The sequence below is a fragment of the Sciurus carolinensis genome, chromosome 5 (genome assembly GCF_902686445.1).
Source record: "Sciurus carolinensis chromosome 5, mSciCar1.2, whole genome shotgun sequence".
Classification (NCBI taxonomy): Eukaryota; Metazoa; Chordata; class Mammalia; order Rodentia; family Sciuridae; genus Sciurus; species Sciurus carolinensis.
The window spans coordinates 215,266-268,968 of NC_062217.1; the positions used below are offsets into that span (position 1 = coordinate 215,266).

General features: G+C 46.9%; 1 protein-coding gene across 10 annotated transcripts; it reads right to left on the minus strand.

The window, feature by feature from the left end:
- Positions 1-8,854: 8,854 nt before the first annotated feature.
- On the minus strand, positions 8,855-46,484 carry Cfap97d2 (CFAP97 domain containing 2). 10 transcript variants are annotated; one of them, XR_007108896.1, is made up of 5 exons: positions 46,386-46,484; positions 36,205-36,285; positions 35,395-35,513; positions 19,524-19,707; positions 16,375-17,087 (listed from the first exon to the last, which is right to left on the minus strand). XR_007108896.1 is itself a non-coding variant. In XM_047554585.1 (5 exons), exons 1-4 carry the CDS (start codon positions 46,449-46,451, stop codon positions 35,422-35,424), a joined length of 333 nt encoding a protein of 110 aa, XP_047410541.1. In that variant the 5' UTR covers positions 46,452-46,458; the 3' UTR covers positions 19,696-19,707; positions 35,395-35,421. The 10 variants fall into 10 exon arrangements, 8 of the variants coding, with proteins under 8 accessions (XP_047410543.1, XP_047410540.1, XP_047410539.1 ...); XM_047554585.1 differs by lacking the exon at positions 16,375-17,087 and adding an exon at positions 36,354-36,447 and having other exon boundaries at positions 19,696-19,707; positions 46,386-46,458; XR_007108897.1 differs by lacking the exons at positions 16,375-17,087; positions 19,524-19,707 and adding exons at positions 33,480-34,109; positions 34,203-34,460.
- Positions 46,485-53,703: the final 7,219 nt, after the last annotated feature.

The window sequence follows — 53,703 nt, forward strand, 5'->3', positions numbered from 1 at the left end:
ATAGGTAACATAAATGAGCAGTGAAAACATGAGGTTAAAGGAATAGTTCTGTAAACTGGTTCCACTGTGCTGGTCCCATTGAAGCCAGAATTAAGGACAGGTAGTTAGTGTAGAAATAGAAAATCGGGTCAATTCAAGGAAATGAAGCCATGAAGCCATCTGCCTTTGGAAGTTGGAGACTGCCCCTGGAAGAATGGAATATCAAAGATCTCCGGAGACCATTGATTACCAAATTTACCTGCCTTTATCAAGGACTGCAAACAAGGAGCTGCTAATTAATGCCCCCTGGCCCTTACCCGCCTGAATCACCTTGGCCCTCCCCCTGCCCTTGGCTTCTCACTTATGCAAAACCGGGCCTAGTCACGTAGGCAGGAAGGAGAGAGAGATAAGGGGGGAGAGAACTGGAGAACAAAAGAGACTTTAACCTATAAAAGATGTAGGGTGCGCTCACTTCTTGGGACTTTAGAACATCAGCCATGGCCCCCTTCTCCCTGCCGGGAGAAGTCTGTATTATTCCCTTTAAATAAACCTGCTTAATATGCTTGCCTTGGCGTGCTTCTCTAGTGCTTAATCTTCAACATTAGAAGAAGCAGAACTCGTCACCGGTAAACGGCGGTATCACCATCCCCAACCCCATGTGCTTTCTTTTAAAAAGCAATTTGCCTGCAGCCCTGCCTGGCTTAAGTCAATAGGATATGTTGCATTTCTCAGCAAAGGACCTTTAATCTGCAGGAGAAATGCAGGTCCAAAATGCTGGCAAGAACACGTTCCCCTGAAGGGTGATGAACTTTTGTTATCCTTGCACAGTCAGATTCCAAAACTCACAGAGCTAAGGATAATTTCCCCTACCCCTAAACTGAATTACAACTGGTCAGCAAGGGCCAAAGTGAGGTGGAGTTGCCTTGTACTTTTACTAAGAGCAGTAGGGATTTAGAAGCCTGATGCAATCCTGTTGTCAGTCAAAAGTCAAGAGGTGGAGCTGGGTGGGACTCTAGAAACTTCTCTGGGACCCCACCCCCCCAATGAAACAAGAGGTCAGGAGGGGTGAACTGTTCTGTCTGAGAGGACTCTCTCTTCCTGGAGAATGTTCTCTTGCCCCCTTGCCAATCCCACAAATAAACTTTGCTATTCTTTTAATGACATCCTCCCAAGCAAGAACCTGAGAATCCAGGGTGGTGGACCTCTGCAGTTGTCTCTCTCGGGTTCTGCTGGTGGGTCTCTTCTGAGACGTTTCCCATACATGCACATGCCTCTATGGTGGAATAGTGTTTTGAAGGTGTAGTTTTATGTACCCTGTATTTCCATCTCCTCTCCCACTCCTATGCATCAGGTAGTGATCACTCTGTGCCTATTAATGTGAGCAAGGCATGAAGTAAGCTGTATTTTGGAGGGGGGGCGGGGTGGTGTACTGGGGATTGAACCCACGAGCACTTAACCCCTGAGCCACATCCCCAGAACACTTTTTATATTTTATTTAAAGACAGGATCTTGCTAAGTTGCTTAGACCTTGCTAAGTTGCTGAGGCTACTTTGAACCTGCTATCCTCCTGCCTCAGCCTCCCAAGTTGCTGGGATTTCAGGCATATATCACTGTGCCTGGTCATGGTAAGCAGTATTTTCAACTGTTTCTTCTCATTTAACTACCCTCCTATGGAAGCACTGTGGCTTGCATTCTCAGGCTGTCTCTCCTAGTGCATGAGTTGCACAGGATACACTCTCTCTGCTGAAGATTCCACCATGCAGGAGTAAGACTGAAATTTCCCCCTTCCTCCTCTTCCCAGAACCAGTGGCTACCAACTGATTTTGGTGAATTTTCTGCTTGCTTTCTGTTCTGTGCCTGTGTGCATAATTACAAATATGTTTCCTTTTCTACAAAAAGTGGGATGATCCACTATGTAATTATTCTGACTCGCTTTGCTTGTTACTTCATGGGGGCAGGGGCCACACTTTTGCTGGTAGTGCTACATAAACACGTGGAGCCAAATTGGCAGGGGAGTGGATTTTATTCAAGCCAGCTCTAGAGGAAGATAGAGAAAACCTTTTGGTTCAAAGTCTTCAGAAAACTCAAGGGTAAGGAAAGCTTTTAGAAGAGCACAAGTGCATATGCAGTGTAGCCAGGCTGTGTCAGAGCCAGGCTGCTAGCTGGGGCAGGGGTGATCAGTTCCCTGCATGAGAAGGGAAAACAGTCTGAAGCTTTAATTCTCAATATGTGGAAGTTGCCCTTAATGTCAGAGGGATTCTGTTTCGTGTTTGTTGACATACCTCAGAGACCTTGCCCATCAGTGCCAGTTTTGCTGTCTTCAATGAATGAACAGGATTTCTGTCACATCTTGTCTGCCAGATCAGGTTGGGTTTTGATGCAGGGCAAACCAGTCCCATATGCCATAAGGAGTGACCGCCATGGTCAAGGCTTGGGCCTCAGGGTGCTCACTCTGGCTGTGTCTGGTTTGGTGGTTCATGAGATGAACACTTGAGTCAGTGGGCTGAGTAGACACGTCACAGTGTGAGTGCCTCATACAAACCACTGAGGCCCAAATAGAACAAAAGGATGAAGTAGAAGGGGACTCTGCGTGACCGAGCAAGGGTGTCATTTTCTCCTGGCTTCAGACTCAGACTGCCACTTGGATTGAGACTTAGACCTTATCTCTCCTGGGTCTCCAGCTGCCACAGCAGATCCTGAATTCTCAGCCTCCACAATCATGTGATCCAAGTCCTCATAGCAAGCCAGTTTCTCTTTGTTCTGTCTCTCTGGAGGACCCAGACTAAGGCAGTCCACCTCCTTCAGGATGGACTTCCACATCTTCCTTTCAGCAGCACCCTGTCCCTTCCTCGTAGAAACACCATCTTGTTGGTCTGCTTCCTGGCCCTCATCACCTGGCAGTCCTCATGCTCCTCGAGGGCAAACACTGGAGGACCATGAGAGGAGGTACCTGCATCCTTTGGCTCCCCGTCCCTCCCTCCATCCTGGGAGCAGCAGAGTAGCACCTTCCAGTCGTTCCACCTCCCTTTCTCTTATACAGATCCCGTGGTCACATTGTACTCCCCCAGATAACCCAGGCTGCTTGCCCTAGATCTGATCATCCCTGGAAAGTCTTTTGCCAGAAAGATCTGAGGTATCATGTTCCCAGGTTCAGGGCATGCATATCTGGGGGACCCCAGCTTACCAGAGTCCGTCTCCCAAGGCACGCCTTCATTACAAAAGGGTCAGAATACAGATGGGTCAGAGAAAACCCCGCCTTCTCCCTGGAAGACACTCGGTGCCTCCACCAACCTTTTCAGGACCATTTCCTTCTGACACTTGCTCATTCCTCATTGGAGGGTGGAGGGTAGCCATGTGACTTGCTCATTCCTCATTGGAGGGTGGAGGGTAGCCATGTGACTTGCTCATTCCTCATTGAGGGGTGGAGGGTAGCCATGTGACTTGCTCATTCCTCATTGGGGGGTGTAGAGGACAGACCCCCAAGATGCAGCCAGAGGCAGAAGTGAAAAACCATGAAGGCCAGAAAGCCATTCCATGAGGCCACACCTGAGCCTGGCAGTGTGTGGGATCTGGTAAGATGTGGACTCTGGAGCGAAGCTACCGTGTTCAAGACCAACCCCTCTCTGTGATTCCTCATCTGTAGTATGTCAAGTGGGGCAATGACACACTACAGTCCATGAGAAAATTCGCAAGAAGTGCTTGGGATGCGCATGGGATGATGCTGGGCACATCCTTACAGTGGATATGTATATGGCGAGTGTTACATACTCTCATTGATGGTGTTGGTTACTACAGAAACTAGTAGTCTTTCTTACCAGTGTGAGAGAAACAGATTTGCAGCATGGTGCCACCCCAACCATTTCCTTTTGGTCTGTCTTGTCTACCTATTTATTGATGTCTAGAACATAGGGACTAGTCTGCTGCACTGTTCCCAACACTCGGGCACCTGGAAGGTTAGGGTTAGAAGCTCCTCTCTCGTGGGAAGGCTAATCACCCCCAATTCATGTTTAGCATTTTGCTGTTGTTTTTTGCGGTGCTGGGAATCAAACCTAGGGCCTCATGCATGCTAGGCAGGTGCTTTACCACCAAGCCCCAGCCCCAGCCCTAGAGTCTTTAACATACATTATGAGCCCAGATGTCCTCATTGAGGTCAGTTACTACTAATAATAATAATTGACAATAAATATCAATCAATTGTAATAATACATAGTACTACAAATAGTAATGAAAAAATTACAACACATTTTCTATCCATCAAACTCACTTTTAAAACAGCAAAATCAGATTATGAATTTAGTTTGTACTATAAGCCCTTAGCAACTGCGTCATGTTAGCATTTACCAGGTGTGTCTGAAGTTCACAGTTTATCATTCTGTACAGCCAGGCCCTCCACATGTGTGCACATATTAAAAACATTGCTGCAAAAAGTGAATGCATGCCCTCGAAAGTATGACTAGGACTGACTCTGTTTGTCCTTTCCTGCTGTTGATGGTGACCAAGAGTGCTTTCCAGTAGACCCTTGGAAACCATTGTAAGGTTTGACTGAAAAAAAAACCCCTGAACTTTGGAGTGTTGTATTGAAAAATCCCAAGAACCTTCAAATGATAACCAGCATCCGTAGGAGGGTACCACTTTCCCAGGGCCTCTCCACGTACCATCTCATTAAACCCCATGCCTTCCTGAAGGGGACTCTGCACTAGGGGCCCAACTTGCTCTGAAATGTCATGTCCTTTCAGGTTCCTTCACTGATAGTGCAGTGTTCCTGGCCACAGTCAGACATCTACCAAGGGTCCCACGATGTCCTCGTTAATGTGTCTTCTTTCAGCTGTTGTTGCTGGGAATACTTATAAAGCACATCTTCAGAGGCTTAGTGAGTACATAGAGTAGGGATCATCACTCCACATGTCTCTGGTATGAACTGACCCTTCCACACTCCCTTGCCTGCTCACCTCCCAAAGGCCTCACCAGAGAGTTAGGCCTCAGTGCAAGTCTGGGGGACACCTTTGGTCCACATGGGGGTCTGCAGAAGGGACTGCTGGGCTCACTGGTTTTAGCGTCTCCCCTGCTTCTGCACATATTTACATGACATCTCCAGTGTCCCAGGCTTAGCTGGGCCCAGATGAGTTCTGGGCCCTAGGATGTACACAGAAGTGACTGTGTCCCTGGTGGCCCAGCCTCAAACCAGTGCCACTGTCTGTGTTCTCTCTCTTGCCAGATGCTGAGTTCCTGGAGGCAGATAAAAGGAATCTGGCCAGCTTGCTGCATGTGGCTACAGCAGTCAGTCCTGACCACAGCAAGATCAGAAAATTGACCTGCAGTGCTCATGCTATTGAGATTTGCATTTTATTCTAGGTGGAGCAAATCCCAGTGGAGATAAACAGGAATAATATGATGTAATGCAGAGTTTAGAAGAAGTGAACTGTTAGGACTGGGCTGCAGGGCAAGGGTGAGCAGGAAGGCCTGAGAAGACTGACTGACAGCCTGAGCCAGAGGTAGCTGAGGACAGGAGGCAGGTGGCCACTGCAGACCCTGGAGACAGACCTGACAGGCCAGTGGAGGGCTGGGTGCATGTGTGAGGAGGAGAGAAGGAAGTTGGCCGGCTCGCCACAGTGCCGCTGCAGTGCTGAAGGGCAGTTTGAAAGGGGACCTGCTAAAGCTGGAGACAGTGTTCTGACATCCAAACAGGATCTCATGCTGCACAAGTTCAGGGCAGAAGTCTGAACCAGAGATAAAATTTGGAAGTTGTCCATGTGTGGCTGCTGTTTGGATCCTTCAGATTAGTTGAGGGCTCCGAGGACATGAGTGCGGAGGGAGGAGAGAAAGATCCGGGGCTCATGGCAGGCAGAGGGTGGAGTGAGGAGGAGGGTGTAGTGGAGGATGGTCCCAGGGGAGAGAACATGGCGCCTACATGTCACTGCTGGTCATGGGGATGAGGAGGAAAACCTGCCCTTGAATTAGGTCCAGGAGTGGCTCTCATGGGCTTCACAGGGCCAGTTTTGATGGAGTGGGAGTGAACCCAGGGATGACGTGAGAGGAGCAGAGAAATGAGGCTTGGCTGGAGTAGATAATGCTACTGAGGAGCGGGCAGCTTGGGGCCGATGGTGTGTGCACAGCCAGACTTCCTGCCACCACAGGCCACGCACACTCCTGGGGCCACCCGGTGTGTGCTCCGTGAGTGGTGACCACAGCAGCAGGAGGGATTCAGGCCTGCTGTGTAGGCTGCACCTGCATCTGGCTCGCTCAGTGCTGGGTCCTGGTGTGCTGAGAGCACGGCTGCCCCCAGCACTGGGTACCCTTCAGTACCTGCCTGAGAAACAACAGGTCTCTTGAAGCAGCTGCTGTGGACTGAACTGGGTCCCCCAGAGTTCACGGGCTGAGGCCATAACCTCAGGTGACTGTGTTGGGAGAAAGGGACCATTTGCAGGTAGTTGAGGCTAAGCAAGATCAGAGGGACGTAGCTCCAGTCAGATGTCCAATGTCCTATGAGACAAGGAAGAGACACCATGAGGCACACAAGACAAAGTCCTGTGAGCGTTGTGGGAATCGAGCAAGAAGTGGCAAACAGCACTGGAAGAGTGGGAGACCTCAAACTTGATCTCTGCCGGTGGGTCCAGAGGAGACTGGACTCCAAATTCTGATCGTCCATCACCAGTTTTCCACAACATTTACAGGCTATCCAGTGTCATAAATTTTCTAGTCTAAAATGATACGTGGTTGTGCACAGATTTCAAGCAGGAAGCATGTTTCCAGAAGCAAGAGTGTGATAAGGGCAAACCCTGGGCTGGGAGCCTTCACAGGGGCATTTATACTTTAAAGGAAAGTAGTTGGATTCTAGGGAAAGTCATCTACATTCCAAAAGGTAGGGGTGAATGGTGCTAATTATGTTCCTTGAAGCTGGCTAGAAAGGGGAGGGGAACTCTCCCTTTCCTAGGCACTAATTCTCACAACAGTGTTCTTAGATTATTGTGCATCCAGGCTTGGGTTAGTTACCCTTTACATGAGGAGACGTGTGAAGATGGCCATCTGCAGGCCAAGGGGAGAGGCCTCAGGAGAATGGAGCCCTGTTGGAACCCTGCTCTCAGCCTGGCAGCCCCTCAAGTCCACTTAGGTGGGAGCCCTCTGTGGTCTTATTATAGCAGCCTGAACCAGTGGCCCCAGCCTCCCTCCTCTACCATGAGCACCATGCTGACTTTAGTGAATGTTGCTGGGGAGAGCAGTTTCTGGTGTTCCCGTGGGTGCAGAGGGTGGGCAGCATGGCTGGCCCAGCCCCAGCCACGTGCACACTGTCTTTGGCCTCCCAGGCTAGGTGACCTCGACCTTGCTGCAGCACATTCTGACAGATCAGGCCCATGCGGCATGTACAGACCCCACTGCATGCCCTGCCTTGTGGCCATTTCCTGTTCTCCACCTGCCCCCAAACTCTGGGTTAGCCCAGGGGGAGTGGACAGCAAGCCTGTCAGTTTTCCAGGGAGCCACATCTGGATATAGACAACCCCAGGGCAGCCAGAGTCCTTCCAAGGCCCACAGAGTGAGCCCACAGAGACAGCTGTCTGCAGGTGGGGTCACTCCCTAACCCCTCAAATTGCCTGCTTTTCTGTGATTTTCTGTAGGAGGGGTCTCCCCTGCCTCCACAAAGGAATGATGAAGAATCACACAGGAGAAAACAGCCCTGGGTTCAATCCTGAATGGGAGAAAAAAACGGGGAGATGAGAAGGGTTCCCCAATGCTGTTTGTCTTTCCCTCCTAGCCATGCTAGGGGCCAGGACTATTTCTACTGATGGGAAGACTGATGTCCACTTCTTGACCACAGGGTACCTGTGGGTTACCTGAAAGTTAGTTTGGTCCTTAAAGAGGTGTTTGTCATGTGTTACTGTGTTTTAAGACATCATAATTAATGTTGAGTGGGGAGACAAACTCTGCTAGAGAACACTAACCGTGATCTCACCTGGGCATCAGGGGCTATGTCATGGGACCTGTGTGCCCCCTGGCTTCAGCACCAACAGCTCCATGCTGTTTCAAGCTGGGGTGCACAGTTTCTTGTTTTCACTGGGTCTCAGCCTGCCCCTCAGAGTCACCCACTTTAGTTCCAGCCTTTGCTTTTTGGGCTGAGCTGGCCCAACCTCATGTTGAGGATCACACCTCAAAGACAGCATGCAGAGCTCCAGCATCGTTTGGCCCCTGCTGCAGCCTGCTAAGCCTGACTGCCCTTCCAGATTATTCCCTCACATTTGGGACTCTTCCCACTTGGCAACCAGAGGAACCTAGGAGTATTGCATGGCCCAGAGAAAGGAAATTGCTTTTACAGGGTTCTCCTGTTCCAGACAGAAGGAGGCCTGAAAGGGACCTTGTGCATGTTCTCAAGCTTCAGCTGGCCCAGTAGCAAGCAAAGGGGCCGGCAATACAACTGTGTGGAAAGTGGTCCAAAAGAGAGTTCAGAGGGGCAAAGGGCGGAGATCACTCCCTAATGGGAAGACTACTATCTGCTTCTCGACCAGTCTTTATAAACTGCTGGCTCTCTGGAAGTAGCAGGGCAAGAGAATGATGTTCTTTTTTTTCTTTCTTTTTTTTTTTTTTTAGTTTTTTAATACCTTTATTTTTATTTATTTACTTTTATGTAAAAAATTGAACCCCGTGCCCCACATGTACTAGGCAAGCACTCTACCACTGAATTAAAACCCCAGTCCAAGAGAATGATGTTCTTATGAAAAAAGAGCAGCATTTCTAGTTTGGTGATGGACCATTTAAAGTTCATGCCTCTGGGGCCCGACCAGTACGATTGGGAGTCTTGTGTTGCTGGAGTGTAGGAACCGCGGGAGACAGGCAGTGCCTCGTAAGAGAGCTCAAAGGGGAGGTTTGTGAGTCCTGCAAGAGGCCTTCTCCTGTCACATTTGCACAGATGTGGCTGGTCAAGAAAAGGGGCTCGGGTAACCCCGAGACTGTTCCAGGGTCTCAGGTGAGCTGCTGCACACACAGGGTACCAGGAGCTCGCAAGAGCTGCAGCGCCAGCTGGGGTGCCAGGAGCATGGGCGAGCCATGGGGAAGGGTTCTGAGGAGCAGGATGTGCTGCAGCAGTGCACACCCAGTGCTCCTCAACGGAGCGTAGAGGTGACGCCAGCGCTGCTTGCTGTACAGGTGAGGAAGAGGTCAGGTGACCGCCAGAAGGGTCAAAGTTCATATCCGGGCTGCCTAACCCTAGAATCAGATTTAAACACCATGCATTAAAAACCACCCCACCTATCAAGGAGCAAAGAATGGCCGAGGATGGAGCTGAGGGACCCTTGCCAGGCTCACTTATTGACCTCCAAGTACGTTCTAAGGGTTTAAGCCTCAAAGGCTGAAATATACTCTCTATCACCACCTTTCAAGAGAACTCTACTTAAAGTTACTGCTTGAGTTGACTGGAGACCCTGTAGCCACGCCAAGAGGCAGTGTCCTGCCCTCTTCTTATGTGACTCCAGGCATACACAGGAAGCTTGCCTGAGTTCACCAAGGTATGCATGAGTCTTGCAGCTCAGGTCTTTTAGACACTGACTGCAGGCTAGCTGTTTATTGCTGAATAGTTTATATGATCTTACCTGGGGACAGAGAAAGTACCCATGTCCAAGGACTCTCAGGTAGCCCTTAGTTGCTCACCAAGACTCACTGGGTGCTTATCTCTCAGATTAGGTATTCTAGGAGTATTAGGTAGGAGTTCCACTGTGTGGATGATTTCAATCTGATATATTTATATACTTGTTGAAAAAACAGTAACAGAACTTTTAAGGGAATTACACAAATCCACCATGACTCAAATATGGTAGCCCAGTGTAAGTATGAATAGCTAGAGAAAAACATCCAATTCAGCATTACTCTGCATAATTTGTTTTCAGCTATCAGCCTAAGAAACACAAGAAATAGCTCTGCTGCATCACCCTGTGGAGGTCACAGGGCACCCAGCTCCAGCCTGTGCCTCCCCACTGTCCAGCTGTCCCAGTGATACCAGCAAATATAGGAAGACCCCCGGCATCAGAGGCCAGCAGGGGCCTCGGTTTCCTCTTCCACCTGCCTCCCGTCTCGTCACAATAGTGCTCTGAATCCTTGCCCCTTCCTGCCTTACCAACGTTTAGGCTCCAAGCCGGACTTGCTCCTCAAGAAATTCTGGATCAAAATACTATTTAAATTGTGTATGTCCTCCTAGTTCAGTTTGGGAGGATCATATGTCTATAGAAATTTGTCAATGTCTTCGGTATTTTCTATTTTGTTGGAGTGTAGATTTTCAAAGTAGCTTCTCATTCTGTTATGTATCTCAGTGGTGTCTATTGTGATACTTCCTTTTTCATCCCAAATTTTAGTAATCTGAGTTTTCTCTCTCCTCTTTGTGAGTGGGGCTAAGGGTTTGTCTATTTTGCTTACTTTTTCAAAGAACCAACTTTTCGTTTTGTCAATTTTTTGAATTGTTTCTTTTGTTTCAATTTCATTGATTTCAGCTCTGATTTTAATTATTTCCTGTCTTCTACTACTTTTGGTGTTGTTCTGTTCTTTTTCTAGGGCTTTGAGCTGTAATGTTAGGTCATTTAGTTGTTGACTTTTTATTATTTTCTTGAATGCGTTCCATGCAATGAATTTTCCTATTAGTACAGCTTTCATAGTGTCCCAGAGATTTTGATATGTTGTATTGTTGTTCTCGCTTACCTCTAAGAATTTTTTTTATCTCCTCCCTGATGTTTTCTGTTATCCATGCTTCATTCAATAGCATATTATTTAGTCTTCAGGTGTTGGAGTAATTTCTGGTTTTTTTTTTTTGTCATTGATTTCTAATTTCATTCCATTATAATTGGATAGAACACAGAGTAGTATCTCTATTTTTTTGCACTTTCTAAGGCGTGCTTCGTGGCATAACATATGGTCTATTTTTGAGAAGGTTACATGTGCTGCTGAGAAGAAAGTGTATTTGCTTGTTGATGGATGGAATACTCTGTATATGTCTGTTAAGTCTAGGTTATTGATTGTGCTATTGAGTTCTATGGTTTCTTTGTTTAGTTTTGTTTGAAAGATATATCCAGTGGCAACAGCAGTGTGTTAAAGTCACCCAGAATTATTGTGTTGTGGTCTATTTGATTCCTGAAATTGAGAAGGATTTGTTTGATGTACAGGGATGCACCATTGTTTGGGGCATAAATATTTACTGTCATTATGTCTTCCTGATTTATGGTTCCCTTGAGCAGTATGAAATGTCCTTCTTTATCCCTTCTGACTAACTTTGGCTTGAAATCCACTTTATCTGAAATAAGGATGGAAACCCCTGCTTTTTTACTGAGTCTGTGTGCATGGTAGGTTTTTCCCCATCCTTTCACCTTTAGTCTGTGAATGTCCTTATCTATGAGATGAGTCTCTTGAAGGCAGCATATTGTTGGGTCTTGCTTTTTAATCTGCCAGTCTATGTCTTTTGATTGATGAGTTTAGGCCATTAACGTTCAAGGTTATTATTGAGATATGACTCGTATTCCCAGTCATTTGGGCTTATTTTTGGTTTTTAACATGACTTGGTTTCTCCTTTGATTGGTTTTTCCTTTAAGGTAGTTCCTCCCTTTGCTGACCTACATTGTTGTTTTTTATTTCCTCCTCATGGAATATTTTGCTGAGAATATTCTGTAGAGCAGGTTTTCTATTTGTAAATTCTTTTAATTTTTGTTGATCATGGAAGGATTTTATTTTGTCTTCAAATCTGAAGGTTAGTTTTGCTAGGTATAGGATTCTTGATTGGCAACCATGTTCTTTCAGAGTTTGAAATATGTTGTTCCAGGCCCTTCTAGTTTTTATGGTCTGGTCTGAGAAATCTGCTGATATCTGTATTGGTTTCTGCCTATATGTAATCTGATGCTTTTCTCTCACAGCCTTCAAAATCCTATCTTTTTTTTTTTTTAATTTAGGCATTTTCATTATAATGTGACTTGTTGTGGATCTATTGTAATTTTGTGCATTTGGTGTTCTGTAAGCCTCTTGTATTTGATTTTCCATTTCATTCTTCAGGCTTGGGAAATTTTCTGATATTATTTCATTGAATAGGTTGTTCATTCCTTTGGTTTGTATCTCTGTGCCTTCCTCAATCCCAATAATTCTTAAATTTGGTCTTTTCATGATGTCCTATAGTCCTTGGAGGTACTGTTCATGATTTCTTATCATCTCTGTTTGGTCAACTTTATTTTCAAGATTAAATATTTTGTCTTCATTGTCTGAGGTTCTGTCTTCCAAGTGATCTAGTTTGTTGGTGATGCTTTCCGTTGAGTTTTTTATTTGGTTTATTGTTTCCTTCATTTCAAGGATTTCTGTTTTTTTTTTTTTTTCTTTTCTTTTTTTCTTTTTTAAGAATCTCAGGGCTGGGGAGATAGCTCAGCTGGTAGAGTGCTTGCCTCGCAATCCACAAGGCCCTGAGTTCGATTCCCCAGTACCGCAAAAAAAAAAAAAAAAAAAAGAATCTCTATCTCTTTTTTGAAATGATCTTTTGCCTCCTGTTGTTGCTCTGTCAACTGCTTATTGGTATTATCATTCATTGCCTGCATTTGCTCTCTTATCTCATCCTTTGCTTCATGAATCATTTTAATTATGTATATTCTGAATTCTTTTTCTGACATTTCTTCTATCATGCTGTCACTGGATTGTATTAATATAGAATCTAGGTTTGTTTGGATCATTTTCTTCCCTTGTTTTTTTATGTTGTTCATGTATCTTCCCCTTTAGCAGTGCAGAACTGGGGCATTACAGTTTCCCCCTATAGGCTTATAGTGATCCTATAGGTTTCCAAAACCTTTTCTGACAATGAGTTTCCAGTCTCCAGCAGGCGACTCAGGATGAGATTTGCCCTTCCTAAAGATGGGAGCTACAGCTTCCAGGATAATCCTGGAAGATGGCCGCTCTGGCTTCCAAATGTTTGGCAAATGGGAAGCTGCAGCTCAAGGTGTAGGCGTGGTTGGCTGGAGGTCCTGGAAGTGTGGTGCGGTTGGTTGGGTCGGGGTCCTGGAGGTGGGGTGTGGCCGGTCTGGTTGTGGGATCCTGGAGGTGAGGTGCAGTCAGTTGGTCTGGGGGTCCTGGTAGCGGCAAGCAGTCGGTCTGGGGGCCCCAGCGGCAGGGAGTGTTTGGTCGGGCTGAGGGGTCCTGGAGATGGGTCTCAGTCAGTCCAGCCAGGGGTCCTATAGGTCCTGGCTGTTGTCTCAAAATGGTGGCAGCCACATGTAACCAAACCTGCAGATACTGTGACAGTGAACTTCCAGGCAACAGCAGGCAGCTGGTGCTCCACTGGTGGTCTGCGGTTGGTCTGCTGGCTAGGTGAACCTCGGGCAGTGGGTGCTGGGTAGGTGAAAGGCAGGTGATGAACAGGCAAGAGGCAGGCGGATGGGCAAATAGCGGATGATAGACTCCAGTTAGTGAGCAATCTACACTCAAAAGTAGTTAATATGCTGGCAGACTGCAGGTGATGGCAGTAGACAAATGGGGTAAACAGCAGGGGATCGATAAGCAGCAAGAACTGCCTCATGGAGAAACAGATATCCTCTGCTTAAAACCCGAGTTATGGAGTGACAAGGATTGCAGCCTCCCTCTAGTTCACCATCTTGGATCTCTCCTCAAAATACTATTTGAAATGATCATTTCCTTGGACAAGAACAGAAAAACATATCACCTTAAGAGGGCCTGTGGGGAGGGCATGTCTGGAGCCATGACAGTCCTTTACTTGCCATTGGTCAGAGGACTGTCTGAGCAGTTTTACCAGAACGTCTGCCCTTCAGAGCAAGTGCTTTGGTGGTTTTCTGTGCTGCAGCTCATGACAACCCATGCCCCCTTCTGTCCTGTGCCCTTGCCTATCTGGACAGTTCATCCAAAAGGAAGCAGAGAGTAGGTGGCCTTTTGTGTCTGACGAAACATCTTTCAGGTTACCTGCCAGCTCCGCAAGCTCGGGTTTGCTTTCTGCTCGCAGTGGCACCCTACTCCCATCTTGTTTATCCCTTCCTCAGCCGATGGACACTGGGTCACATGCGCCTTTTGTTATTTGGTTTTTGTTTCTACAAACACAGAAATGTATGTTTTTTGTTTTTTTTTTTTTCATCCCTGGAGTAGAATTGCTGAGTCGAATGGCAGCTCGGTGTCTACCAGTCTGGGAACCACCAAGCTGTCTTCCAAAGCCAAGGCAATGTTGTCCCTTCCTACCAGCTGTATGGGCGTGTGGGGTTCCATTTTTTTCACCAGTACAGCTGTGGTCTGCCTTTCCATTCCAACCACCTTAATGGGTCTCATGGCATCTTATTGTGATCTTGATTTCCATTTATCTGAGAACATTGAACATTGTCTCATGTGCTATCAGCCATTTGTTTATCTTCTATGTAGAAATGTCTATCCAAATGATCAAATGAATTTTTAGTATTGAAATTTTGTTGTTAACTAGCTTTCTAAAATGTGTCAAAGTCCGTTTACACTGAATTAGCAAATAGAACCCTGTTGGCTTCTTGGTGCTGGGTGATGGGATCTCAGGACATCACCAAAACCCAGAGTTTTGATTTCATGTGGCGGAGGCTGTGGTGATGAAGCAGCACAAATTTGCTGTCACCAAGCATCAGGCAGGTTGCAGTCATGTCTGCAGATATTGCCTGCTGAGCCTGGCCTTAGTCTGGGGAGACAGGCTCCTAGCCTGTTTTCACAAGTAGGAAAAGGGGATGCATGAGCGTGGGCTTGTGTCCAGGACCCTAGAGGACATGGGGTTGTGCGCATCCCAGAGAACCCTTCACCCCAGTTTGTCCTCCCTTTGCCACCATTGGTTTTATTTTTGTTTCTGTCCTGGTGGGTTCTGGGGGCAGGGTATTGAAGTAGAGGGGCATGCTCCTGTGACCTGAGGCTCTGAAAGTTCTGGGATGACCAATGGGTTTTACTGGATAGTCTTACAGAAACTCTATCCTCTCAGTAGAAACTGTTACCACATAGCATAGTATTTGCTCACTTTGGAGTTAGGGATAAAGGAAGGGTGATTTGAAGAGGAAGAGAGGGTGCAAAATTGAAATCCTTCCTTCAAATATTTAGGATATTACAAACTGGCATTTATGCCACACCCAGGTATCCAGGAGAGTTGGCACTGCTGCCTTGGCTCAGTCGGGAATGTGCAGCTTGGAATGTGCAGCTTGTCAGGAACCACTGCCAGGCAAGGAGTTCCTGGGCGCTGCAGGAAGCGCAAGGGTTCGACCTGCCTTGGAGAGCCAAGCTTTCTGGGACCGTGAAGCTACATTGTGGTAGCTCCCGTCTGCACAGGGTCAGTCAAGCAGTCAGCAGTGATGAGCTTCCAGGTTGATCTTCCAGGTTTGTTAGAATTGTTTTCTGGGTTTCTAGTCCTATAAAACTGGGTTCTTTCCTTTCTTACACCTGCAGTTTTCAAATAACTTGATTTTGTTTCTTGTAGCAGAAAGAGAGGACATTGAAAGTGTTGAGATAAGGCCTGAGCCCTGGAAGGGTGGGCTGGGGAGATTGCTGATAAGGAGGTCATTTTCTGACCACAGCCGGAGACCAAGCTGGCAGCTGGTTCCTGACATGCCTGTCTGCCTTTCCACACAGAGAAAGAGTCTAGAGCTGCTGAGGACCACTCCCCCGGCCCGCAGGGCCCACGCGGGCTGGAGGGAGGGTGTGGGGAGCTCTGTGCTCTTCTCTTCAGCTGCAGGAGGCCCACATTGGAGGCTCCACTTCTAGAGCAACCTCTGGGCCATGGTGGAGGTGGTTATTCATTCCCCGTCCTCCACTGCACATCCCTCTAACTCTTGGGCTTTGCTTCCTTCCATGTATAAAGAAGAAAAGTCAAAGCAAAGAAGCAAAGGATGGATTTGAAGCATAGCTTTCAAGCACTTTCTTGACCTTTTCTAGAAAAAACATAACAATTTAAAAGAAGGGAAAGTAAGGGAACTAAAACTGAACCCAAGAAACAAATGACAGCAAACTTGATGCCACGTCAATAAACACAAGTGCCCAAAGCTCAGGTTGGGGAGCTCTGGACTGGCTGAAAAGTGATCGACCTTTCCCCTGGTGGACGACCCGCATAAAATGACAGGGAGATACTAACGTAAGATTTGCGCAAAAGCTGACAGGGTCAAAGACACTCTAGGAGCACTGAGGTCCCAGTGTCCCGGGCTGAGACAGACACCTGAGGGGCACACTAGGCCAGGCACAGGAGGCAAGCACAGATGTGAGGCTGCGAGGCTGGCAGGGAGCTCCTGGGGGCCTTCAGAGCTGGGCGGGGCAAGAAGGCGCAGAGCAGTGTGCCCACCAGGAGACTCTGGGAGGAATGCCTACGCAGTGTGAGGAGTAAAGTCAGCACCACAGACTGCAGCTGACCCTGAGCCATCCGGAAGTGAGCTGTGCCATCCAACTCGCACAGCAGAGTCCCTGTCCAACTCTGTTTATTAAAGACTGAAAGGAACCAAGGAAACGATAGAAGTACTAAAAGAAAATACGGGAAAACATTTTCACAATCTTAGAGCCCTAGAACAGATGCCACCGAGAGAAAAATTAACAGTCTACTTCCTAAAAATAAACCTAGATGACATGAGAAGTAGTCATGGGAGAGGGTAATAGAACATCAGGATTCAAACAGAAGATTCCCAGGAGTAATCAGAGGGCCTGACATTTGAAAACACATGCACCACCACACAAGAGGACCCTGGTGAAAGCTGTTCCACCGTTTCTAGAGGGTGGGTTAGTGTTCTCTACGGTAAATTTACATGTTCAAGACTCCAGTTGAGCAGTTTTACTTCTGGCAGTATAAGGTACAAATAATCATGGGCTAAGATGACTCTCATGGTTTCACTGGGAATGATGAAAAACTGAAATCAATCTTTCTATAGTGAGGGGTGATTAAATAAACTAAGGCACATCCATACAAAAATACTTTACAACTGCTAAGTAAGGATGAAGAAGTCCTTTGCCATTTCCATGACAAACGACTGGATGCAGCCAGCCGCTTACAGAGAACCACAGGGCACCCAACATGGCGAGTAAAAATAGAATCCCCAGATTGCTCCAGAGATCACTTCCCGGTCCAAGAGCAGGCACTCGCTTTTGTGACACCCTTGGGTTCCAGCATCTTACAGCAGCGGGCATTGACTCTGCAAATAAAATTGAGATTTATAACGAAATGTCCAAGATTTTCTATGAAATTACAAAAGAACCCAGATTTTCCCATACCACTAAAAGTAGCTGCTTCTTGGTTATAAATCTTTGCAAGGCAACAAAATTCCCTCACTTAAGGGTTTCAGAACAGAAGTTTAGGAGAGAGGAGACTAGGCTTTCCATGTCCCACAGCAAGAACCAAAGAAGAGAGAGCCAGCTACAGGGCAGAGTAGGCAGAGCAATTTGGGAGAACAGGGGTCACTGCAGGAAGCCCACAAGGTGAGGTAAGAGTCCTGGACCAGCTCAGGGTGGAGTCAGCATCCTGGATCCTGCTCTGGGTGGGGTCAGCGTCCTGGTTCTTGCTCTGGGTGGGGTCAGGGACCTGGATCCTGCTCTGGGTGGGGTCTGTGTCCTATATCCTGCTCTGGGTGGGGTCAGCATCCTGGATCCTACTCTGGGTGGGGTCAGGGTCCTATATCCTGCTCTGGGTGGGGTCAGGGTCCTATATCCTGCTCTGGGTGGTGTCAGCATCCTGGATCCTGCTCTGGGTGGGGTCAGGGTCCTATATCCTGCTCTGGGTGGGGTCAGGGTTCTATATCCTGCTCTGGGTGGGGTCAGGGTCCTATATCCTGCTCTGGGTGGGGTCAGGGTTCTATATCCTGCTCTGGGTGGGGTCAGGGTTCTATATCCTGCTCTGGGTGGGGTCAGGGTCCTGGATCCTGCTCTGGGTGGGGTCAGGGTTCTATATCCTGCTCTGGGTGGGGTCAGCATCCTGGATCCTGCTCTGGGTGGGGTCAGGGTTCTATATCCTGCTCTGGGTGGGGTCAGCATCCTATATCCTGCTCTGGGTGGGGTCAGGGTTCTATATCCTGCTCTGGGTGGGGTCAGGGTTCTATATCCTGCTCTGGGTGGGGTCAGGGTCCTGGATCCTGCTCTGGGTGGGGTCAGGGTTCTATATCCTGCTCTGGGTGGTGTCAGGGTCCTGGATCCTGCTCTGGGTGGGGTCAGGGTTCTATATCCTGCTCTGGGTGGGGTCAGCGTCCTATATCCTGCTCTGGGTGGGGTCAGGGTTCTATATCCTGCTCTGGGTGGGGTCAGGGTTCTATATCCTGCTCTGGGTGGGGTCAGGGTCCTGGATCCTGCTCTGGGTGGGGTCAGGGTCCTAAATCCTGCTCTGGGTGGGGTCAGCATCCTGGATCCTGCTCTGGGTGGGGTCAGGGTCCTGGATCCTGCTCTGGGTGGTGTCAGGGTCCTGGATCCTGCTCTGGGTGGGGTCAGGGTCCTATATCCTGCTCTGGGTGGGGTCAGCATCCTGGATCCTACTCTGGGTGGTGTCAGGGTTCTGGATCCTGCTCTGGGTGGGGTCAGCATCCTGGATCCTGCTCTGGGTGGGGTCAGGGTCCTTGATCCTGCTCTGGGTGGTGTCAGCATCCTGGATCCTGCTCTGGGTGGGGTCAGGGTCCTATATCCTGCTCTGGGTGGGGTCAGGGTTCTATATCCTGCTCTGGGTGGGGTCAGGGTCCTGGATCCTGCTCTGGGTGGGTTCAGGGTCCTGGATCCTGCTCTGGGTGGGGTCAGGGTCCTGGATCCTGCTCTGGGTGGGGTCAGGGTCCTGGATCCTGCTCTGGGTGGGGGTCAGCGTCCTGGATCCTGCTCTGGGTGGGGTCAGCATCCTGAATACTGCTCTGGGTGGGGGTCTGTGTCCTGGATCCTGCTCAGGGTGGGTCAATGTCTTGGATCCTGCTCTGGGTGGGTTTGTCCTTGAGCATTTATGATTTTTAAAAAAAATCTGGTGTACATGCAGCTTTTTCTGTGATGAAGTGGATTTCTGGCCAGCAGTCTGCTCACTGTTTCTGAGAGTCATGCTACGTAGCAGGGATGAAAGTGAGTAGTTTAATACCCCTTAGTTCTTGTGTATCCTTTAGATACTTCTAAGCAGGGCAATAACAAACAAATTAAAATTTGTTTTTCTTCATTGAGACTGTGGTTTTGCCAGCGATGTGCATAGGGTGGAGAGGGTGTGCCTGCAGTGTACTTATTTGGTGAACTCATGTTGGTTGGTCTTTGCCACCTGGATTCTGGAGGGAAATCTAATCAGGATTTCCTAACGAGGTTTTGTGACACTCTCTGTCCACACAATGATTTTCTCCACTTCTTTCCCCCATAACCTGTCATCGATGAGTTGAGGTTTTGTTTTTTTTTTTTTTTTTTTTTTTTATTTCTGGGTAAGTTTGTGAGGAAATAACGACTGAATTCTGCAGGTGAGTCTTGTGCTGTTTCTTCTGGGATCAGGAACTGCCATGCGCACCCACTTGCTGACAGAACAAAATGTACCATGTACCCAAGGATGGGTGAACACAGGTTTCATGCATCTGGTGAACAAGTGGGATTTCAGGTAGTTGGGGTTTAGGGTGAGGAAGAAGTGCAGGTACCTTTTTGTGTGCCATTGCCAGGGGGTATTTGGCAGTGGCGACCAGGAGCTTTTCGGCCCATGCCCAGTCTTCCTACCATCTTTGTGCACGATACCATGGCTGCGAGTTTGTGATTCTTTCCAGGATGATTTTGTTTTCTTGTTGCACTCTGCGAAATTCCTGTTCTCTTTTCCTCCTATTTAGGCTTCAGAAAAGAACACACACAATTACTGAAGTACTGAGAGCAAGACCTGTGTGACAGTCACATTCACAAAAGGAGCTGAGTGCCACCAGGGTCAGGCGGGGCCTGTGGCCACTCTGCCTTTGGACAGAGGTTTGATATTCCAGTTCTCTTCCAGGAACCCAGCTAGGGAGGAAATGAAGGCCTCTCAGCCAGTGGGGCATTAACAATGGGGCTCACAAGGTGAGGGCACCCCTGCTTCCTGAGGAAGTGGTGCTGGCCACAGCTGGAGGAGATGCCGGGAAGACCCTCCAGGGCAGAGTGGGGCTTCAGGGAGGAAGCAGGAGACCCCAGGTCCACAGGAGGCTGCTGTGAGGTTGGTGGAGGCTATATTCTAGAAGGCTGTAGTGCAGCTCACTATGGGAGCCCCCGGGGGCTTCAAAGGATGCTCCGATGTGAAATGCTGGAAGATCACCGTGGAGACAGAGAATGGATCCAAGAGGATGTGGTGGGACAGGACAGTTGGGAGCCCACTGTGGCAGTACAGATCAGAGATGGCAAGACAGGGCCAAGAAGCTGCTTCTGTTGGAGTTAGAGCTGCCAGAGAGGAAGAATCCAGGGCAGCTGCCTCCTCAGCTGGCCCTTCATGGGAAGCACAGAGGAGCCAGGAGGGGAGTCAGGGTGAGTGACCAGGTGAGTCCTGGACATTCTCTGATATGGGGAGCCATGGGGCAGTTGTGTGGTGCCTCGGGACGTTAGTGGGGCACTGCTGTGAGCTGGGCACTGTCCCAGGTGCTGTGTGCACACTGCTCCCAGCAAGCCGGAGTCACAACAGGCAGCGTGGGTGTGCTCCACCGCAGAGCCACCGAGCTGTGTGTCAGAGCCGTGACCAGCGACTCCATGTAGCAGGGCAACCCTAGGAGCAGGCACTACGTCCACCTCGTGGAGGCTGAGAAGGTGACTGGAGGTGGCTCTGGAGCATGACGGGCCCAAGGTAGGGCTGAGAAGGACTCTGCAGCTCCACAGCATGTGGAGGGAGGCCAGGGGCACAAGATGAGCACTAAGATGAGATGGGCACAGGAGGGCGTTTAGGGAGGTGGGCCATGGCAGTGGGGGAAGTGGGGAGAGAGGACTAGGGAGTGGACAGCTGTTGAACGCCACAGCAAGGTCTAGTGTTAGGCTGGTGCAGACAACACAGATATCTTGTAGGTCAAAACCAAAGGAAAGCCACCAATCCATCCACCATCCGAAGAGTAGGACTGAAGAGTCCACACAGAACTCAACGCACAGACGTCTACCCCAGCATTGTAGCAGTGAAAGCACTGAGCTAGTCTGCAGACCTAATGGCGAAACAGTCACAGGGCCTGGATGGGAGGAGCCCCTTACATCAATGTTCTAGAAAACATTTTAATGAGGTATAGAAGTCTTTTGCTTTAACGTCAGGCAGAAAATGTCAGGATGTAGATTATATATGAGGTACAATTTTAATTGCATACATAACTGTGTAGGAAAAACATGAGTATTGTTCTTTGAACTTTAAAAGGAAATAACTGGAAGCCATTACTGACTCTGCTGGACTACTCAGTCCTCAGCAGGTACTCACTGGGCACACACTAGGAGCCCCAGGGTGCTGGACTGTGGTCCACGGTGGTGAGAAATACCGATACGACCCTCCAGATGGGAGACTGTGCCATGCGGGAAGATGGCCAGTGGGCAGGTCAGGAGCACAGGCCTGCAGAGTCCCACTGTGCTGTGCTGAGCTCAGGGCCTTTAGAGTGGGGGTCAGGCCTCCACGCGATGTGGTGCTGGGCTAAGTTGATAGCCTGGACGAACACCCAGGCTCCTTCTCAGATGCCAGGCACCAAGACACCAAGACACCAAGGAGGGAAGTGTGGTACTTGAGACTGTGTGCTGCCTGGGTGCTTGGCCCATTGGTCCAGGACAGAACTGTTCAGTTTGTGGTCGATGAGACCACTCACTCAGGCCAAAATGCAAAAGGGGTGTCCCACGCTGATATCCTCTTTCTTCTCTGCCTTGAGGTGTCATGTGGATGACCTTTGGCTCCCTACGGGCACGAATGAGAGTGGACAGAGGTGGGTGGACATGAGTGGTCCGAATCTGACTGCACAGAGCAGTGGCCACTCACGACGTTGAGTGAGGGGCCCCATCTGGCATCCGTGGTGACCTGAGAATTTCTGTACCGTCCTGTGGGTGTGGAGAGCCCTTGCTCCTTTCTGTCCTATCTGCTGGGGCAACTAGCATCTGGCTCATTTGTCTTTCTTCTTACCTTAGCCAAATTCTGCCTCTAGGGTTTCAGGAAATCCCATTTAAATTCCTGTGACTGGGGTGCGGCCTGTGGTGGAGCACTTGCCCAGCTTCTGCGAGGTCCTGATTTCATTCAGCACAACAATCAAGCCAGCGAGACCCTGGAGGGAGTTGGTCATCTGTGGCTGTGCAGCTGCTTATTCAGCCTGAGGACAGCAAAGCAACCTGCTTCTGCCGTTTCCAGCAGCCCACCGGAACAGGGTTCTTGCCTAGGTCACAGCACGGAAAACAGAACACACGCAAGGTTCCACAGGGAGAGTTCAGAGAACTGCGGGCAGAACAGACGAGAGGCTATCTTCAGGGCCTGGGACTTGCACAGGAAGTGCTGGCGTCGTACTTCCGCTGCAGTACGACACTCCTTCTGCTGAGGCTGGGACACACAGGCCAGGCCCTGGGACTCCACCAGAGCAGAGGCCAGGTCCTACAGTGGGCACGCGTCCTTGACATACAGTTCATGCCCATCGTTTCTTTGAGATGGTGATGACTATTGACCTGCTGCAAGGTCCTGTTTTAACATGCTAATAAATGAGCACATATATGATCATGATTTTCATATCATTGTTTGCCTTTGAAATCACATTTTTTTCTATTCATTTGAACAACATGACTTTCAGAAGGGGCCTATAGACTTTACCATTCTTCCAAACCAGCTTTGGCATGAAACAGTTCACCAACTCCTGAGAGAAAACACTCATATTCGAAACATGAAGGAGCTAATAAGAACAAGAGTAGTAAGCGTGGCTGGCTGGCAGGGTCCTGAACAGCATCTGAGCGTTTTCCCTGCATCACTTCTGTCATCCTGTGATGATCCTACAGGAGAGGTGGGCCCATCCTACAGACAGGAAGCCGAGTTGCAGAGGGCCACACGGTCAGAAGTAGAAAAGCCCTGGCCCACAGCTAGAAAGAGGAGCAGCACGGGCTCACAGTCTCTGCAGAGCTCTCCCAAGACACTGAGACCTCTGGAACCTGCCAGAGAGACTCACTGGAAGACCCTTCAGTTTTCTGGACTCAGTTCCTCCTTGGTTCCTGCCCAGCTTTTCCTGATGCAGTGCTAAGATGGGATTAAGAGGGCATGGCCTCTGGACAGGGAAATGGGCACACCTGAGCTCTGCTGATGCCCAACTGCTGCCCCAGGAGATTCTGAGCAGCAATCACAGGCCTAGAACTCAGTCCCTTGTGCCTCACCATTGCTGTGGAAGACAAGCCCTCCCACCCAGGAACAGCTAGGCAGTGAGCCTCCCACAGGCCTCAGGCCTGGGTCTCCACAGAGTAGGGGGCTGCGGCTCAGGGCCACGTCCTTCCACTTTTCTCCACCCCTCCTGGGGGTAGGCAGGTTCCTTTAGCTGGCCCTCCAATGCCTACCCTCTTCAGACAAGGACACCTCCCTGACTCTGCACACCCATGTCTGGCCAGAGCACGTCACATGCTGAGACCTACCAGAACCTGAGGACCCTACTCACAGCCCTTGGAGCCTGGTCCGCGCACCGTTGGCCTGCAAGGCCCGGAGGAGTGAGACGTCTGTGTGACGTCTCACAGTAGCTCCCTGAGCGGGAGCACACGGGCAACACTACAGCCAACTGCCCTCACCCAGGAGGAAAGCCCACCCTGGAGCCCAAGCCACCACAGAACTGCTCCTGGGTCTGAGGGTCTCAGGCAACACTGGGTTTTTGTGACTGTTCTTTCACAAGGAATGTTCTCAGGGCTCAGCCCTGTTGCATCCAAGCTGTTTCTCACTGTGGCTGGACAATATTCCACTGTGTGGGTAGACTCACTGTGGGCGTCTCATCCTCAATTGATGGACATCTGGATTCATCCCGTGTTTTTGCAGACATGAATAATAGGGATGTATGTCCTGGTTTCTCTTGGGCGTTTACCAGGAGTGGAATCTCTGGGTTCTGTGGTTGTCCTTTGCCTAGACTGTTTTCCAAAGTGGTCGCACTATTTTACATTCCCACCAGCAGGGGGCTCCAACGTCTCCTCATCTTCCCAGGGTCTGTTACTATCTCTGCATTTTACTCCCTGCAGCCTCATAGATTCACAATTAGACACAGATCTGTGTGTGTGTGTGTGTGTGTGTGTGTGTGTGTGTGTGTGTGTTTAAGCAGTGGGAATAGATTTTATTAGATAACACTCATGGTAGAGGAAAGGCCTGAGCTCCCTTACGGTCTGTGCAGAGGTAATTTGGGTATTTTAAAGAGAAAAGGAAGGATAGGGAAGAGTATGAGCTTGGGAGTCAGTGAAGTAAAAAATAGTGTCAAAATAGTGTCGGTCACTGTAAATGCAATTAGGCCAGCTGTGTTTGTGGCCGTTGTCTAAGAATTCTGTCTTCCCACAGAGACTGGGAGAGAGGCCTTATCTGCTTGATGACTATATTTCAAAGGAAAGGCTCTCAGGTTCTGAGAGAGGCCCTTCTGAGCTGCAAGAGATGCATATTGTCAATTGCAAGTCCTTTCTATTAAATGATTGGATAAAGAGAGGTCAGGGGCTGTCATCAGGTGTTGGTTAGGACATAGTCTTCCTGGCAGCCTTGAGCTTTCCTTGGGCAGTTGTTTTAATGGAGGTGGTGGAGGTGGGGGTGTTGCACATAGGCACAGACTATGCTGAGTCCCTGAGCTCAGGGGATTTTCTTCCAGCAGGGTGTGTGGACCTGGGGGAACAACCATCTTCCTACCTGCCTCAGGAGGACTGGGCTCATGCATCGCCCACCAGGAAGGCCCCCAGATGCAAGGGGGCAGAGGCAGTGACTGCTGAGCCTTGGGCTGGTATGGGGAGAGCCAGCCCTCAACCCTCCAGAAACCTGCAGAGTTGCAGGCCATCCCCATCTTGGCCTGTGGTCTTTTCTGTAGCCAGAGGGCCTGGAGTCCCAGCAAGGAGATGCCCATGAGGGAGGCACAGTTGGAGGCATGGGCTGTGGGAGGACATTTTGCTTCCTCCTGTGCTTAACAGGCAGTGAGCTAGTGCTGAAAGTCAGAATCCTGACTCAGCCAGCTGTATCATGCTCATTTTGGAGAATGGACTGAAGTCACTGGAACTAACCTGCTACTGGGATGGGACCTCCTGAGAAGGAGTGACTATGCAATCATCAGAGGCTCTGGATGGAGGCAAAAGTTCCCTCCTCATTCCTGTACTCAACCCCTGTGGGGAGAGCGACCCACCCTCAGTATCCTGACAACAGGCCCTCCCTTCCCCTCTCCCCTTTCTGTCTTTGTTCAGGCTTCCTGAGAAGAAGGGCATGTTCTACCCTCACTCCCTTAAAGGGCCAGTCTGGGCCCAGGGGACACAGGTGAGATGCCCTGACCACATGGAGCATCCTCCTCTGTGCCTTCCTTAGGGAGCCTCCCTGATGAGATTAACGGAGGCACCTTGGCCATTCCAAACTGTGGATGGCTGAGATGGGGAGGGGGGCACTGTGAGGGGTGGTTTGTCAGCCCTGGGCTTTCTGGACTCCAGGACTTTGGGAACATGAAAAGTGGAGGGCAAACATTCAAACCACAGTGTCATCCTTTCAGATCATGGCATGGGATGGTGGGTGCCATCTCAGTTTAAAGGTGCAAACTTACATTGTGGCACAACAGAGCGGTGCACTGCAGAGGTCGTGCGTCGGGACTAGACAGTGGCACAGCGTTCTGCAGCGCCAAACAAACGAACAGACTCTTGCTCAGGACGCAGTTGCTGCCTATTGAAGCACACCCTATTCTGTAAGTACTTGGCCGTTGTGAGCAGAACCGCTGTGTGTAATTGCATGCTGAATGTAGACACACATTTCAGATCTGTTTTAGAGGCAGTCGAATCAATTGTTAGGATCATGAATGTTGAGTCCTATGGTGGGACCACATTTAACTCTGGAAAACTGCCACGCCCTTTCTTAAGTGGTGAACTACTCTGCCCTCCAGCAGCAGTACATGAGAATTCCTATGTCTCACACAACTGATATTGCACCATGAAGATTTTATCCATTGATAGGTGCTTGGTGCCACCTCAGGGTCTTAGTTACCTTGTCCTCAGGACAAGCGATGCTGTCATCACTTCCTGTGCTGCTTTGCCATCTGCATTTCTTCTCTGGTGAGATGTCCCTTCAGACCTCACTCATTTTTAAAGGGAGTGCTTGTTTTCTTTTTACTAAGTTTCTTACTCTATTTCAGATACAAGTCTTTTTTAGGTGTGTATCTTCCAAATATTTCTCCCAATCTGTGGCATGTCTTTTTCTTTCCAAAGTATGACTTTTTCCACAGAGTAAACATTTTTTCCAATGTTGACCAAAACATGTGACATTTTAATATGTGACATTAACATATTTGTCTTCATACCAAAGCAATCAAAATGCAGTTTTTAAATCTTTTTCTGGAGGAAGACAAAAGTGTCCAGAGCACACAAATACCATTAATGGGGTCCTGCCTGAGACCTGTTCATCCGCTTAGCGTTGGTGTTAGACTGTGAAAGAGCAACAAGTTCCGGGCAGATGCGAGGCATTTTAATCCAGCTGTGCTCTCTCTCTGCACCTCAGTGTCTTCATCTGTATGAAGAGGAGGAGTTTGGATCAGGCAACCTGGTAAGTTCTATGCAGGTCAGACTTTCTTTTTTTTCCTCTTTTTTATTTTTTATTGTCTGGTCTATTTAGTTATACATGACAGCAGAATGCATTTTGATTCATTGTACACAAATGGAGCACAACTTCTCATTTCTCTGGTTGTACATGATGTAGAGTCACACCAGTTGTGTAATCATACATGTACATAGGGTAATGATGTTGTCTCATTCCACCATTTTTTCCTTCCCCCAGCCTCCTCCCCTCCCCTCATTTCCCTCTACACAATCTGTCATTCCTCCATTCTTCCCTTACCCACCCCCTGCCACTGTTATGTATCACCACCCATTTAGCCTTTGGTTTTTTTGGAATTGACTTATTTCACTTAGCATGATATTCTCCAACTCCATCCATTTACCTGCAAATGCCATAATTTTATTCTCCTTTATGGCTGAATAATATTCCATTGTGTATATATACCAGTTTATTTATCCATTTATCTATTGAAGGGCATCTACATTAGTTCTACAATCTAGCCATTGTGGATTGAACTGCTGTAAACATTGATGTGGCTGCATCACCGTAGTATGCTGATTTTAAGTCCTTTGGGTATAAACTGACGAGTGGGATAGCTGGGTCAAATGGTGGGTTCATTCCAAGTTTTCTGAGGAATCTCCATATTGCTTTCCATAGTGGTTGCACCAATCTGCAGTTCCACCAACAATGTATGAGTGTACCTTTCCCCACATTCTCACCAACACTTATTGCTTGTATTCTTGATCATTGCCATTCTGACTGGAGTGAGATGAAATCTTAGAGCAGTTTTGATTTGCATTTCTCTATTTTCAAGAGGTGATGAACATTTTTTCATGTTTGTTCAGCAATTTTATTTCTTATTCTGTGAAGTGTCTGTTCAGTTCCTTAGCCCATTTATTGATTGGGTTATTTGTTTTTTTGATGTTAAGTTTTTTGAGTTATTTATATATCCTAGAGATTAGTGCTCACTCTATCTGAGGTGCGTGTGGTAAATATTTTTCCCATTCTGTAGACTCTCTCTTCATGTTACTGTTTCCTTTGCTGAGAAGAAGCTTTTTAGTTTGAATCCATCCCATTTATTGATTCGTAATTTTACTTCTTGTGCTTTGGGAGTCTTGTTAAGGCAGTCAGGTCCTAAACCAACATGATGAAGATTTGGGCCTACTTTTTCTTCTATTAGGCACAGGGTCTCTGTTCTAGTACCTACGTCTTTGATCCACGTAGAGTTGATTTTTGTGCGGGGTGAAGATAAAGGTTTAATTTCATTTTGTTACATATGGGTTTCCAGTTTTCCCAGCACCATTTGTTGAATAGGCTATCTCTTCTCCGATGTATATTTTTGGCACCTTTGTCTAGTCTGAGATAACCAAATTTATATGGGTTTGTCTCTGTGTCTTCTATTTTGTACCATAGATCTTCCTGTCTATTTTGGTGCCAATACCATGACTTTTTTGTTACTATTTTTCTGTAGTATAGTTTAAGTTCTGGTATTGTGATGTCTCCTGCTTCACTCTTCTTGCTAAGGATTGCCTTGGCTATTCTGGGTCTCTTATTTTTCCAAATGAATTTCATGGTTGCTTTTTCTATTTCTGTAAAGAATGTCATTGGAATTTTAATAGGAATTACATTAAATTTGTATAACACTTTTGGTAGTATGGCCATTTTGACAATATTAATTCTGCCCATCCAATAGCATGGGAAATCTTTCCATCTTCTAAGGTCTGTTTCAATTTCTTTTTTTAGTGTTCTGTAGTTTTCATTGTAGAGGTCTTTCACCTCTTTTGTTAGATTGAGTCCCAAGTATTTCATTCTTTTTTGAGGCCATTGTGAATGGGGTAGTTTTCCTAATTTCTCTTGCCGTGTATTCATTGCTTATGTACAGAAATGCATTTGATTTATGCATGTTGATTTTATACCATGCTACTTTGCTGAATTCATTTATGAGTTCTAGAAGTTTTCTGGTGGAATTTTTTGGATATTCTAAATACAGAATCATGTCATCGGCAAATAGAGATAATTCAAGTTCTTTTCCTATTCGTATCCCTTTAATTTCGTTCATCTATCTGATTGCTCTGGCTAGAGTTTCAAGGACAATGTTGAATTGAAGTGGTGAAAGAGGGCATCCCTGTCTTGTTCCAGTTTTTAGAGCGAATGCTTTCAATTTTTCTCCAGTTAGAATGATGTTGGCTGTGGGCTTAGCATAGATAGCTTTTACAATGTTGAGGTATGTTCCTACTATGCCTGGTTTTTCTACTGTTTTGAACATGAAGAGGTGCTTTATTTTGTCAAATGCTTTCTCTGCATCTATTGAGATAATCATATGATTCTTGTCTTTAAGTCTATTGATGTGATGTATTATGTTTATTGATTTCTGTATGTTGAACCAACCATGCATTCCAGGGATGAACCCGACTTTATTATGGTACACTATCTTTTTAATACATTTTTGTATGCAATTTACCAGAATTTTATTGAGAATTTTTGCATCTATGTTCATCAGGGATATTGGTCTGAAGTTTTCTTTCCTTGATGTGTCTTTGTCTTGTTTTGGTATAAGGGTGATACTATTCTCATAAAATGAGTTTGGAAGGGTTCCCTCCTTTTCTATTTCATGGAACAATTTGAGGAGTATTGGTAATTTTGCTGAATATAAAATTATCCATTGGTATCCATTTTCTTTCAGAGCTTAATATATATTATTCCAGGACCTCCTGACATTAGGGTCTGGGTTGAGAAATCAGTTGAGATCCGAATTGTTTCCCCGCTATGTAATTTGACTTTTTTCTTTCAAAAATTCTGTTCTTATTCTATTTGTTAGTCATTTTCATTATAATGTGCCTTGGTGTGGGTCTGCTGTAATTTTGTACATTTGGGGTCTTGTAAGGCTCTTGTAGTTGATTTTCCATTTCATTCTTTAGATTTGGGAAGTTTTCTAATAGTATGTCATTGAAAAGATTGTGCATTCCTTTGGTTTGTATCTCCATGCCTTCATCTGTTCTGATAAATCTTAAATTTGGTCTTCTCATGTTATCCCATATTTCTTGGAAGTATGTTCATGGTTTCTTACCATCTTCTTTGTGCAGTCAACTTTTTTTTCAAGAGTATATATTTTGTCTTCATTATCTGAGGTTCTGTCTTCCAAGTGGTCTAGTCTGTTGGTGATACTTTCCATTGAATTTTTAATTTGATTTATTGTTTCCTTCATTTTTAGGATTTCTGCTTGATTCTTTTTTATAATCTCTGCCTCTTTATTGAAGCAATCTTTCACTTTCTATATTTTCTCTCCAATACCATCCTTTATTTCAAAGATCAATCTATGTATTTTCTAAACTCCTCTGATATTTCTTCTACTCTGTTGTCTATGAATTCTATTGTTGGGACATCTTGGTTTGTTTGAGTTCTTTGTTCCCTTGTTTTTTCATGTTGTTTGTGTGTCTTCTCTTCTAGTAGTATGGAGTTGAGGCAGTACAGATTCTACCCTGTAGTTTTTTAGTGTCCCTGAAGGCTTCCAGTACCTCACCTGTGTGTACTGTGACAATGGACTTCCAGGCAACAGCAGGCAGCAGGTGATCCACTGGTGGTCTGCAGGTGGTCTGCAGGCTAGTGGCAGACATTCGGTGGGTGGATATTCACAGTGGGCAATGGTAGGTGAAAGGCAAGCAATGGGCAGACAAGAGGCAGGCAAACCAGAAAATGGTGGATGATAGGCAACAGTCAATATGCTGGTAGATGTCAGGTGATCCTGGTGGACAAATGGGGTAAACAGCAGATCAGTGGGCAGGGAGAACTGCCTCGCAGAGAAACAGTGTTTCTTCTGTTTGAATCCTCAGTTATGGAGCAACCAGGAATGTGACCTTCCTCTAGTCCACCATCTTGAATCCTTATTGTGGTTTTGACTTGCTTTTCTAAAATGATGTCCAGCTTTTTTCATGAGCTTATTGTCCATTTGTTTATCCTCCTTAGAGAAACATCTATGGGGATCATTTCTCAATCTCCTAATTGGGTTATTTATCTTTTTATCAGTGAGATGTAAGAGTTCTTTGTATATTCTAGATACCTGTTATACTATCAGATACGTGATTTGCAAGTATTTTCTTCCATTCCGTGGGTTGTCTTTTCACTTTCTTTCCCCACGCCCATACTGGGGGTTGAACCCAGGGGCTCCACCACTGAACCAGACCCCCAGCACCTTTTCTTTCTTTCTTTCTTTCTTTCTTTCTTTCTTTCTTTCTTTCTTTCTTTCTTTCTTTCTTTCTCTTTCTTCCTTTCTTTCTCTCTCTCTCTTTTTTTTCTTTTCTTTTCTTCTTCTTCTTCTTCTTTGTTTCTGTTTTTGTTTTTTGTTGTTGTTGTTGTTTTGTTTTTGAGACAGGGCCCACTAAGTTGCTGCGGCTGGCCTGGAACTTGAAATCCTCCTGCCTTGGCCTCTCAAGTTGCTGGGATGACAGGTGTGGCCACCATGCCTGCTTGTATTTGCACTTTCTTGGTTGTGTCCTGTGAAGCACAAATGTCTTCAATTTGAAGGAGGTCTGATTTGTCTGTCTTTCTTGTTGCTCATGTTTTTCGGTGTAATGCCTAATGATCCACTGCCAAGTCTGAGAGCTTGTTCTCCTAGAAATGCTTTATGACTTAGCTCCTACACTCAGACACGTGGTCCACTTCCAGTTGACTTTTGCAAATGGTGTGAACTAAAGGTCCGTGTTCAATCTTTTGCATGCAGGTATTCAGTTGTCTGAGCACCACTTGTTGGAAATGATGCTGGATACTGGGATCTTCCAACCTGATCATGACAGAAAAAATTGAGCCAGGTAAGCTAACACACAGACCAGACTTTTCCTGGGCATCGGTGTAGGCAGGGAGATACAGCTCCCATGAGAAGGCAGCAGGCTGGCTCCCTACAGGGGAGAAGGGAGCTCACTTTATTGGCTTCTTGAAGGGATGGTGATGTTAATTTGCTCTAAGTGTATCCAACTCCATTATTTTCTCTGTGCTGAAGGTAAGTTACTGCCACTGTTTAAGAGGACCATGCAGGCACACTGACCTCAACAACACAAAACCCAAAGTTGATTGAGGGTGGTCTGCACCACACCCCCTGGGGCTGCTGTCTGGCCAAGGCCCAAAAGTGCCTGTCTCAGAAGGACTACTTTTTCTCCATTGGAGGTTCTTGGCACCTTTGTTGAAAATACGTTGGCCATGATACGTGGGTTAATCCTGGGACCCCAGTGCTGACCAGTTGCACATCTGCCTTATGTCACACAGGCCTGACCACTGTAGCTTGGTAGTGAGTTTGGAACTGGGCAGCAAGTGTCTACCAACTCGTCATTCCCAGGATTGTTTTGACTCTTTGGTGCTCCTCCAATTTCATGTGAATTTTATTTTTTATTGTATTTCATTTTATTTTTTTGGTACTAGGGATTGAACCCAGAGACATTTAACTACTGAGCCACATCCCCAGCCCTTTTTATATTTTATTTTGGGACAGGGTCTTGCTGAGTTGCTCAGACTTGGTAATTTGCTGAGGCTGGCTTTGAACTCTTGATCCTCCTTAGCCTCCCAAGTTGCTGGGATTACAGGCTTGTGCCACTGCACCCAGCTCTATGAATTTTAGAAGGAGCTTGGTCTCTGCAGGAAACCAGCTGGGAGGTAGATGGGTTGTGCTGTGCCTGTGGGCCAGTTGGAGAATGTTGCCATCGTTGTGGACATAGTGTGTAATGTTTTCTTTTTATTTAGATCTTTGAGGTTTTTCAACAATGTTTTGTAGTTTTTAGAGTACAGGTTTGGTACTTCCTTTGCTAAATTTATTCTTAAGTACTTATTCTTTCTGATGCTTTTGTGAGTGGAATTGTTTTCTTAGTTTTATTTTCTGATTGTTCATTGCAAGCATATAAAAATAGAATTTGTTTTGTGTGTTGATCTAATATTTTGCAACCTGTTGAACTTGGGTATTAGTTCTAGTTCTCAATGGACTCCTCAGGATTTTCTGTATGCAAGATCACGCCACCTGTGAATGGCAGTATTGCTTCTTCCAAATCCAGATGTCTTTGGTTTCCAAGTCCACTGAGCTTTGCTGCTTTACTGTGTGCTGCCGAAGCAACTGCTCCTCAGGAAGAGACAGCAGCTGTCTTCTGGTGGTCAGCCTCTCCCAACAGTGCAGATCAGATACCTGAGCTGGGTGAGGGCAGAGTCAATCTCCTCTGGCTCCCCTCTGTGGGGCGCAGCCTGTGTCTGCCACTCCCAGCACAGGACCGCGGCCACAGGAGCATGTCCAGGGGAGTGGGCTTTCTGTGGTGGTGGAGCACCACAAGCTGCTGGTCCACACACAGGGCTGGGCACCTGTACCCAGAGCAAGGGCACCTGTACCTCTGGACCTGTGCAGCAGTTCTTCCTGAACTCCTGCTGCTCCTGGGAGAAAAGCCCTCCTCCGCAAGGGCCCAACCAAGGGCCGTTTCAGTTCAGATGCTCTGGACTGTTGTTCATATCCTGTTACAGCACATTTTCTTGAATGGATGTTTCTTCATATGTTTTAGGTCCTTAGGACAATTTGCAGATACTTTAAGTGGTTGGCTTTTGTTGTTTGTTTAATAATTTTCAACAAGCTAGGCACATTGGCACAAGCCTATAATCCCAGCAACTCAGGGGGCTGACACAGGAGGATCACAAGTTCTAGGCCAGTCTTAGCAACTTAGCAAGACAGCATCTCAAAATAGAATTTTAAAAAAGGACAGTGATAAAGCACCTCTGGGTTTAATCCCCAGTACTATATATATATATACTATATATATTTATATATATATACACACACACATACACTGTATACAGTATATATATTATACAGTATACATAAGTAAAGTAGCCTTACTAGTAAGGCTTATTAGTAATAGCTTATTACTATTAATAATAACAGTAGCCTTATTAGTAATAGCCGAAACTGGAAACAAATCACACCCTCATCTATAGCTGGTGGGTGACCCTGTGATGCATCCATGCAAGAAGTGCCGGACAGCAACCTGGGAGATCTGGGCTGTACTCAACAGCATCGTGCTGAGTGGAAGGCAGGACAATGCAGGTCCTCACTGGGTCTAGTCCCAGGAAACTCCAGAAAGTGCAAACCTATCAGGTTGTATGCTTTAAATGTGAAATGCATGTTCACTGAATGCTAATTATATCTCAAAAAAGACATAAAAGTCAAATCGGAAGTGGAAGTCCCATTGTTGGCTGTGAAGTGCCTCTCGGAGGAACCCCTGCTCTTGCCTGCCGAGCTGGCTGGGCACATCTACTCAGGTCAGCCAATCCGCAGTGCCCTTGAGGCAGCCAAGGCTGCTCAGCACTGGCATCAACAACAAGGCAGGGCAACGGGGAGGTGAGAGCGTCACAGGCGGCAGACAGCGATGCCAACAGCGTGGCCAGTGTGTTCCTGAGGCTCTGATCCCATGGAGACGTGCCAAGGCTGAGGGCTATTCTGTGCCACCATGGCAACACCAGCCACCTCAAGGCTGGGCGAATGCTGGCTTGGACGCTTGCTGCTGCTGTACTCGGCCCCTGCCTGCAGCCACACAGCAAATGCTGGAAGGAGCCAGGGGCCTTTGCACAGTCCCACCAGGGGATGAGGAGGTGGCCTACAACACAGGAAACTCACCAGTGTTCCCCAGAGAGGGATCCCCAGCATGGGACTAGCAGGGACCAAGTCCACAGGCCTTGTGGCCCCGGATCTTCCTTTGGCCTTCCTGGTCATCGTCTTCCCCATCCTGCCTTCTCTCCACTCGCCCAGAAGGACCCATGGCTCCTTCTGTGGGTGGACATCAGTCGCAGGTGCATGGGCCCACACCCAGGCGGCAGGCAGGAGGCTCACTCTCAGGAGCTCTTCCTGCACCCCCTACAAGGGGCCTCTGTTGTCCTGGGACATTGGGTTACAGGGTTAAGGGAAGCAGCAGTTCTAGGATTTAGGGTACCCATCCTCAAGGCAGAGTAACTCCAGGTCTGCCCTGCAGATTTCATGTGAGGGGCTGGGCCCTCCTGGGACCCCTCCGTGATATTGTTAGGCTCAGAAGCAGTGGCCTCAAGTGGGCGTTGGAGGAACCCAACAGACAGGACTGTGGACCTCTGCACAGCATCCTTCTCCCAGGTGCCTCCTGCACCTTCCGTGCACACCCTCAGGGGCCTAGGGTGTAGCTTAGTTTATCATGAATCTGGAAACTCCATGAGCTTTTTGGGGACAGGTACAGGCTAAAGGTTTTAGGAGGCTCAAGCCATTCTGAAAACAGAATCTTCACTGCTGTGACACCAAGGCCTTCATCTAAGCGCAGCAACCCACTGGCCTGCTGCCCCAGGACTGTGGGCAGCTGGGGACCTGGGGCTCATGGGCTGGCACTCACAGGGTGGTTCCCCTAGGGGGACCAGCCTGCCCCCCACCTCCTCGGAGGCAGTGCAGGTGGTCACACTCCCACCTGGACCCCTCCACAGACTTTGCTCTCCCAGACACGCAGGACCTCATGGTGGCTGCTGCTGGAGACTTACACCTCCAAGGACTGCATGAGCACAGCCAGGTGCACCCTGCCACCTCACTGTGCTTCAGAACCACCACGTCCCTCCCTTGCTGGGTCACACAAGGTGAAGTGCCTCTCGGTGACTGGCCCCCATCTGGGCAGTCACTTGTGGTTGGGCACAGAGCCCAGAGCCCCAGTGGCTTGGTCAGAACCTCTATGGGGACAAGGGCAGGACACACTTCACAGGTCCCGTGCTCAAGGTCAGATCCCCTACTCCACCCGCGCCCCTGCCCTGGAGCCCAGGCTTGGATGGTGTCAGCCCTGTGCGTGTAGGACGCCCATTACCTCCTGTGTGTGGAGTCCCTTCCATTGTCAGTCAGCGGCCTGGTCCTCATGACAGAGGCCACCTTCTTCAGAAGCAGGCAGTTCTCCCGGTCGATGGCAGAGAGCCTCTCCTCCTCCAGCTGTGGGCAGAGGGAGCTTGGAGGAGACTGAGCCAGGACGCCAGGCCTCCCTGTGGCAGGCAGGTGCCTGCACTGGGTGACCGGAGAGGACACGCTGGGGTGGAGCAGCAGCCACAGTGCAGACACACCCTGCAGCACTGGTCACCCTCTAAAGCAGGCTTGTGGAGTCCTGTTGATGAGGCCGCCTCACATTCTAAGAGAGCTTGCACTCTTCCGGAGGAGGGAACGTTGAGCCCACAGGGAGGACCTGCCCATTTTAGGGTTTCAAACTGATGGACCTACTGCTTGCTCAAGGCTGGAGCCTCAGCTTGCTTGTCCAGCCACTTCCAAGGGCTTACTAGGCACAGGTGCAGGTAGAGGATCCCTGTGAGGGCAACCTCACAGGCTCACTCCCCAGGCGGCCTTCACATGAAGAAGTGAGAGCCCTGAGTGGTCCCGAAGTGGTCCACTTCAAAAGAACCATGCTCATGAATCATTCTAGAGCTGCCCGTAAGCATTGCCACTGAGACTCTCCCCACCTCCAAGACTTCACGGTGGACATCAGCACCTGGGAGACCCTGGCACAGTCACCACCCAGCCCCCGGGGGCAGGACCAGGTCAGGCCTGGTGATGTGTGTGTTCTCAGGCCTCCCCGTGCACCTGGGTTTCCAGATGACACGGCCTGCTCTGCTGAGAAAACTGGGCACAATACCTTCAGCCTCTTGAGCATCAGGTGGAGGTGGCTGAATGTCGGCGGCGGGCAGGTGTCTACCAGCGGCTGGGCATTCTGCACCTAGAGCACAGAGCAGGTCGTGAGATCCTGGCATAGTTCCAGCAGATGAGCTCTGGGGACAGTCTTACTTGCAGTGCCAAGGGTTCCAAGGTGATTGTGGCAGAACACCCCTGCTGAGGCTCCTGACTTGACCCGGAGTGTGAAGATGCCCAGGAGGGCAGCCTGAGGAAGGAACCCGTGTTGTCCTTGTAAGCAGAGAACCAAGTGGGTACAGAACAAGGCTCCCTGAGTGCTAAGAGCTGGACGTTTCTGTTCTTGGCAGTGTTGCAGAGGCCCTTCCCGTGGTGATCGAGTGCTCAAGCCCGCACTGAGCTGTCGAGCTCTCCTGCAACACACTCAGGATAAGTGCCTTCCACAGAGGTCAGCTGGAAAGCAACCTTGTACCATTTCCCTTAGAAAACATACAATCAAGGGGAAATTTACTTTAAAGTGATGGATTAAAGTCACCAGGGATATGTGTAAAGGCACCCCTTGAATTCTAGATCCTTCTTATTGAGCACTGCCTGCCAGGACCTATGGGTTGATGCTCTCTTCAGGAAGCTCCACTAGCCACAAATGGCAGGTCTGAAAGGACAGGCTGGAAGTTACACCTGGGTACAGCCCAGTGGCAGAGAGCACTGTGACAATCCAGTGCCCAGAGAATCTTCCGGATGGGACTCAGGTCTGTGGGGGTGGCTTTGTAGGACAAGGAAGGGAGAGAGATGCACCAAGAGGTGCAGTCTGTAAGTGAGGAAGAGGCCCTGCCCAGGAACTGAGCCCTACCCGAAGCTCGACCTTGGGCTCATGTGATCTTTCTTTTTTTCTAGCCTGTTGATATATTACATTAATTGATTTTTGAATGATAACCCAGCCTTGCATACCTGGGATAAGTTCCACTTGGTCATATTGTAAAATTCTTTTTATATGATACAGGATCCAATTTGCTAATATGTTTTGAGAATTTTTGCATCTATATTCATGAGAGATGTTAATCTGTAGTGTTCTTGTATATCTTTGTCTAATTTGGGTTATAAGGTAATTCTGGTCCCATAGAATGAATTAAAAAGAATTCCCTCTGCTTCTATCCTCTGAAAGAGATTCTCAGTAATTAGATAATTTCTTCCTTAAATATCTGATAGAATTTACCAGCAAATATTCTGGGCCCAGAGCTTTCTGTTTTGGAAGTTTATTAATTATTGACTCAATTTCTTTAATAGATATAGGTCCATTCAGATTGGCTAATTTTTTGTGCAATTTTTTTTCTTTTTTTTTTTTTTAGTACTGAGGATTGAACTCAGGGACACTCCACCTCTGAGCCACATCCCCAGCCCTATTTTGTATTTTATTTAGAGACAGAGTCTCACTGAGTTGCTTAGTGCCTCGTTTTTTGCTGAGACTGGCTTTGAACTGATGACCCTACTGCTTCAGCCTCCCAAGCTACTGGGATTACTGGGTGTGATTTTTGATAGACTGTATCCTTGAAGGAACTGGTTCATTTCCTCTAGGTTATTAAACTTGTAAGCACAGAATTGTTTGCAGTGTTCCTTTACTATCCTTTCAATGCCCATGAGATCTGCATGATGTTTCCTGTTTTATTTCTGATGTAATTTGTGTCTTCTTGTTTTTTCTTTGCCTGCCTAGAGATATTTTCAGAGAATTAGCTTTCAAAGAGCCAGGTTCTCTCACTTTTTTTTTTTTTTCAAATTGATTTCCTGTTTTCAGATTGATTTATTTTTATTCTTTCTTTACTTTTTCTAACTTTGGTTTAAATGTGTTCTTCTTTTTCTAGTTTCCTAGGGTGAAAACTTAGATTATTGAGTTTAGGTCTTTGTTCTTTCTAAGAAACTAAAATTTCTCCTAAGCACTGTTCTCACTGCATACAACAAATTTTGAGAAGTTGTGTTTTTGTTTTTGTTTTGCTCAAAATATTTTAAAATTTCTCTTGAGATTTCTTTCTTTATCCATGTGTTATTTAGAAGTGTAATTTTTCATGTCCAGTGTTTGGGACTTTCCTGTTATCTTTCTGTAATTGTTTTCTAGTTTTCTTACACTGTGTACTAGGAGCAGACTTTTTGTGATTTTTATTCTGTTAATGTGTTATGATGTGTTTTGGGCCTAGAATGTAGCATTTCACACGAGCTTGAGAAGGACATGTATTATACTTTTGTTGAATGGAGTAGTCTGTAGATGTCAATCCAGTTGATTGATGATGTTATTGAATATGAATATGTTCTTACTGATTTTCTATCTCCTGTAATTGTCCATTTCTGACAGGGTGTTGAAGCCTCCAACAAAGATAGTGGATTCATCTATTTCTTCTTGTGATTTTACTAGTCTTTGCCTCAAGAGGCGTGACACTCCGTGTCAAAGATTAGAGAATTAATCTATTATCATTATGTACTATCCTTCTTTATCCTGATAACTTTCCTTTCTTTGAAGTTTGCTCTGCCAAAAATTAATACCTACTCTTGCTTTCTTGGGATTAGTGTTAACATTGTATATTTTCTCTATTTTTTTTTACAGACTCCATTTTGATTCGTTGTACACAAATGGGGTACAACTTTTCATTTATATGGTTGTACACAATGTAAATTTACAACATTCATGTAATCATACATGTACATAGGGTAATACTGTCTGTCTCATTCTACTATCCTTCCTTCCCCACCCCATTCCACCTCATTTTCCTCTACAACATCCAAAGTTCCTTCATTCTTCTTTTCCCCCCTGCCACACTTAAGTCATCCACTTATCAGAGAAAACATTTGGCCTTTGGTTTTTTGGGCTTGGTCTATTTGACTTAACATGATATTTTCCAACTTTATCCATTTACCAGCAAATGCCATAATTTTATTCTTCTTTAAGGCTGAGTAATATTCCATTGTGAATATATACCACAGTTTCTTTATCCATTCATCAATTGAAGGGCATCTAGGTTGGTTCCACAATCTAGCTATTGTGAATTGAGCTGCTATGAACTTTGATGTGGCTGCATTGCTGTAGTATACTGATTTTAAGCCCTTTGGGTATAAACTGAGGAGTGGGGTATCTGGGTCAAATGGTGGGTCCATTCCAAGTTTTCTGAGGAATCTCCATACTGCTTTCCAGAGTGGCTGCACCAATTTGCAATCCCACCAGCAATGTATGAGTGTACCTTTTCCCCCACATCCACACCAAAACTTATTATTGCTTGTGTTCTTCATAATAGCCATTCTAATTGGAGTTAGATAAAATCTTAGGGAAATTTTAATTTGCATTTCCCTAACTAATAAGGATGACGAGCACTTTTCATGTATTTGTTGATCACCTATATATCTCCTTCTGTGAAGTGTCTGCCCAGTTCCTTAACCCATTTATTGATTAGGTTCTTTGTATTTTTGGGTGTAAAGTTGATCAAATTCTTTATAAACTTTGGAGATTAGTGCTCTGTCTGAAGTGTGTGTGGAAATGATTTTCTCCCACTCTGTGGGCTCTCTTTTCACATTATTGATTGTTTTCTTTGTGGATAAAAAGCTTTTTAGTTTGAATCTATCCCATTTATTGATTCTTGCTTTTATTTCTAGCGCTATTGGGGTCTTATTAAGGAAAGCTGGTCCTAAGCCAACGTGGTGGAGGCTCAGGCCTACTTTTTCTTCTATTTGGTGAAGGGTCTCAGGCCTAATTCCTAGATCCTTGATTCATTTTGAGTTGAGTTTTGTACAGGGTGAGAGATCAGGATTTAATTTCATTTTATTGCATATGGATTTCCAGTTTTGCCAGCACCATTTGTTGAAGAGGCTCTTTTCTCTATTGTATGTTTTTGGCACCTTTGTCTAGTATGAGGTGAATGTACCTATGTGGGTTTGTCTCCATGTCTTCTATCCTGTACCATTGGTATACCCGTCTATTTTGGTGCCAATACCATGCCATTTTTGTTACTATTGCTCTATAATAGAGTTTAAGTTCTGGTATTGTGATACCTCCTGCATCACTCTTCCTGCTCAGGATTGCTTTGGCTATTCTGGGTCTTTTGTTCTCCAGATGAATTTCATGATTGCTTTCTCTAGTTCTATGAGGAATGTCATTGGGATTTTAATTGGAATTGCATTAAATCTGTATAGTGTCTTTGGAAGTATGGCCATTTTGATATTAATTCTGCCTATCCAAGAACACGGGAGATCTTTCCATCTTCTAAGGTTTTCTTCAATTTCTTTCTTTAATATTCTGTAGTTTTCATTGTAGAGATCTTTCACCTCTTTGGTTACATTGATTCCCAGGGTTTTTTTTTTTTTTTTTTTTTTTTGAGGCTATTGTGAACGGAGTTGTTTTCCTCATTTCCCTTTCAGATGTTTCATTGCTTATGAATAAAATACTTTAGATTTATGCATGTTGATTTTATATCCTTCTATTTTGCTGAATTCATTTATTAGATATAGAAGTTTTCTGGTGGAGTTTTTTGGATTCTCCAAATATAGAATCATGTCACTGGCAAATAGTGACAACTTGAGTTCTTCTTTAACTATTTGTATCCCTTTAATTTCTTTGGTCTGTCTAATTGCTCTGGCTAGTATTTCAAGGACAATGTTGAATAGAAGTGGTGAAAGAGGGCCTCCTTGTCTTGTTCCAGTTTTTAAAGGGAATGCTTTCAGTTTTTCTCCATTAAGAATGATGTTGGCCATGGGCTTAGCATAAATAGCTTTTACAATGTTGAGGTATGTTCCTACTATCCCTAGTTTTTCTAGTGTTTTGAGCTTGAAGGGGTGTTGTATTTTGTCAAATGCTTTCTCTGTGTCTATTGAAACAATCATATGATTCTTAACCTTAAGTCTATTGATGTGATGAATTACATTTATTGATTTCCAGATGTTGAACCAACCTTGCATTCCCAGGATGAACCCTACTTCATCATGGTGCACTATCTTCTTAATATGTTTTTGTATGTGATTTGCCAGAATTTTGTGAAGGATTTTCACATCTACATTCATCAGAGATATTGGTCTAAATTTTTTTTCCTTGATGTGTCTTTGTCTGGTTTTCATATCAAAGTGATACTAGGTTCATAAAATGAGTTTTGAAGGGTTGCCTCCTTTTCTATTTCCTGGAATACTTTGAGAAGTATTGGAATGAGTTCTTTTTTGAGGGTCTTGTAGAACTCAGCTGAGAATCCGTCTGGTCCTGGGCTTTTCTTGGATGGTAGGCATTTGATGGCTTCTTCTATTTCATTGCTTGATATTGATCCGTTTAAATTGTGTATGTCCTCCTGGTTCAGTTTGGGAGGATCATATGTCTCTAGAAATTTGTCGATATCTTCAATATTTTCTATTTTTTTGGAGTATAGATTTTCAAACTAGTTTCTCATTATGTTTATGTATTTCAGTAGTGTCTGTTGTGATACTTCCTTTTTCATCATGAATTTTAGTAATCTGAGTTTTCTCTCTCTTTGTTAGTGTGGCTAAGCGTTTGTCTATTTTGTTTACTTTTTCAAAGAACCAACTTTTTGTTTTGTCAATTTTTTGAATTGTTTCTTTTGTTTCAATTTCATTGATTTCAGTTCTGATTTTAATTATTTCCTGTCTTCTACTACTTTTGGTGTTGTCTGTTCTTCTTTTACTCGGACTTCGGTCTGCAATGTTAGGTCATTTAGTTGTTGACATTTTATTCTTTTCTTGAATGTGCTCCATGCAATGAATTTTCCTCTTAGTACTGCTTTCATAGTGTCCCAGAGATTTTCATATGTTGAATCGTCATTCTCATTTACCTCTAAGAATTTTTTTTATCTCCTCCCTGATGTTTTCTGTTATTCATGCTTCATTCAATAGTATATTATTTAGTCTCCAGGTGTTGGAGTAATTTCTTGTTTTTATTTTGTCATTGATTTCGAATTTCATTCCATTATGATCTGATAGAATACAAGATAATATCTCTACTTTTTTGCATTCACTGAGGGTTGCTTTGTGGCATAACATATGGTCTATTTTTGAGACGGTTCCATGTGCTTCTGAGAAGAAAATGGAATGGGATATCCTATATATGTCTGTTAAGTCTAAGTTATTGATTGTGTTATTGAGTTCTATGGTTTCTTTGTTTAGTTTTTGTTTGGAAGATATATCCAGTGGTGACAGCAATGTGTTAAAGTCACCCAGAATTATTGTGTTGTGGTCTATTTGATTCCTCGAATTGAGAAGGATTTGTTTGATGTACAAGGAAGCAGCACCATTGTTTGGGGCATAAATATTTACTATCATTATGTCTTCCTGATTTATGGTTCCCTTAAGCAGTATGAAATGCCCTTCTTTATCCCTTCTGACTAACTTTGGCTTGAAGTCCACTTTATCTGATATGAGGATGGAAACCCCCAATTTTTAACTGAGTCCATGTGCGTGGTAGGTTTTTCCCCATCCTTTCACCTTTAGTCTGTGGATGTCTTTTTCTATGAGCTGAGTCTCTTGAAGGCAGCAAGTTGTTGGGTCTTGTTTTTTAATCAAATCTGCCAGTTATGTCTTTTGATTGATGAGTTTAGGCCATTAACGTTCAGGGTTATTATTGAGATATGATTTGTATTCCCAGTCATTTGGGCTTATTTTTGGTTTTTAACTTGGCTTGGTTTCTCCTTTGAGTGGATATTCCTTTAAGGTAGTTCCTCTCTTTGCTGACCTACATTGTTGTTTTTCTTTTTCCTCCTCATGGAATATTTTGCTGAGAACATTCTGTGGCACAGACTTTCTATTTGTAAATTCTTTTAACTTTTGTTGATCATGGAAGGATTTTATTTTGTCTTCAATTCTGAAGGTTAGTTTTGCTGGGTATAGGATTCTTGGTGGGCAATCACATTCTTTCAGAGCTTGAAATATGTTGTTCCAGGCCTTTCTAGCTTTTAGGGTCTGGGCTGAGAAATCTGCTGATATCCATATTGGTTTCCCCCTATATGTAATCTGATGCTTTTCTCTCACAACCTTCAAAATCCTATCTTTATTTTGTATGCTAGGCATTCTCTTTATAATGTGCCTTGGTGGGGATCTGTTGTGATTTTGTGCATTTGGTGTTCTGTAAGCCTCTTGTATTTGATTTTCCATTTCATTCTTCAGGCTTGGGAAATTTTCTGATATTATTTCATTGAATAGGTTGTTCATTCCTTTGGTTTGTATCTCTGTGCCTTCCTCAATCCCGATAATTCTTAAATTTGGCCTTTTCATGATGTCCCATAGTTCTTGAAGTTTTCGTTCACGATTTCTTACATTCTTCTCTGTTTGATCAACTTCATTTTGAAGATTAAATATTTTGTCTTCATCGTCTGAGGTTCTGTCTTCCAAGTGTTCTAGTCTGTTGGTGATGTTTTCCATTGAGTTTTTTTTTTTTTTTTTTTTTTTTTTTGGTTTATTGTTTCCTTCATTTCAAGGATTTCCATTTGTTTGTTTGTTTCTTTCTTTATAGAGAATCTCTATCTCCTTGTTGAAATGATCTTTTGCTTCCTGATGTTGCTCTTTCAACTGTTTATTGGAGTGATCATTCATTGCCTGCATTTGCTCTCTTATCTCATCTTTTGCTTCATGAATCATTTTAATTATGTATATTCTGAACTCCTTTTCTGACATTTTTTCTACCATGCTGTCACTGGATTTGTATTAATATAGAATCTAGGTTTGTTTGGATCATTTTCTTCCCTTGTTTTTTCATGTTGTTCATGTATCTTCCCCTCTAGCAGTGCAGATCTGGGGTATTGCAGTTCCCCCCTATAGGCTTATAGTGGTACTATAGGTTTTCAAAACCTCTTCTTTAAGTGGGAGATCAATATTAGCAGTGCCCAGTACAGACAGTATGCAACCCAAAACCAAATAGCCCCTATGAAGACATTAACAATATTGTCATAATAAACAGAGAGAATGAGTTCAATTATTATTACAGTATAACAAATAGACTTGCAATAAGGTCTGCAGTTTCTAATGGGGGACAAAGAGGATGGAGAGGGGTGTAAGATGTAACTGTTAATGGGATAAGAAGAGTATATAGAAGTTCTTGATTGTAGGAAGAGTGAAAGTGTAATCAAAAGAAGTTGGTTGTTAGCCTGAGAAAAGGGAGAAAGAGACTGAGGAAACAGGTAAATAAAAGGAAAAGAGAGTACTAATAGTAAAGAAATAAAAACTTTAAAATTCTCAAAAAGGAGATTAAAAAAAGAAAAAAAAATCTACACTATCACAGTCATTTATTATTCAAACCTCTCAGTCTTCAGTAGCCTGATGCATGAGAGGTACCTGACAATAAGCTTCCAGTCTCCAGCAGGTGTCTCAGGATGGAATTTGCCCCACCTAAAGATGGAAACTTCTGCTTCCGGGATAATCCAAGATGGCCACACTGGCTTCCAAATGTGCTGGCAAATGGGGAGTTGCAGCTTGGGGTGTGGGTGTAGTCAGTTAGGGGTCTTGGAGGTGGGATGCAATCAGTCTGGTTGAGGGGTCCTGGTTGCAGGGTGCGGTCAGTCCAGTCAGGGGTCCTGCACGTCCTGGCAGTTGTCTCAAAATGGCAGCAGCCACATGTAACCAAACCTGTGGGTACTGTGTCAGTGGATTTCCAGGCAATAGCAGGCAGCTGGTGTTCTGCTGCCGGTCTGCAGTTGGTCTGCAGGCTACTGATGAATGATCAGCAGGTGGACCTCAGACAGTGGGTGATGAGTAGGTGAAAGGCAGGCAAGAGGCAGGCAAATGGGCAAATGGCGCATGATAGGCAGCAGGCTGCACTCAAAAAGTAGTCGATATGCTGGCAGACTGCAGGTGATTGAGGTGGACAAATGGGGTAAACAGCAAGGGACCAAAAAGCAGCAAAGACTGCCTTATAGAGAAACCGATATCCTCTGCTTGAAACCTGAGATATGGAGCGACAAGGAATGCAGCCTCCCTCTAGACTGCCATTTTAGATCTCTCCCATATTGATTCACTTTTAAAAAATTTTTTTTTTGGTTATAGATGGACACATGCCTTTATTTAATTTTTTTTTAATTTATATGCGGTGTTGAGAATTGAACCCAGTACTTCACATATGCTAGGCGAGTGCTCTATCACTGAGCCATAACCCTAGCCCTGTCTATCTATTTACTTTTAATCTCTATATTTTTATAGTCAAGGTGGTTTTTTTTTTGGGGGGGGACAACACACTCTGACAATCTGTCTTTTAGCTGGAGCATTTAGACTGTTGATGTTCATAAATAATCCAATCCATTATTGCTACTATTATTTTGAACAGTTTCATCTGCTAGATTAAGAATAAGATAAATGGAAGATTTTTTTCTCACCTTCATTGATTTCTTCTTTAATGGTCTTCCTTTTATGTAGGTGTATTAGTAAGCCCTCAGAGGGGGAAGGCCAGAGAACACAGCGGGGAGGAGGCATTGCTAACAATCAGCGAGCAGGACAGAGGTGACCCCTGGGGGCACGTCCACCTGATTGCCAGGTTGGGAGGACAGGAAGAGCAGCCCAGGCTCTAGGGCCTAGGCCTGCTGGGATCCAGGATGGAGACAGGGGCATGGTCCTAGAGATGGCCCTGGGGGTCTCACTAGGGGCTGGCACTGTGTGTCAGGGACTCTCAGCCAGGCAGCAAGGCCGCTCTTCACAGTCAAAAGGGGGGTGTTTTTACCCCACTGGTTTCTCTCCATCTGCTTCCAGCCCTGGGCTCCTCACCCTGCCCCACCCACCCATGTTCCTCCTCACTCAGGGGGGCCTTTGGCACCTGGCCCAAGACACGTGCTGCCCCGTTCCCTTTTCCTATGGCTGTGGGTACAGCCCTGCCAGCTCCCCACCTCCATTCTCTCTCTGGGCCCTTGGGTCCTGCAGCCACTGTGGTCCTCACCCCAACTGTCCCCTTTTCGGCTTTGCTGGCAACTGTGCCAAGACCGTCCCCACCCTGTGACTTCTCATTCTCCAGTCTTTGGGAGAAGATTAGGTACTTTAGAAACAATGCATAGCTGGAGATTGGATGCTCCTAACAGATGGCGCAAGACAACTATTTCCTGGAGTGAAGGTCACAAATGGCCACGTACGTGATGAGCACTTCTGGGAAGTGGCGCTCCAGACCCCCACCCTGAGTCTACCTTGGGTTTCACCCCTGGGTTCTGAGGCAGCCTGCCCAAGTGGCTCACTGGGTCACTGCCCTACCTTTTTCCTGTGATCCTGATATGCTTTCTCCCAGGCACGCGGGGATTTCAGCCAGGCTGGGTCCATCTCAGCTGGCCCTGATGCCTTCTGAGAGGAGCTGGCTCAGCCAGCAGCCCTGCTGAACTGTTGTGGGGTCACATGACAGTTGCTATGGTGCCTGGCCTGGGGAAGAGCCCAGGGGAGCCTGTGGAGAGCTCTGGACAAAGGATAGAGTAACAAAGAAGATCACAACCTCCTCCCACACCAAGGGCCATTGCTTCCGGATCTTGAATGGTTTAGTGGTGCAGCTGCTGGGTCCCAGCTACGGAGGAAGATGAGCTAAAGGAAGAAGGAGGAAGAGCCTCAGCTCATCTCCCCAGCCCAGTGTACTCCTTGGTGCTGCCACCGGCCCCCTTCTCCTCTCCCACCCCTCCCTCCTCCTCCCCCTCCCTCCTCCCCTCTCTTGCTCCCTCCTCCACCCTCCCTCTTTCACCCTGCTTTCCTCCTCCCCCTCCCTCCTCTCTCTTCCTCCCTCCCCCTCTCTCCTCTCTCTGGTCCCTCCTCCCTCCCTGCCTCCCTTTAGGCCATTCCCCATTTAACTCCTGCCTTCCTTCAGGCCCTCCTCATCCCTTCCTGTCAATCCTTGAATCACTTTTTTTTTTTTAAATTGGACAACTCCAAAATATTTTAAATTGTTGCTTAGGTAGCAGATTTCCATTAATATTTTTTCAGTTGGCTCTAGAATCAGTCATGGAAAGTTCTAGTCATTCAATGCTTTCCCCTCTCCACAGCTTTATCTGACCAGAACAATTTTCTCCTGAAACAAAGGGCAGGAATGCCCAGGGCAGCTGCTGGTGGTCCTTCCTGTAGAGCTAGGCAGGACTTTTCACATGTCACGATTAGAGAATTGGTTAAGGTAAAACAGCATTCAAAGCATTGCATATCCATTTATCCAAGGCTTGTGGTTCAGAATTAGTGGACAAGGCACTTGTTCACTTTTGTATGAATTAAGACTCGGATGGGGACTCTGAGCCGTACGGAATTGTGTTCATCATTTCAGCATGAATCAGTGACTGTGAGTCTGAGTCAGCATCAGCCAGGCTCAGACTGACTGGGGGGCAGCCTGGTGAGAGGAGAGTGAGGCCTCCTGTCTCCGTCTGGCTCTCCTCCTGTCCTCATGGCTGGCAGACATGGGGGTTGATGAGCTTGTTGTACACTGGAAGTTTAAAAGTTCTCTGAGGTTTTGAAAGATGATTTATTTTAATCCAGAATTGTTCGTAAGTGTTGACTTTTGGGAAACTACACCTAAGCAGTAGAAGATGGAGTGAGAATCACTACCTAAAATACATCTGGTACCTTAAAATTTCTTAGCTAAGAAAATCTACATGACATATTCAGAAGAATTCTATTATAATAAATAATTTCCTTGACCCTGTTGTTGGTCAGAGACAGCCGAACAAGCACAGTGATCAGGAGACGCCAGGTAGACACCTGCCAGGCGGCCCAGGGTTTGGCTCAGGCCTGGGCTGGCTCCAGGGCCTCTGGCCTCCTGCCTCAGCCTCATAGGGGAGGGGGATTCAGATGGTTTGTGAGATCCTCCAAGGGTGGAGGATGTCGGCAGAAGAGTGAGACCTCAGGATGAAGGGGACAGCAGTGGACATGTAGAGCTTCTCTGCCTCTGTGCATTCAGACACATGCACTGCTGGCTGCACCTGTCAGACCCTGGGCCTCGGCGACGCCTCCGTCGCTCTTCACAGACCAGCCTCCCTGCTCTCGGTGCTGCGCTCCTCAGTCTGATGGTAGGCCTGGAAAAATCAGACAAGCAGAAGCCCTGGCCCTCAACAGCCAGCAGGCGCAGACCAGGCCGTCCCAAGAGGCTCCTGCAGTCCCTCCTGGAGACAGCTCCGAAGGCTGAGGGAGACGCCGGGCAATTCATCCTAGAAAGCTGCACAGGCTGGGGCCCAGTGGATGGTGCGAAGGCTGGTTCCCACCCGGACCTCCAGGGTCCAGCCCGTGCTCCACTTTGCATTTTGGCTTTTCCATTGTGAGAAATAGAATATCCAGTGGTCCATTTTCACAACATGGTATCTAGCATTAAATGTAAAATGACGTGGGATGTAGGAAGAGGGTACAGTAGGATGGAAAGTTACAGGCATGTAAAACGAAGTGTGGAAATTCACAGCCCCTTGACACACAGGAAGGGAAAAGGAAGGGTCACCTGACAAATGGAAGTGAACTGTAGGTACAAAAGGCACTCAGCCCAAGGGAACTTTCCCGCCACAGAGAACAAAGGGAGGGGGGACAACTAAAGGTATATTTCTTTAAATAACCTGGTGAGAGACAGTAAAACCTAGATGCTTGTGCATCCCACAGTACTCAGCCAAACTCCGGTCGTGACCAACCTGGGGGTCCCTGACCATCAGGCACCAGATCTTAGAAGACCCTCACTTTTTGCTGTTCCTGTGTTTCTCAGACAGGTGAGCTTGTTTCTCATAGTTTTAAGCAAGAATCTTTTTTATCCTGGGCTAGGTCTGGAAGTTTGACATTGTAGTTTCTGCTGATATACTTCAGAACATTAATGCCAAGGCCTAGTTTTGATTATTCAGATAATACATGTCCAGGCCCAGCCTTACTCCATGTTTGTCCCAGTACTGACTTTGACGTTGTGCTTACTAGAATTGCCTTGGACTGTGAGCAGGGGATGCCCTGAGCTGCCCCGGCCACAGCACTTAGCAACATGACATCGGGCGCAGCACTAGAGTGCGTGGTACAGAGCAAGTCCATGGACCCTTAGCAGCCACCCCCCTTCCTTGTCCTTAACTGGACCCTGAGCTGGGGCGCTTGTGTCTGTGTCCACCTGCCCTTCACGCAGGGCTCCAGGCACCACAGTCAGGAATGCAGCTTGGTTCTTAGTTCATATAAAGTGTAGTTCAAAGTAAATCTCAAACTGCTTCAAATAAATTCAGCTTTTGGGAGGAAAAGGGGCTCAAAATACTTATTTCCATTAAAAAGCCCACACGTCAGTTGCTGACCGTTCACCACACGATGGATGAGCCTTGGCGACATCTGCATCCCACAGTGCCCCTTGGCTCTGAGCCACTGGTGCCACCAGGTCTCCTGCAAGCAGAGGTTGGCCCTGAGCAGCACTCGGAGCTGGTCCTGGGCTCTCAGGGACACAGGATGGAGGTCTGTACTGGGATCCAGTAGGAAACAAGGTCTTGCCCTCAAGACAAGGAGGGCCAAATAAACCACTAGTTTACTGCAGGACAGGGGAGGAGGAGGAGGATTGCCCTCAAAACCCCTGGTGGTGGAGTCAGTTAGTTCTTGTTCCATGGTGCGGAGGAAAAGTAGCGGCCTAGCCTCAAAGGTGTCAGGGTGAGGAAAGCAGCCTGCAGGGCTAGCACTTGGAACCTTAGGACCTTAGAACCTTGGGATGGGCAGAGAGGTCAGGCTGAGGTCAGGAGACAAGGAGAGCTCAGCTACACCCCTGAGGAACGAAGCAAATCCCAAATTGCTTATAAAGAACGAAGATGAACAGAAGGAATGTATTTGAAATTTGCAAAACCTGGTCACACTTGAGTCTCTGTGTTAGTCAGGATTCTCTAAGGAACAGAAAACCAACCGGAAATATAATTATCAAAAGGGAGTTTACTAGGTTGTCTTACACAACCAAAAGCTGATAGTTCACAATGGCCATCTGCAGACTGGAGAGCTGAAGGAACCAGAAGCTGTGTAGTCCAAGATGCTGAAGCCTCAGAGCAAGAGGGATCAACAGTGCTACCCAACTCTGAGACTGAAGGCTTCTGGAAATTCCCTGGAGAATCCCTGACAGAGTCCACTTTGGAAGTGTGAAGGAGGGACAGTCTGATGTTCTCAGGTGATCACAGCAGCAATCAAAAACCTGTTCAAGAAGATTCGAGCCTTCATCTGCTGCTGCTTCCTTGTTCTTCCAACTTTTATTCCATCCAAGCCTCCAACTTATTGGGTGGTGCTGCCCACATTTAGGGAGGGTCTCCTCTTCAGTCCTCTGTCCCACATGTCAGTCATTCTAGACACACCCTGACTGGCAGACACAGAAACCTCTTAATCTTCAGCATCTCTTAATCCAACCAAGTTGGCAATTCAAATTAACCATTACAGTCTCCAACACCGCAAAGGACTGGAATCACACTGAAATGTTCACAGAGGGGCAGAGCCAGGAATTAATGAGAGGAGGCAGCTAGGGAACCCATATGCTTGGAAACCAGGTAGTGTGGGTCCCGGGTCAGGATCCAGGCCAGACGTCCATGGCCATTCGGGACGAGAGGACCTTTGAGTGCTAATTGACACACTTGTTGACCTGGGATGCTCTGAGGGGTTAATGTTGGGGGATCCTGCCTGCCAGGGACTAGCCGTACCGTGTAGTCCTTCTCAGAAACACCCCACAGATCCACCAGATTCACCAAGGTCCTTCGTTCCCCTGGGAGAATTCTTAAGGAGCTGACCTAGAAGAGAGGAAAAACTATTCACCCAAGGACTGTCAAAGCGAGCGTGTTGTGGCCTGGAAGCTGAGACAGACCCTGTGCATCTGACACCATTCACACTGACCGGAAGGTCGTGAACCCAACTGCTCGGGCACAAAATCCTCCTCTTACTGTAAGAATCCAAGCCTGGAAGACACCCTAGAAAAGGTAATTATAGATGGGGAGGAAGTAGTTTTAATTTTTAAATGGGTTTTATCATATTTATGTGGTTAATTTAAAATTTATTTAGTGTGCAGATTAGGCCTTGGTCACACCATTTACAGCTGCCCCTCCTCCCTGACACCACTTCTCTTAGTCCCTGGGCTTTGAGAATTCAGATCATGCTAAGCTGACCTGCTTCCTTCACTAACAGATATTCTCATGAAACAAACAAGACCCTCAGCTTCTGGTCCCCACCACCCCTTCCTCGCTCCAGAGGCTTCTGCTCATGTGGCCAGCGGGTCTTCTGGGGCTCAGCACCCATTTCCATGGTGCCAATGTCCCAGGTCATCTGCAGAGCAGAGCCCAGACGCATTGGACTGAGCTCCTGGCCTGCAAACCAGGATAGCACCTGGATAGGAGGCCCTGGTATGGCCCCTAGCTGCCTTCCTACCTCTGCTGGGCCAGCCATGGGGCAGGGTGGGCCTGAATTTCCAGTCTGCTTTTGCTGGGAAGCTGGACTCACCTGAGCAGTGTTGCCAAGAACTCAGAGCTCACCTGCAGAGAGGCTGTACCTGGACACCCTGGTCCTGGCTCCCATGCTGTGGGCAGACTCCCTATCCTGCCCAACTCAACCCCTCCCTCCCTTCCTCTCCCCTCTCCTCTTCCCCCTCCTCCCTTCCTTGCTCCCTCCCTCCCTCCCTTTCTGTATGCTTCTGAGCCAGGCCTGTGCCTGGGAGGACGTCCAGGTACTCAGTAACTTCAGCATCCCAAGAGGGCCTGGGACTCCAGCACCTTCCCTTGTTGCTGGAGGGATGTAACAGTACAGTAAGTGACCACACTCTGGCACCCTCTCAAGGAAGCAGTTCAAGGGTATTTTTGGCAACAAATTCTTCTCTCAGGAAAAAGAAGAAAATGCAACTGAAACACAGCTGACTCTTTCCTCCAGTTGACAGGGAAAGCGAAATCTGGGGTAGGGGCAGGCAGGGGACAATGTCCATGTGCCTTGGCCTCCTGGAAGGGTGGACATCCGAGATGGGAGATTGCAGGGACCGTTCTGTGTCCCAAGTGGGGCCGTGCCCCAGGTCTCCCAGGATGGTATTGTCCCAGGCGGGGGCTGTCACCAGGGTGGTTCTGTGTCCTAGGTTGGGGCTGTCACCAGATGACACCGACCCTGTGGCTGATGGGAGTGGGGCAGCAGCAAGGCTGTGGGCTCCAGAGTGCCCAGCTCTGCTCACGGCTTCCTGAAGTCCACTCTCTCTGGACCTGTTCCAGTCTTAGTCCTGATGTCTGGCCGATGTGGAGACAATGCCAATTAGGATTTCCCAGCATTTCCTTGTCCTCTGCCAAATCCAGAGTTTCCCACTCTCTCTGCTCGCTTCCGTCAAGCCGGTGTGCTCTCCAACCTGCTCCTGTCATGCCGGCCCCTCTCCAGGAAAACACAGAGGCTGACCACGTGCCGGGTGGGCCCTGCCGGAGTGTGATGCTCAGCTCCCTGGAGCCTGGAGCTGCCTGGTCTTATCCCCACATCTGAGGATGTTGGGAATGCAACATAGGGTCTTTGGGGCATGGAAGGTGCCCAAATGCCTTCAGACGCTCGCACAGTCCTGAGGGCCAACTGAGGCATGGAGTGGGTGCTGGGGACCTTAAGCAAGTGCCTGGCCTCCCTCCTCCAGCCCTGGATCAGAAGAAAATGAGAGTGAGGGGCAGCCTGTGGCACAGAATGGGAAGATAGCCTGGGCAGGGGAGGGACACTGACTTCTGAAGGTGAAGGGGTCAGGGGTTGGTGGCCAGGGCAATGGGGGCAGTGAGGTGTCTGAGGTCAGCAGTAGAGGACTGGGAATCGATCGGGGCTGGGTGTGGGGCAGAGATTCCCATTGTCTGTTAATAGCTAATGGGGGCAGAACTGCTGCCACTCCACACCAAGCAGGTCCAAGGGGACAGACAGGAGGGGCTGCCATCTCAAGACCTCACGGTGACAGCCAGGTTGGGCCACAGCTTCCAGCAACGGCCCGAGGCCCCAGAGTGAGCGCATCATTCCAGCTTGACTTGAGGTTTGTGGGGGTCTCTCTGCTTATGGCCAAGCCCTCATCTCTCCTCACTAAGTAACACAGCAGCCCACCTGCGTGGACCCCACTTGCCTTTCCACTCAGGAGAAGCTCCTTGGGATGGACTCTGAAACACATGAGTGTCCAGGCCTCCAGGTTTTCAGAAGTGTTAGAAGTACCTGGTGCTGCAGGCAATCAAACGTGTGCGTGGAAGCAGCTCAGCCGGCAGACTTCACTCCTGCCTAAGGTGCACCACGAACCTGGCCAGCCAGCACAGCTGGGCGGCTGGACCCTACGGCAGCACCACTCCTGCCCTGGCAGGAGGAGCTCAGGGTTACGATCCACACCACTGCCTGATTCTAAAACCGGGGCTGGCAAAGGGGAGGGCTATGGTTAAAATGGCTATGACTGAGTCTTGCATCCCATTTAAGGCTATTCTGAAAATGGACCACCAACTTTCTATTTCTCACAGCAGAAAATAGCAAAATAAAGAATGGGATCTGTGAAGGCGGCTGCCGACCCTGGAGGAAACAGAAGTTGGAACAAAGGACAGCGCCTCTTGTCCTCAGTTTTCACATGCATGTCCCTAATGCCACACGCAGGCAGAGAGCAGGAGAGGCACTGGAAACA

What these genes read in the sequence shown, in the direction of transcription:
- Cfap97d2 (XM_047554581.1), bottom strand. Translation starts at nt 46,451, where the DNA reads ATGGACCCAGCCTGGCTGAAATCCCCGCGTGCCTGGGAGAAAGCATAT. An exon ending in ATCAGGATCACAGGAAAAAG is followed by an intron (nt 36,286 to 46,385) that starts GTAGGGCAGTGA and finishes TCTGTGCTCTAG; the next exon opens with GTGCAGAATGCCCAGCCGCT. An exon ending in TGATGCTCAAGAGGCTGAAG is followed by an intron (nt 35,514 to 36,204) that starts GTATTGTGCCCA and finishes CTCTGCCCACAG; the next exon opens with CTGGAGGAGGAGAGGCTCTC.